Genomic DNA, 72,089 nt, shown 5'->3' on the forward strand with positions numbered 1-72,089 from the left:
GCTTTTCCGCTTTTTCGAGGAAGCTGAAGAGGGTGGAAAGGGAGGGATCCAAGGCTTTGGGCAGCGTGCCGGGTTCGCCTGGGTACGTGCCCCGGTGCCCGGCTGGGTGAGGGGCGGAGCCGGTCGGGGAGCCCAGGGAACTGGGCGACCAGGCGGGGCTGGAGCTGGAGCATTGGACCCCCCCTCCAGACGGACATTGTAAGTGCTGACTTGACGCGCCGCCAGGAGGCTGCATGTGGCCGGCCTTGGCGCGCTGGGGTCGCACTGTCAGCGGGAGGCAGTCGGCAGTGCTCTCACGCAGACCTACACGAGAGCTCGGGGGTCACTTGTGCTCCGCAGTCACGGGCTTGGCGTTTCTGGAAGGCAGGGAGAAGGGAAAGGAGGAACCCCAACAATTCCTCTCTCTCCCTCGCTTTTTTTTGTTGTTGTTGCCAAAGTTATACTGGCAAGAGACTTGGCATTCTTTCTAAGTCAGTGGTGAGGTTTTACACATGGAGCAGTGATCGCTCTCCATTGTGTGTGGTGTGTGTGCACGCGCGTTTGCGTTTGTCATGACTATGAAACCCTGTCCCAGGTTGATCTTGGGGATGACAAATACTCTCCCGAACTCCCCATCCCATCTAACCCTTGGGAAAAAATAATAAAAGCTAGGCATGAGAGTCCCCTGGCCAGGTACTCATTGTGCTAAATTTAAATTTTGTTTATCCAAATTCCTTCCTTTGCTCCCACCCTCAGCTTTCTCCTACCCTCTCTCCACCTTCTAACACCCCATCTTTCTTCGACTTCCCTTCCTCTGCCCGATACCTGCTCCCTCAGCCCTCCTCCTCCCTCCCCCTATCTCAGCTGCGGCTAAAACCTGGAGTCTTGGGGAAAAGGGGGGAAAAAAACCCCTCGGCTGTGGAGCTGTCAAACCGGGCATGCTCAGTAGACAGGGCAGGTTTTTGGTCTCGAGTAGCGGAGAAACATTTTTTGCACCACCGCGACCAGCCTTAGAGCGCGGCGGCGGCGGCCACGGCAACATCAACGCAGCTGTGCAGACGCCCCGAACCCTGGAGCGCTGCAGGCTCCGGCTTTGCTTGGAGTTCACCTCCTAGTGCCCCAGGGGCTGAGCTCACTCCTTTTGCTCACACAGACACGCAGACTCTCTCTTTCACGAACACACACGCGTATACACACTCTCGCACACACGTACGACCCTGGGCGCAAGCACCCTCCTGGCGGCGGGCGTTCGCGGGCGCGGTGGTAGCCAGGTTCGGTCCCTGCCCTGAGCGGCTGCTGGCTGAGAGCACCGCTGCCTACGGCCGGAGAGCGATGCGGGGGCCGGAGCGGCAGTTCGAACAGTAATGTGGATTTACAGTCGTTTCCTGCAGGAACCCGCTGAGACGCTTGAAGTCCGAGGTGCCTGCAACGTCCGGAGGGGTTGAGCACCTGGCAAGGGGGCGGGAGACCGCACCTGGGGACCGCATCAAAACTTGCGCCTGGACCAGGTAAGTGCATTTCTCCCTCTGGCTCGCCCCCCCGCCCCCCACCCCCACCTCCCAACCCAAGGACTCCAGGCGAACTTCGCCCCGAGGCTGCTGGCGCTGGATGGTGGCTCCGGCCGGGAGCGTCGAGCTGTGTCGGCTCTGGCAGTCCTGCCCGAGGTGGCGGAACCTTTGCTCCTTCTTTCGGTCTCTGCCGGGCTCGGAGCTCGGGACCACCTGGGGGAGAAAGGAGGTCGGCCTCGTTAGAGGTTCAAGCGGGGCCCTGGGGGGCGCTGCCCTTCGAGGGCACCCTGGGCTTCTCGGGCGACACTTTTGCCAACCAACTCCTCAGGTTCTGAAAGGGGGGTCCTCGCCTGGGCTCTCCCGCTGAGTCCCGGCAGTCTAACAAGTGGACACAAACGAAGGGTGGAGGGGCCTGGGTCCCAGGAGAGACTAGGGGGGCGCCTCTTCTTGGGTATCCCTCCCACCTGGAACGTCCGCCCCGGGCTCGGCCACTCGGATTATGCTCCTGCCATCTCTGAGAAGATGCCCAGGGGCTAGGACACACTTTAGTACCTGTTTGCTTCTGAATATCTCTTCGAATCTCACTCGGGGAGCGCAGGTTCTGGGAGGAACTTCAGGACCTCCTAACCTATGCTGTCTGGGGCCCCACCCGATGCGTTTTCCCTACACCCCAGTCTTTGTCAAAAGGGACAGTCTTTACGCAGCAGTGGGTGCCCTGGGAACCGTCAGTTTTGGCTCTAACTACGCGTTCAGCTACCCAGGTTGGCTCTAACTAAGCGCTCAGCTACCCGTTTTCACATTTCATCCTGAGACTGAGTCCCGGGAATCTAGCAGCAGCCAGCCCATCTGCCCAGCGCCTAGTACCTTCTCGGCATGCCTGGGGAAATGTAACCTCACTTTCGTCCACGCCACAACCGGCGGGTTGCCAATTCAGTTTTAGGATGCTTTTTCCTAGAGGTGGAGAAGGGGAGACTGTTGGCGCTACTCGGTGAGTGGATATGTTTGCAGTCAAGAGTGTATTTAAACATTTCAGCGAACACAGTGCAGCCGGTTGTTTACAGTTACGGAGACAGACGATCTCACTCCACTAGTAGATGCCGTCTCGACATTCATTTCGCCTCGGAGAGAGTAGGGGCGGGGACGGGGGCTGGTTTGCAGTTCGAGCTTGCCCTCGGCAGCTTCGGGTTTAGGCGATCTGCATCGCTGCTACTGACTATATGCTAATTTGTGGAGAAAAACTCTACATGTCCAATATGAAGCAAATGGTCAGGAGAAGTCCTGAACTTTCCCATTTTCCCCCCTTGAGATTTTAATCCAGAGGTGTTTTTGAGGTGATCCGAGGAAATACAAAAAGAAGTTTCTGGTGCCATAGATGGGAAATTCGTAGCCATTTGGTTGTAGAAACCAAAAAGAAATGAAACACCCCAGTGGACTCTGAAAGGTACTGTTAGATTAGCATTTAATTGATCTCGTTTGTGGTAAGTAAGGGTCATAGCTTCCTTGAATTTTAGATGGTTGTTCTATGATTAAAATTAACAAACCAGGTACACTGTACTGTGAGAATCAATCGTTATTCTTAACCTGTTTGGGGAAGGCATTGCAAATGTCTGCTCTATTATCTTTCAGCTAAATAATCCTGGTCCATCTTCTTAGTCCGTAGACTTTCGATTTGGAGCATAGGTTACTCCAGTGCTGCCAAGAAAGAGTCTTAGGAACAAAACAATTATTATTTTTATTAATATTAACAGGAGATCCACAGCTTTGCATTCTATTCCATGATTAGCCAGCATTGGCTTGTTTGCTAGCCCCCACCCCTTGCTCTTCATATCTGCAATGTGGGGGAAAATGAATTTTCATGAGGCACAGTATGACCCTTCAAATAAATAACTGGAAAAGCAGAATCCTGGTTTTGCCAGTTTTTGTCCGAGTTCATAAGACTTTGTTTTGCTGATGTGTTAAATAATTTACTATGGCAAAGTTTTTTTTTAAAGCGTAGTTAAGAGCTTTGGAACATACCAAAGTAATGTTGGAATCTTTTAGTGATAACAAAAGTCACAATGTACATTTGAAAATGGGTTCATGTAATTTGTAAAATGAATCTATGTTCTTAAGTGTTATTTAAAAGTTTTCAGATTGTCCCCCAAATATTTCTGAAAAGCAGCTGTTCTGGAAAACAACTCTAAGAAGAAATGTTAGCATTTGCACAGTAAAACTGAGAGTCTTGTCCTTAGAACAAGGCCAGGCGTATAGTAGAAAATGAACATATTGGAATACATGAATTATTTGCCATTAGTTCTAGATTACAGTTATGAATTAAAACCAGTCATGTCATTTGACAAACTGTACAGTGGGGCTGAAGGGAAGAATGCTTTGTAGACTCATTGTGCTATAAGGATGATTAAGTGACATTCCAAATATTCAAACATGTAAGTGTGTTAAAAAGTAAAATCAGATTATATGTAACTATCATCTCATTCTAAGGCCTAATTGGAAGTCTGAATACCCTATAGGCCTTGGAGTTTCAGATTAACCGTCAAATGTGTAAATAACACTGACATGATCATAGTTTCCCTTACAGTCATTGTACCTTTGTGATGCCTTTAATACAAAGATTCAAGCTGAAGCAGAACATTCAAACATTCAAGTTTATTCCGTACAGTGTTACTTTAAATTGTCAAACTGCAAAACATTATTTTGGTTGTTGCTTCTGCAAACAGAAGGCTTAGTGTGGAACTTTAAAACTTGGAAGGGATAAGAAGGGTCAATATTAATATAACAAATTTTCTGTTCCGTTCCATGTTAGAAATAGCAATTAGAATACATGTAATCTTTGCTTGAAGCTTGCTCTTTTTCTGAAAGTCCATCATTTTCAGTTTTAAGTATATTTATCAAGTGGTTGGTATGGATTATGGTTAATAAATTTCCTGAGGTTTCCCAAAGAAGTGATTTATTTATTTGTGTATTTACTTACCTGCTGACCTGAGGTCAAAAGAAGACCAATACTTTGAATACTTGACTCAGTGATTAATTTCTCTTAATGAAAACAAATGTTCTTAGTCCTCACATATTTCTTCTCTCTTATACACACAGACGCATGCACACACTTAGAAGCAATCTCATGAGAATGCCATGGATCAGATAGACAAATGTATGATAATTTCATTGAAATTCTATATTTATTTAAATTCCTTTCAGTGGACCTTCAAAAGTAGTAATCTGTGCATATTTAACAAAAAGGAAATTTCCTATCATTTACCATTTGGAAAAAGGGTTTGAACTGGATTACGAGCACAACCACAGGTAGATTAAATGATGAAGAAAATCGTAAGAGATAGTTTTTAGCAATCCTAATCAATGGCACATATCCATAGCTAGACGTGTAGCTGCTTGATTAGAATAAAAGTGTAAGGAATCAAATTTCAGCGCTGTTCCCATATACAATAACTGCTTAAAGTCATCTGCAGATTCTTAATGTTAAATCAGAATCTCTAAAAAGTGGAAATCCAATCACTCTTTTAAATAGAGATTACTATTATTTTTCCTTCCCGTAAAGGGTAAAACATCCTGCAATCCGGATTAATATGTAATTTCTACTTCTTTCTGTTTTCCATTGACTATTTTAGATCTGAGAAGGTAAATATCAAATAGAACCAGCTAGAACTGTGCTGAGTTTGAGCAGGTGAATGCTATAAAATGTTTTACGGAGCTTTTGTTTATTTCTAACACCCTTGATGGTCCAGCCATAGGTGTCTCTTCAGTATGTAGTACTCTGTTCTGACAATTTATATAATGTATATAGTTTTTGTAGTTTGCTAGATGTACTATGGTATAATTTAACCAGACCAATGAAATTGCTTACATTTGGAACCCATAAAAAATAGAGCTGAGGAAATTGGACCATGATGGCACAAACTGAAAGTTATTGTATAACAATATTTATATCAATTGCACTGCTGACATTTCTATAATCAAAGCAAACTGGTTTTAATTGGAGATAGCAAATATTTTTACAGTAAATGTTAAAGCCTGTTAAATTCTTATGTAACATCAGGACTCATTTCTAGACCTGGAAGTATAATCTTGGCTGATTTACAACTTAAAAAAAATTCTAAATTTTACTTCCTGTCCAAGCCTCCACTTTAGGTAAACAATAGCATATGGTGAAACATGCATATATGCCAACTAACCACTACCTCTTGGATGATGTTTTCAATGTGATGTAATGATTCTGGAATATTGGGTTCTCCATCCCACCCTCTTGTAACTGTATGAGTGGAGAAATAAATTGGGACGTGAACACAGGAAAATGTGTTAAATAATCTCTCTTTGTATCAGTAGTTCACTGTCTGTGAAGCTTATACTTGGAGGCTTCATGTCTTTGTTTATAGTAAGTATATGCCAAGATTAATATGCTTTTTTCTGGGTACTTACGACAAGTCTCTATGGTTGTATCTAGGTGACACCCAAATATGTGAGTGAAAAGTTTTGTCAACCACCCAGCTGTTTGGGTTAACGCAAACAAACAGTGGCTGAGAGAATTTTTTTACTTAATTTCTGTATGATTTGGAGTCATCTAATATGCTGACAAATTTGAATATCTCTGTCAAAAATAAAGAATAAAATGAAACACTTTGATACACACAGTGTTTAAAGTGCAGAGTACTTTAAACACTCTTGGGTTGTTGTGAAATGAACTAATGAACCAAATGCCATCCTGAATCTTCAGCCTTGTATGATATGTACAAAGGATGTTACTTTCAACCCTCAACAAGTACAAAAACAAAAACACGCTGGCCTTTTCAACAAGCCAGGAAATTAGAAACTTTAACTTCAATTCTGCCTCCTCCCTCCACCCCCGGTACTGATTCATCAGTTTAAAGAAATTAACTTGAAGAGTTTGATATGTTGGCTTTTTACAATTTCCTGCACCTCATTTTCTACGATTCTTTTACTGCCATGGAAACTAGATGGGACAGACAGCTGGGAGTCACTAATTCAGGATGGGAACCTACTTGTTAATTTAATTTCATGCCAGTCTGTTGGTCCCTGAAAGTAACTGTAAAAGGCTGGGGGATTGAATTTTCGAGCAACAAATGATTAAGCAGAACAAAAATCAGTGCCATCTTTGTCATTTTCCTGAGAATCTTACTGCAACCCTCTTTGTCCCTACTCAAGCAGTTCTTTGAAAATAACCACAGAAATAGAGGTTTGATTTGTGCATTCCTATTAGTGTTCATATACGCTATAGAGTATTTTTGTTCTATGAGGATGTTTGCAGCTGTAAAATAGTTTCATAATAGCTATTTCTTTGGAAAAATATGTTCTTTCAAATTATGATTTTGAATAAGCCTAGTTAGTGATCACAATAAAGTATAAATGATGTTTGAATTTTCTGGTAGGATTGGTTATTTTTCCTTTTCAAATATGAAAACAATTTTGTTCAACTATATATGTCCCACTTCTTTTTATTGCAGAGACCAAATGGATTTGAATACATTTCTTTGAAATCCATAAGACACTCATTTTACCTGCCACCATAAAACATACTGATTGTTTTAATTTTAATTGACTGAAGAGTTGAGTTGATAAATAGTCGATAAGGAGGAAATTGCCTTTTAATGTTTCTCATATTCTGCTCTAACATTTTTCTGGCTGATTAAAACTTACAAAATAAAAATTTGGAATCACGAACTCTAATATGAGCTCAGTTGCAATCCATGTTAAACCCTTTGCAATATTATCAACTTGGCTCTGAGAAACTAATATTTTTTTCTGTAAATTTATAGCTGTGAACAAATTTCTATATTATGTCTAAGAAAGCGTGATTCCCAAAAGGGATTTTAGTAATGAAAACGGAATAGAGATCTAAATCTATATATCTACACTGTATATCACCAGGTATTTTTCTGTTTGAAATTGACTAGAATTTCAAAATATAAATACCCCAGACAGAATTATTAAAGATAGAATGAAGTACTGATTTAAAAGTTTAGGAAAAATTATATTTTCATTTTTACATTTTAGGGAATATTGATGGTATCAGTATCCAGGTTTGGGGTATTGGATTGCATATGTTTTGTTAATTATTTAGTTTATTTTTACTTCTTGAGCTGTATCTGTGTGATATCAGGATATCTGAGTAAAATATGAAAAATTCAATCAATAGTCATTGTTGAACATGTAGATTTCCTAGTATCTATCGTGCCTTATCTTCTGTGTCGTGTCGATTTCCTCAAACCTTTGAGCAGGTGCCTGGCATTTGGATATACAGTGAAATAAAATCCATTGATCATCTGGATAGTTCCAAATACCTGACCAGTGAATTTTGATTGTTTATCCAAGTGATGTTCTGGATGTTCTCCGTTTCCGTTTGGAAATTACTATATATTTACTTTTGAATTGTTTTCCTAATTAGCTGAGAAGTGTTGTAATTATTTAGAATGCTGATGCAGATATGTGTGTGTATTTGCGTGTAACTTTCAGTAGAATTCCTATATGGTTATATCAAAGGGAATCATTTTCATTTTAATGTTTAGAATCACAGTTTAGTGTTTTTAGCTGTCCGTATAAATGAAGGATTTAAACGCAGCCAAAAAAGAAGTACACTGCTATCAGGTTGCATACTTCAGGGAAAATTTGATCATTAGTTAAGGTCAAGGAGAAAATTTCCCAGTTGTATGGTTTTGCATAATTGTTGAATTTTAAGTGTTTATATTATTTCTGATGCCTCTATCTGGTTTAGACACCTGTCAAAGAGAAAGTGCCAGATTAGATGGACAACTGGTTTATTAGATATTGCAACCCCTGTGTCCCAGCTGTATGTAGACATTTGAAGAAAACTCTTCAGGTGTTCAGAAAAATTAGAAAAAGATATGCAGATGGCCTATCTCAATCCAGGTTTGTTCAAGTACATTTAAAATTAAATGTCCTAAGAGATGATTAATTCAGGAAAGTTATTGATAATGAACTCATCTTATGCTACACATCCTTTGCACCCATGATGATACGTTATTAAAGGTGTCTCAATCTTGCTAATTACCACCTGTGTTTAAATATAGAGGTGTATAAATATACCACAACCACACAGTGACTCAAAGCCTTCTATACCTGAAATGTTCCTAGCTAACTTAGTTCCCATCAACAAAATGTTTCTGATCAACATTTTGAATTTGTACTCTGCGCATTACCCCCCTTTTAGCGTTGATGATTTTCGCTTTTTAAAGCTGCTCTCTTTAATTGCAAGCATTTGAGCGATATTGATGTATGATCTCCTGCTCTATTAACTAGCCCAAGAATATGTTTGTGTTCATGTGTGTGGGGATGGAATTTTTTTCCTAAAGGAATATTTATTGAAAAGTAAATGTACGTTTTGTACATCTATTCGCAAGCATAATTTACAGATACATACAAGTACATCACCAATTTGCTTACTCTGTGCCTGAAAAGAATATGTTTTTGTGATTGTGACTCGCTGTGTGTTTAAGCAATTTAAGGAAGCATTGACAGAATAGCTATGCAGGTCAAATAAGCTCCTTTTGGAAAGTTAGTATTAATTTCACAAATGAGATCTAGTGACCACGAAGGGAAAAGGCCATGCAATTGACTGACTAATTGATGCCTATTGCTTAGCCTTGAGAAGACTCTTGTACCTTGAAATACCAATAAAATCACTCTCATGTCTTCCTTCCTCACTCCCCTCTTTCCCCCTTTCCTTCCAGTCCTTCCACCCATCCTCCTTTTTTTCCTTTCTTTCCTTCAGCTATTTCCAAGAGTTGGGGTAGTAGCATATATAGGTTTATGAGAAAGAAAACCCTTGGCCAATTCACTGAAGTATTGAGATTGATTAATCTTTTTGTTCTTTTTCTAAATCTGACCAATTCTTTATGCATATCCTAGATCATTATAAGTATAATATGAAATGTTATTCTTTATATTGTTTTTGGCTCATGCCTTCTTTCAGTTATCTTGGGTAGGAGCTAAAATAACACCTATTTCCTGGGTTGGTACTGTTTATTGCAGGTTTACTCTGTGCACATATCCATACATTGTTAGTACATTTGTGATTTATCTTTCATGTTTAGTCTAATAAAGTGTCGACACTTGGGGTAATACCATTTATGTTTGGTTGTGAATCCATGTAGTGTTAACACAAGGGTGCTAACATTTTTTCATTGTTTTGTCCTTTTTCCCTGTTTGAGATATTGCCTTGATGAAACATTGGACAACTTGTGAAAGTAAGGTAATTTAAACATAAACAATTAGAATTCAGTACAAGGGCAGTATCTTAAGGGTAATTTAATATGGAATGCAGCAAATTTTAACAATAGATTTCTATAAAACATGGAATAAAACATGTTTAAGACAGTGTAAAACAGCAATAGATGTAGTGAGATAACAATGCCCCACACCTCTAGCAAAATCCTTCACGCTGCTTTGCTGTTGAAAATGCAGAAGAATCAACATTTACATGGAGCTCTGGAGCATTGGGTCTTCAAGTCTCAAGTGTTTTCCACAAGGACTGCAGGTCTCATGGACTGGACATTCCCCCCCTAAAGACTTTAGTATTGCATGGTTTTTGGTTATGCATCATAAAAAAAACTTTATGAAGAAAAATCTTCATCTGTTCATTCATTTCTTCATTCATTCATTCATTTGCCAAAACTTTTTAAATGCTTCTGCTTACCCAGTGATACAAAGACACTTAAAAAATTTAGTGGAGGAGGCAGACATATAAACTTATTCTTATTGTGTAACAGATGCTCTAGAAGAGGAATAATTAGAATACTCTGCCAAAGGTACGTATGATTTTATAAAGGATATGTCACTTGAAATGGCTTTTAAAGAACAGCTAGGGATTTTTTTTTCATTAGAGAATATGGAGAACTGCATTCCGCATGGCAGAAGGACTATGAAAGAGCACAAGGCTAAGTGAGCAATGGAAAATACCCACCCAGGATAATAAAGTGTCATTTTATTTCCTATGCAAGTCTGGCAAACAGAGCTCAGGGATAATGCCTTATTTTATTTACTTCTGAGTGCCTGACATAGAGGAGGTACTTAGAACATATTTGTTAAATGAATGAATCTGTTTGGTTTTGTCTGCATGGAGAGTTAGACTGAGGGAATGGTGGTTTTTCTAATGTTTATTCAAAATCATGCAATGTACTGCTTTGTAACAGTGTGCTGAATTAGATGAGGTGCTACAAAGTGGGGAGGGGAGGGCGGGTCACTGACTTCCGGTTTTAGAAAGGTGACATCTGTATGAAGAGTGGATTGAAGTGGATTAAGTGTAGTAGCAGCGAGACACTGAGAGACTGTGTTGCCGTTGTAAGCGGTCTTGAGGGCATGAACCAAGGCGGTGACAGTAAAGATGGAACGGAGGAGAAATACTTGAGATTCAATCATAAGTTAACATCAATGGGGCTTGAAGATTGATTACATTTAGAGAGTGAGGGACAAGGAGGAGTGATTGAGGCTTTGGTTTGGGAAATTAGGTAATTCCATTAAGCAATATAAGGAATACAGAAGAAAAATATCTGTTTGGGTGTGGATAATGAGGTCGGCTTTGGATTTATTTAATGTGAGATACCATCAAGACATCCAAATGGAGAGGATCTGTGACAGACAGAGATTGCACATCTGCAGATCAGGTCTGGAGGCAGAGATTTGTGTGCCAGTAGCCAATGTAGTAGTTGAAATCATAGCAATAGGAAGACGAGTTCACCTAGGGAGTATATACAGAGTAAGGAGAAGCAAAGTTGAAATCTTGAGAAATGCTGAACTTAAGAGGTTGGTGAAATAAGACTGAGCCTTCAAAAGAGAGCAAGTCAGAATAACATGGGAGAGGTAGAAGGAAAACCAGAAAATGATGAAATAGAAGCCAAGAAGGAAAAAGTATTGTAAATGCCACATAAGAAGAAATAAAAATGGCCAGTAAATGTGGAAGAAACCTCAATTTTCTTTTTTAAAAAATATTTTACTTATTTATTTACAGAGAGGGGAAGGGAAGGAGAAAGAGAGGGAGAGAAATTTCAATGTGTGGTTGCCTCTCATGCATCCCCTGCTGGGGACCTGGCCTGCAACCCAGGCATGCACCCTGGCTGGGAATCAAACCAATGACACTTTGGTTCCCAGGCCCCATGCTCAATCCATTGAGCTACACCAGCCAGGGTGAAAAAAACTTAATTTTCAATGATGAAAACAAATGCAAATGGGAACCAATAAATACAAGGATTTTTTGTTTTGTTTTGTAAGATCATACTCAGTGTAATTGCTCAAGCCTCAAACCTTAGAGACTTTCTTGATTTTTTTCATCCAATCAATTAACAAATGCCAACTTTACCTTCAAACCATATTCTCTATCTGAATCATTTTCTCCTCTCTCATCGTTAATACCTTACACCAAATAAATCACCATCATCTCTCACCTAGACTGCTGAAATAGTTTCTTATTGCTACCCGTATATACCTTCTTGCTCCCATACAGTTTTCTACACAACAACCAGGATGATCCTTTTAACGGATTTATTTAATATATTTATTATATTTATAAATATATTTATAAATATAAATAAAATATACTTCATATTATATTTATTAAATATATTTTATATTTAAAATATAAACAAGACCTTGTGATCTTCCCACTCTGCCCTCCAATGGCTGGCTTCTTATCACACTTAAAATAAAATTTAAAATAATTTAGAACTGGCTGATGTGGCTCAGTGGATTGAGCACCAGTCTGTGAACCAAAGGGTTGCCAGTTCGATTCCCAGTCACAGCACATGCCTGGGTTGTGGGCCAGGTCCCCAGCTGGGAACGTGCGAGAGGCAACCGATCAAGGTATATCTCTCACACACTGATATTTCTCCCTCCCTTCCCCTCTCTCTAAAAATAAATAAATAAAATACATTTTTAAGATGTAGGCCAGGTCCCCAGTAGGGGGAGCTGAAGAGGCGACTATACATTGATGTTTCCCTTCCTCCCTTTCTCTCTTTCTAAAAATAACTAAAATAAATAAAATCTTAAAATTCAGAAAAAAATGTCTATCATGAGTTACACGGTCCTACATGATTTGCTCCCTGACTATTTATTGGGCCTTATGTTTTATTGTACTCCCGGTGAAACCTTCCTTATAAGCATTCTAGCCACCCTGCTTTCCATTTTGTTTTTTAAACATGCTATGCATTGTTTTCTGTCAGGGCCTTTTCACTTGCTATTTCCTGTCCCTGAAATGAATTTTCTCCAAGATTTCTATAGGCTTACTATTTTGCTTGATTCAGATCTTGGATCAAATATTCCCTCATCAGAGAGGTTTTCCCTGACCATCCTATGTAAGGAGTCCTGTCATGATCCTACATTTTATGTGCCTTTATCCACTTTTACTTTTCCTCATATTATTTATCACTACTTGGTATCAAATTTATCAAATCTACTAGCATATTAGCTCCACGGGAGCATGGTATTTGTGTTTGTTTTGTTTATTACTGCAGCCATATATATCACCGAGCGCAGTGCCGGGCATGTACATAGTAGGTGTTTAATAAGTGTTGGTTGAATAAATGAATAGTAAGGGCATAATGAAGTGTCAGTTGGTATAGATTTGGCAGTTTGCAGCAAAAGCCTTAAAAATGCTCCTACCATTTGACCCAGTAATTCTACTTCTGGGATTTTGTTTTAAAGAAATAATGTGAAGTGCAGAAATAGCTTTATTTGCAAAGATTTTCATCAAGCATTATTTGTAATGGAAGAAAAAAATGAAAGAAACTGAATGTCCAACCAGGGAATTGTTAAGTAATTTATGGTACATCTAGACAATGTAATATTTTATGGCCATTAAAGAGGATGTTTACAAACATTGCATGATAAAAGGAAAATGTTTATGTTATACTATCAAGTGATAAGGCAGAATACAAAATTATATATTCCCAATATGTAAGAAAGAAAAAAGACTGAAAAAAGCTGCACAGAAGTGCTAAAATAATTATCTCAGTGGGTAATAGGTGATTTTTTTCCCTTTATACCTTCCGTGTTTTCCAGATTTTCAATAAGTCTGTATAGCTTTCATTATGGAAAAAATACATTTGCAAAACAAACAAGGAGAAAACAAAAAAACACAAAAATATTACCACCTTAGAGGTGTGGATTACGTAATAAATAACAAGAAGGAGAAACCTATTGTCCTTGAATGATGGAGCTGGAAGGAAAGGAATTTAACAGTTGTACCTGGAGCCAACTGGTTTTCTGGCTGAAGAAGTAAGTCTACAGACAGGGAAAGTAATTGAGATCCCCTGGACTCAATCTAGTCTTCACTCACTGGAGAACCTAGGAAGGCTGAGTTTATCCTGGCAGGATTTAAACAGGATGTTCAAGGGAGATTAGGTAAGTTAGGGCTTCTTCACATGGAAAGCACTAGCAATTTGCATCATGTAAAACAGAAATGATTACTCACTATATTCCTTCATGTCATGTAGTAAAAACAATTAAGTGAAGTTAGACTATAGATTACTTGGCTATTCAGCCACAGTAACCTCTAATGGAAAAGAAGAAAAATAGCATTGACAAGTTTTGGCAGGTCTCATCATTAGAAATGCCCATATTGCCAGACAGAAAAGAAGCTGCAGCCAATAATGTGAACCTAGAAGTTCTTGTGGCCCTAAGGAAGAAAGTGACAATATCGAGTGTTGTAGCACTTATTGTCTGAGAGCACTGATCATTGTAATGGGGAAACTGTCTCTGTTATTAATGCAATTATTTTCTACAAGGTCTTTGAGTAAATGTCCCATTTGAAGAGTAGCATCAGAGATTTGAAAGCATGTGTAGCAAAATCTAAAGATATACTCATTAGTAAAACAAAGTGTGACTTATATGGAGCCCAAAGTCCCTTGAAAATAAAAATAGTGTTAATATAGGTGTTATAATTAGTATATAATTGAGTAATTTAAACACATTTAACAGCATCTCATTTTGTATACAAATAGAAATTATACTTTTAAAATCCATCTGAGAAAGATATTTATCCATATACATGTATATACATATTCACATATATGTATGTATTTTTGGACTGGACTTTTAGACCTTTCTTCTGCTCACCTTCAATTTACGCATTTCATCTCCATAGCCAAGCTCAGATGCTAATTTCATTTGAGGAAGCTGAGAACTGGAGGATGTAGAATATTATTCTCTATGTAGGACCAAACAAGAGGCAGTAACACTAATGAAAGTCCAGGTTAAATGATCCCTTAATGTGCTGTTCAGATTTGGATTTAGGACTCTGCTTGTAGGCCTTAGCCTATCTCCAAAAACCAATAGTCAGTTCTGTGAGATACATTTCAAACATTTGTGGCTTCTGCTACTATTGCCTCTAGTATGCATTATTTGGTTGCATTTGATGATGACTCTGTCAGACATTCTAACTTTTGTTTTTCTTAAAGGGTAGCTAGTCCACATGTAGTATTAAGACAGTCAACAGTTTCTTTTTTGACAATGAATTCTTGAGTCCAATAGAGGTAAAGGGTGAGGGAAGTGGTACATGTTTGGAACTGGTAAGTAGTGGCAGGTAACCTGGGGGATCATATATAGATCAATGTGTGATGAACTGGCTTTCTCTAATCATAAGTGGGAGATATACTCCTAATGGCTTTAGTCTGAGGGTAGTTGAGAAGTGAACAGAGAAGAGCTATATCATTTTAAAGTCCTCTTCCCCATTTTTATGTATATCTCACCAAGGCAAAATGCTACATATAGGGCAGTTTGTTTTTTTTAAATGTTTTTGCTAACCTCCTTGCAGAATTATCTTGATGGGTATGAAGCCAGTTCTTACAGACTTACTCTGGTCTGTGGGGCGGGAGAGCCAGAAATACTTTTTGTAGTCTAGACCTAAGTACTTTCTGAAATGTTTTCCCTTGAAAGATTCTAACTTAGCGCTATTATGGAAGCACATAACGTTTGAGCAGAACTATGGCTTTTGTGAGAAACATTAACAGTGATGAAAATGTACATCGGCAATTAGATTGCAACTAATCAAGGGCACTACTTCAGTCTATTATGAATGATTTATATATAGTGTATTGGATTGGAGATCATTAATAATAATATAATACTCTATCATCATTACGAGGTCACCTTGGTGATCTTTATCAAGGGTGGCAATGATGTTATTGACCCACATTTTTTAAAAAATCGTATTTAGATATTACCTTGTCTTTTACAGTGGAGAAATTTTAAATTACTGCCTTTACTACTGAGATTTCGTCTCAAAAGTAAAAAAAAAATGTTTTGGGATTACTTGATTGATAAATTGGGGCCATAAGGTTAATTAAGTGCCAATCATAAAATATTGGAATGTTAAAGTTTTCCTTTTCCTTTTGCTTTACTTTACCGTACTGCCTTTTCTAAAATGGGTTTTTGAAGAATTTAAAACATACAGCTTTTTAAATATAAGGGTAATACCTGCTCATTGTAGAAAAACTAGAAAATACAAATAATATATTTTACATACATGCATACCTTTTTCTAAGCAAGCCTTACACTGTGATTACTTTTTCATTTATCAATATATCAATATTTTATGTCAAAATATATATCTAATCCATATACATATACCACACACAGATATACATACACACAAATTTAAAAAATATATGGCACAATACAAGTCAGAGAAGTGTATCTCTCAAGCTGAGTGATTAGAGGGGATCATTACAGGGCCCAGTTCCTGCCTTATTGCCCAAGGGTGGCATATGGAGACATATAGTTAATTTCTAACTGTTAAATGAAAGAAGCACGTGAGACATTAGAAATACAACTGAACTAAAGTGAGGGGTTATGGATTTTAGTCCTGGCTTTACCAGTAACCACATATGTGTTTGTGTAAGCCATTTAACTTCTCTAGGCCTCAGCCTCCCAATCTTATAACAGGGTTGTTTGGAGGATTAAATGAAATGTGTAAGGGACTACCTTAGTGAAGGAACTACAGTTATATAAATTGTTTACACTGGTGAAAACTTCCTGAAACTATGGCCATTTCATTTCAAAATGAGTGACATAATGAGTGAAAATTGAATGGTGTTCATTTGAGAGAGTCTTTGTGGGTAAGCATTCCACAGGCCTCCCGGTATGCTCATCTATAGTTAAGAGATTCTCTATTAGCAACATAGTTAATATAATGGTTTGCAGTTTCAAGGAGGCCGTTTAAGAAACTGACTGCTTTTATTCCTTGTAAATGATAAAATGAAGTCAACCCCCACCCCTACTCCCACCCCACATGTGTCTCTTCCTTTCTCTTATATAAGGACTGTTTTAGACCTGCTTGTACATATATTTGAAGGATAATTTTTCCTAATTTGTTTACAGGAATTACAAGGACAAACTTTATTCATCTGTCTCCCTTTTGATTCCCACAACTTCTGGATCTATCAAGGTATGTGCATTCTACACAGAAATTTACTTTGGGAATTGAACACATACCTATATCATGTGAAAAAAATGGAATGTTCCAGTGATATATTTTGTTATATTTATTGAGTGCCATGTCAATGAAATTGCATTGATTTAAAGTTTAAAAAACCTTTTTGACCATTATATACGCAAACCTGTGTCTGTACTCCATAACTGTTATTGTTAGTCTTTGCAAAACCAAATGTGGAGGTTGTGCTACATATTTGAATAATTCTGTGACCTTTTCCACATACAGCTACTCCTTGACTAATAAGAATATCTGCAAGATACAAGGGAACAGCAGTAGTCAATGAATATTTTGGTGAAACCAAAGTTAGTAGTTCTCATTGACTGAAAAATAAACATGGCAGGGAATATAAAACAGAAAACTGTACTTGAATAAGAATTAAATTAAAAAAATAAATAAATAAACATGGCATTTCTCCTGATCAGGTGCAAAATTATTTCCATTCAGATAATTTTATTGACAAAAAATATTTGCCTCCTGAAATGAATGCTTACATTTTTAAGAAAAGTCTGAAGATACATTATCTGTATTGTCATGGCATTGCATTCATGTATTGATCCATATGCTCAGTAAATATTTATTAAGCAGCTACTGAGTGCCTTTTCTTTTGCTCAGTGTACCAGTGTAGGTAAAATTAACCTGGAATAGTGAGAAAGTGATTGCTTCTATATTCAGCCCTCTGTTAGATGGAATATGTGAGAAACTGTGGCAAGATGAGGGGAGATTTCAGATTAGAGTTGACTCTTGAACAAAACAGGGGGTTAGGGCCGCAGACCCTCCCCTGCAAACAAAGATCCACATGTAAATCTTGATATACCAATCTTACAATATATAGGATTGAAGTCAGAGCCCTGTGGTAGTGACCATATTTTATTAACTATACTCTTTCTTTTTCCTTCAAGTTTACATCTCACTGAACATGAACCAAAACTAATTGAGGTTGATTGTGGAAAAACTCTCTCATTTTAACAATTTGTGTTGCCTCTGGGACACTACTGGCCAAAGCTGTGTGGTCCACAAGGCAAAAAGTGGGATAATTAGAATATTTTTTCCTGCTGTTTTGTTTCCATTATGGAATTTTTACAACTCGAATTTTGGATGGTGCTTTGCACTGTGTAATAAATGTATTAAGATTATACATAAGTAACTGACATTTTAGTAAACCATAAATTGACCTTAAAAGAGTAGGCATGTATGTTTTCTTTCCCTCTAACTTAACTACAGCCTGCCTTCATCTGCACTTTCAGCTGATCTGGAGGAAAAACTGTTTTATCCCAACATCTTGGACTCCATGCTTGAGAAACTGCTGTTCAGAATGTGAAAATAGTTTTCCTATCTGTGGTTGGTTGAATTTGCAGATGTAAAACCAAAACCAGGGATAGGAAGGGCTGACTGGATTTATTGAAAAAAAAATCACGGGTGAGTGGACCCATGTGGTTCAAACACTCATTGTTCAAGGGTCACCTGTGATTGAAATCCTAAGTCACTTAAAGGACTCCCCTCATTGGTCTTCATTCTTAGAATTTCTTGGTAAATACGGAACAGAAAGCATTATATATATGGCAGTGCTACACACACCATTATTCAAACGAGATTCTCATTCCAACTTACAAAGAAGTCAAAAGGATGGTCTGAATTTTTGGTAAGTCTTTAGAATTACTTGATAATTTCTCTAAGTATGTTAAAACAATGAAATTACATTAAAAATGCAATCCTTAAAATCTCAGAATTTGCATTGCCCTTCAAAAAATACAGTCCAAGTAAAAATACATTAAGGATTTCTTAAAAAACATAATTGAGTTCCAGTTAATTGAGATTAGCCAGTAATAGGAATTTAAATTGATTTGTCAGTTTTAACTTTGCAATTCTTCTGGGGTAATGTCTTTAAGGGAATACTATTTCCAAAAAGTTCAGATCACTATAGGAAAAAATTAAGATCAGAAAATAAAATGACAGATTAAAAAAGAAACTTACTGAGGAAGTTGAGATTTTTGCTTATTGTATCATTTGTGAAAATGATTTTCTTAATTTGGTAATTGTGAGTCTGACAGTTATGTAATAATTAACTTGAAAGGTGTTTTTTCAGACTAAGAAGGTAAAATGTGTGAAAAATGATCGTCTTATTAACAATGTGAATGAATAGATCAGAGTGGAGGATAAATGCCTAAGAGGCCAAAAGAATGCACACTTATGAAAATACGTGGCTCTAAATGTTTAAAAGGTTCAGAGAGCAGCTGTGTTTACTCCCTTGGAGAATACTGTATAGTAGGAAAGCCCTTGACTGCCAATCAGTAAACCTGGGCTCTACTCACAGTCTTATACTAAGGATGTGTTCCTCCTCAGGTAACTTCTCCACTCTGAGCCTTGTTTACTTAGTCTATTATAAAAACTTTGGGATGGATAGCTCCAACTCTTTTCCTACTCCAACACTCTATAATTTTTAGAAAATTAAGGATTCTTCTCAAGTATGCAACTTGGAATACAGATTGGCTATTAAGTTGCAATACACCTGTTGTTAAAAAGATTGCTGCTTGTTTAAGTAGCTTAGTTCTATGGCAATAGGGTGTTTGTTTATTTTTTTCTTAAAGTACTTGTGGGTCTTAATGCCACTACCACCACCTCCATTGTCCGTGCACACCAGTATTGGCATTATATTAAATAGATTCGAGTAGGAGTTTAGTTAGTAGTCTCATCTTCCTCCTTGATAAAAATGCTTAACTTTGGGGTGCTTCTATTTTGCCCCTCTGTCAGTCTTTTGAAGTTCAGCAAAACGATGTTTTCTGCCTCTTGCAAGGTGGTCATTCAAGGTCAAGCATCTCTCTGTAACTTCGAACCAGCCAAGTGCATAACCCGATGACTTCAGACTCCAGTGCTTTCAATCTGGCAACCTTCATGAGCATCAAGTTCATATTAAAGAGTTTAAAATATATTCTCCTTCATCTACATATAACAGCAATAACAACCTGGGCGCAGGACAGTTCCTGGGAGCAAATAACCACTTGGAGTTAATGATCTGAGGGGCAGCTGAAGGACCATTGACTCTCCCTAGTCATTCCTTCATCCCTGTAAAACACCTATTCTTGAGAGGCCAAGCTTTCAATAATTTTTCTGTCTCACATCAGATTAAGTTGTGGCCATAAATAATAGCATTTAATACATAACAATGAGATGTGGTAATGCAATAAAATGTCAACAATTCTAATACCGTATAAAGATGGCCATTCTGATCAGCACCCCCTCAGAAAACCAGTGGTAAATGAAGTTCATGAATCATAATATTTTAAAAGCGACTCTCCCTTTATTGATTTGAAATGAATATAAGTAAGAATTCGTATGGTTTAGGGGAACAGTTCCCCTTCTTTTGCTCCTTATTCCACTGACAAGTGATCTATTTTAGAAATAATAAAAAATGCCTTTGATATCTATTTTAAATGGCTTTTAATACAGTATATGTTCAGCTCCCCCCTTCCTTTTTAGCAATTGATTCAGTTTCAGGGTATATACAGCTCTGAACTAACAAATACAATTTTCTGCTCTTTTCCAGAGGAAGCATTTTTAATTTCTTTATCATTGTGACAAACATCAGTAAGTCTCCATAGTGTGCCAGGCACAGTGCTAGGTGGTAGGGAAACAAAAGTCAATAAGGGACAGTGTTCCTAATCCCAAACTCATGGTAGAGAGGTGAGGACTGATCTATATACAAAGAAATAAAATAATCAAGTGTTGTGGGTATGGAATGCATATGAATTTATTTACCCATGACATTCATATTATTTTTTAAAGATTTTATTTATTTATCTTTAGAGAGGAAGGGAAGGAGAGAGGGAGAGAACTATCAATGTATGGTTGCCTCTCGTGGGTCCCCTGCTGGGAACTGGCCTGCAACCCAGGCATGTGCCCTGACTGGGAATCGAACCGCGATCGTCTGGTTCGCAGGCCCATGCTCAATCCACTGAGCTACACCGGCCAGGGCCATATTATTTTTTTAATTAATAAAGATTCATATATGAAAACTTCCTCTGTAGGGCAATGAGATATATAATCTCAAATAGCTCCCACTCAGAAAATACACAGGAATCACTGGTCGTGGTGGGCAGAATGTTCCTCCCTCCCCGCCAAAGATGTCCATGTCTTCTTAATCCCTAGAATCTATGAATATGTTGCATCACATAGCAAAGGAAAATTAAGATTTCACTTGGAGCCCTGATTGGCGTGTCTCAGTTCCACAAAGCCAAAGGTCACAGGTTCCATTCCTGGTCAAGGCCAGGGCACATGCCTGGGTTGCGAGTATGGACCCTGACTGGAGCATGTAGGAGAGGCGACTGGTCACTGTTTCTCTCCCTCTCTTTCTCCCTCCCCTCTCCTGTCTCTAAAAGTATATAAATGAAATCTTTAAAAAAAAAGATTGCAGATAGAATTAAGGTTGCTATTTGGCTGACCTTAAGATACAGAGATTATCCTGATTAACTGGGTGAACTCATTATAACCACAAGGGTCCTAAAGAAGAGGAAGAGGGAGGCAGAAAAGAGGACCAAAGAGGTGACAGCATGAAAACTTGGCCCAACATTGATGGCTTTGAATCCAGTGGTCATGAGTCAAGGAATGAGAGTAGCTTCTAGAAGCTGGAAAGGTCAAGGGAGAGGATTATTCCCTAGAACTAGAACATCTAGAAAGAAGTGTAGTCCTGCTGACACCTTGATTTTAGCCCATCAAGACCCATTTCAGCCCTGGCTGGTGTGGCTCAGTGGATTGAGTGCCAGCTTGTGAATCAAAGGTTGGATTCCCAGTCAAGGCATGTGCCTGGGTTGCAGACCAGGTCCCCAGTAGGGGGCGTGCAAGAGGCAACAACACATTGATGTTTCTCTCTCTCTCTCTTTATCCCTCCCTTCACCTCTCTCTAAAGATAAATAAATAAAATCTTTAAAAAGAAACTTAAAAACAAAGACCCATTTCAGACTTCAGGCTTCCAGAACTGTATGATAAATCTGTTGTTTTACTCCACCAAGTCTGTGGTGGTTTATTACAGTAGCTAGCAGTAGGGAACCATCACACTGAAGTTTATTCAGCATAGAAAATTTGGAGAGTAGGCTCTGTCTGAAGTTATAATTGCTGTAAGGCATGGTACCTGTTGATTTTGGCAGAAGGGATGTTTGTCTAGTGACCATTTTTTCCCTGGATATCCATATCAAGTCCCTCCATTACAAGTACATCCCTGAAATCCTTGACAGTTCTCTGTTGCTCCTGGTCTCAGGGAACATATACCTTTTTTGTTTACTTTTATGGACTGCTTGTACCCCTTCCTCCCATCCCCTGGTCTCCCATCCCTCTGCCTTGATGTCTAGGATGCAAGGTTCATGGATAAGTGAAAAGTGGAAAATTATCTTTCCTTCATGTGGTACCTGGAGCTGCAAGAAAGATAGAGGTAGTACTATCCCTATAAACTACCCTGGCATGGGTTTTATGACACTCATAAATTTGGGGATTGAGTATAGTGTGAAACAGGAGTCTCAGGCACCTGACCTTTTGCTTAGGATCAGTCCTCAGATTTGTTTTGTTTGCAACACAAGTCTCTTCTATTCCACCCTCCCCTCCTCTTCCCTCCCCTTCCCCCTCCCCTCCCTCTCCCGTCCCCTCTCCTTCCCCTCACCTTCCCTCCCCTTTTAAAACACTTATAGCTGAATTGTACCTTTTCAATTCCATAATGTCTGCCAATCCCTATTGACTTATTCCTTACTCACCTGACTTATGTAAAATGAACCTGATCTTGTGTTGTAGATGTTAAGTGCATATGTTTAAAATATGTTTTTAAATGTATTGATTTTAGAGGGAGGAAGGAAGAGAGAGGGGGGGGGAGAGAGAGAGACATTAACACTGATTTGTTGTTGTCCTTGATCATGGATTCATTGGTTGATTCTTTTTTTGAGATTTTATGTATTTGTTTTTAGAGAGGGGAAGGGAGGGAGAAAGAGGGAGAGAAACATCAATGTGTGGCTGCCTGCCACATGCCCCCCATTGGGGACCTGGCCCACAACCCAGGCATGCGCCCTCACTGGGAATCCAACCAGCACCCATTTGATTCAAAGGCCAGCACTCAACCACTGAGCCACACCAGCCAGGGCTCATTGGTTGATTCTTGTATGTGCCCTGATAGGGGATCGAACCCACAACGGTAGTGTATGGGTATGTTGTTCTCACCAGCTGAGCTACCCTGCCAGGACTTAAGTGCATGTGCTTTGAGATTTAAGTAGGTGAGATGATCCACTTCTGCCAGGCATTGGCTGTACAACTTGGGCAAGTTGATTAAGTATAATCTTTCTAAACGTTAGTCTCCTCACCTCCGAAATGGGGGTAATAATTATACCTCATACACTTGAGAGGTTTATAATGGAATGTATATGAGGTATAAAGCACTTTGTATAATACTTGAAATATAATATAACACATGCTCAATAAATATTAATTACCATTTCCACTACTAATATTGCCACTGTGAGGGCACAAAACTGGGGTGGGTAATCAATTCCATCTAGTAGAAGTATGAGAAACAGCAACTTGAAAGGCTTTATGGAAAAGTATGTTAGAGCCATTCTGTCAGTGTGGACTGGTAGGGGGTAGGGAATAGCAACCTAGTACTATCTGATGAACAAGTAAATGGTAGGGATGTGCACATATTCTAAGCAAATGAAGCAGTGGCACAGAAACATCAAATAATCTGGTCTCTGACAGGAACCTCAATCATTGTTTTAAGCTAAATGGTGATGTGGAAGGTAGGCATGAAAAGACGTGAGGTTGGAGAGGTAAGCTGGGGACAGATGAAGAGGGACTTCTTTGTCTGAAGGAGTATCTCCTTTTTCCTATAGACCAGTGGTTTTCTAAAGCTACTCCTGAACTTCAAATTTTGGTGCATTACCTGCTGAGCCTGAGTCTTGCCTGAGGGGGCAACCTTTGAAACAAATTCACCTAAGAACCCAGTTTAAAAGCCACTTCTATAGGCATGGAGAAACTAGGGAAAGATTTTAATTACATCTTTTATAGAGAGCAGCAATTTTCAACCAGTGTGCTTGAAGAATTTTTTTAAGGTGTTATTTATTTATCTTTAGATGGGAAGGAAAGGAGAGAAGGAGAGAAAGATCAATGTATGGTTGCCTCTCGTGAGTCCCCCGCAGGGAACTGGTCTGCAACCCAGGCATGTGCCCTGACCAGGAATTGAACCGCAATCATGTGGTTCGCAGGCCGGCACTCAATCCACTGAGCTACACCAGCCAGGGCAAGAATTTTTAAAACATACAATATCTGACTATTTAGTCAGGGGCACTGACCTCTTTTCCCTTAGATTGTCAAATAAGAATATGACAACAACCAACACCACAATAGCCGTCTGGTGTGAATGCCCTGTCTTGAACCATAAATATATAGGTCATATAATAGAGTTAGATTTTTTAAAAAATATTTTATTTATTATTCTTAGAGAGAGGGGAAGGGAGGGAGAGAAACATCAATGTGTGGTTGTCTCTCATGTGCACCCTACTTAGGGCCTGGCCGGCAACCCAGGCATGTGCCCTGACTGGGAATCAAACCGGTGACTCTTTGGTTCACAGACTGGTGCTCAATCCACTGAGCCACACCAGCCAAGGCTAATAGAGCTGGATCTTAATAACTGTGTTGCATAATAAGGTTGTGTTTGATTGGTTAATTTGGGATATCAGAAATCCTTGTATATGAGTATAGACACCTAATTTTTTAGAAGTCACATTGGAACAAAGAGGGTAGGTAATTATAATTATTATATTATTTTATACATCAATAAAAATATAGCAATTTTTGTCAGATAGGCAGAAACCATATATTTTGGTGTGTCACAGAAGTTTAGTAATTACTGTATGTGTGCCATGAGATGACAAAGGTTGAAAATCGCTGATACGGAGGATTCACCCTGGTAATAGCATGGAGAATAGATTGGAGGGGGTGAGACTGAAGGTCAGGAAACCAGTTAGGGGACTATTGCCATAGGTCAGATGAGAGATGATAAGGGACAGGTGACCATTTACAATGGGAATAAGCATAAAGGCACAGATTTCAATGATGTTTATTAAACTTGAGTGTGTGTCAGACTCACTTGGAGAGCTTGTTAAATTGCCATTTGCTAGATTCTGCCCTTGGAGTTTCTGTTTCAGTTGGTCTTTGGTGGGGCCCAATAATTTGCATTTCTGTCAAGTTTCCAGGGGATGTTGATGCCATTGGTCCAAGGACTACACTTTGAGAACTACAAAATTTGAGATACACTGATCATCTCAAACCAATAGGCATGTACTTATTACATTTTGGGAGTGAAGGAAAGATTTCTGGCTTGGGAGACTGGAAAGATGATGGCACCATTCAGTGTTACTGAGATCAAGTTTAACCTGAGTTGAAAAGACTTTCTCCTGACCCTAGCAAGGGAAGGCCAGCTAAAAAATCTTTAAACGTGACTTGTGATCAGATCCTAAGCCCTCTTCTGGATATCTTGACTCTGTACTCTTGGACCAGTTTCTCCCACTCCTACCTCAACCCCACCGTCACCCCATTCATCTGCCTTGGTGCCATTCACTCTCAGGAAGTGGAAGTACAGGTGGAGTGGGGTATATAATGAGTTCCATGTTATACCTACTGACTTGGAGGAGACAATGTAAAAAAAGGCCTTAGGCTTTAGTTTTTGCTAGTTTATTTATAGACACATTAGTTTGTTGTTCCTCCTATTGGTTGATTCTTCTTCTAAGTATGTTTACTGATTATACTGTTACAGTTTTCCCAATTTTTCTCCCTTTATCCCTCCTCTACCTGCCCCCCCCCCAACTCCCCAGCATTCCTCCTCTTAGTTCATGTCCATGGGTTGTACATACAAGTTCTTTGACTTCTGTTTCCTACACCATTTTTATCTCTCCCTGTCTATTTTATGCCTACCAATTATGCTTCCCCTTCCCTGTACCTTCCCTCCATTCCTCCTCCCCTCTCTCCCCCTCCCCACTGAAAACCCTCCATGCGATGTCCATTTCTCTGATGCTCTTCCTGTTCTAGTAGTTTGCTTAGTTTTTATTTTCATTGTTTTTCTCTTTTTTTAGGTTCATTTGTCAATAGTTGTGAATTTGTTGTCATTTTACTGTTCATATTTTTATCTTCTTTTTCTTAGATAAGTCCCTTTAACATTTCATATAATGAGGGCTTGGTGATGATGAACTCCTTGAATGTGACCTTATCTGGGAAGCACTTTATCTGCCCTTCCATTCTAAATGAAAGCTTTGCTGGATAGAGCAATCTTGGATGTAGGTCTTTGACTTTCATGACTTGGAATACTTCTTTCCAGCCCCTTCTTGCCTGCAAGGTTTCTTTTGAGAAATCAGCTGACAGTCTGATGGGCACTCCTTTGTAGGCAACTCTTTCCTTTCCTCTTCCTTCTTTTAGGATTTTCTCTTTATCTCTAATCTTGGGTAACTCAATGATGATGTGCCTTGGTGTGTTCCTCTTTGGGTCCAACTTCTTCGGGACTCTCTGGGCTTCCTGAAAGTCTATTTCCTTTGCCAGATTGGGGAAGTTTTCCTTCATTATTTTTTCAAATAAGTTGTTCTTCTCCTTCTGGCACCCCTGTAATTCCAATATTGGAATGTTTCAGGTTGTCCCAGAGGTTTGTAAGCCTGTCCTCATTTTTTTTGAGTTCTTGTTTCTTCATTCTGTTCCTGTTCGATGTTTATATTTTCCTTTTGTTCCAAATCATTGCTTTGAGTCCTGCTTTCCTTCCTGTCATTGTTGGTTTCCTGAGTATTTTGCTTTATCTCATTTTGGGTATGTTTCATTTGTTTTTTGTTTTTTTCATTTTTTGACCAAGCTCAGTCAGTTCTGTGAGCATTGTGATCACCAGGGCTTTAAATTCTCCCATCAGATGGGCTGGCTACATCCTCACCGTTTAGTTCTCTTTCTGATGTTATACTGTTATTTCATTTGAGCCATATTTCTTTGTCTTGGCACAACCAATAAATTGTAAGGGGGTGGGGCCTTAGGCATTCACTCTTGAAGGGCAACCCTGCTTGCTGCACTGCCTGTGGGGGAGGGGCCAAAGAGGGAAAAATGGAGCTTGCCTGCTTGTCCCTAGTGTACTTTCCGGTAGACTGGTGTGTGAGACTGGGAGTTTCTCCCATCATAGCAACCGCCTTATCAACTCTGAGTCTCAGTTTCCCCTTAAGTCAGCCCCTTCTACACAGCCTGTTGCCATGTTGCCCACAGGCCCACCTGGAAGGTCCGCAGACTCACCGTAGTTTTTCTCTGCTGGCTGGCCAGGACAGTCTGCAGCCTTACTGGTCTGGTTGTTCTGATTGATTTTTTCTTTAATTCCTTGGTTGTTGTAGTTCTATACAGTTTGATTTTCTGGCACTTCTGGTTGTTTATTACTTTTTAGATTGGTTGTTATCCTCCTTTTGGTTGCGTGAGAAAGCGAAGGGTTTCTACCTACGCCTCTATCTTGGTGGGAACTCCTTGGTTGATTCTTATTTGTTCCCTGACCTGGGATTGAACCCGCAACCTTGGCATATCATAATGACACTGTAACCAACTAAGCTATCCAGCCAGGGTTGTTTGTTCTTAATGAAAGAAAAGTTTATCACTATATTTCAGTTTGGTCATCATCTTCTCTTTATGTAAAACTGGAATAGTCAAGATACGGGTCCAGATGTAGCTAGACTGAGCTTTCATCTGGTGACTTCCTGTATATTTGCAGTCAGTCCTATAAGGATTTCTGTCTTAAATTTGCTCATAGCTGACAATCATACTTTTTTATAGTGCAGATTAGCGAATCCAAAACATGTTTATCTTTAAATTCCCTTTGAACATCCCTGTGACCTAACTTTTACTGCTTCACCAAAAAGAAAAATCAAAGTAGGGCAGACTATCCATGCTGTTAAGTAGGGGAGAGTAAGAGAGTATCACGTAGATTGTCTTTTTTTCTCCCCTCCCCTCCCCTCCCCTCCCTCCCTCCCCTCCCATGTTCTCCTTCTTTCTTTTCCTCCTCCTCCTTCTTCCTTCACCTCCTCCCACCCCTTCTTCTTCCTTCACCTTCTCCTCCTCTTTCTTCTTCTTTCCGATCTCCCCTCCCCCCTCCTTCTTTTTGTGTGTGTTGTGTGTTGTGCATGGCCTATTTTATTAATGGTCGGATTTCCCCCTAGTGCTACAAGCTCTTCTCTAAGGTTGAGAGTAGGCAAAGAAAAGATTTTACAACAGGATAAAGTACCTACATGCAATGCTAAGATAAGGAATAAAACAGATCATTTGACTTTAGAGGAGCAGAAGTGAATACTAAGTAAGGAGAATTAAACTGATATACTTGATTTCATTGCAAGGGTGCACTTATACAGGTAAGTTGATCTTTTCTGGCATATGGTATATCGAGAGAGAGAGAGAGAGAGAGAGAGAGGTATTCTCAATTCACTTACTTGTCAGCTCATAACCCCATGATACTGTATAATCATCTTAATGTGGGGGCAGAAATATGGTAAGATGATTAACTTTACCCATTCACTGGCATAAAACTCCTTGAAAAGACATTCAATAGTGCCATCATTCTCCTTTGGAGTCTACTAATCTTAGTGACTAATTACATACTTTTATTTGGGGGATAGAACAACCATTCATGCATTTCCATGTATGTGCAAGATGCATGATGAATCTTAACTTGTAAATTCCATTCATTTTCTTGTATCATTTAGGTCCAATCTTTTAAATAAAAATGGAAGCATCACTCTATTCTAGAAACACACACACACGGGATAAAATAATCACAAAACTGAAAACAATGCCTTGGATGTTGCTAAGTATTTATAGATAAGCCAGAATCTGAAATGCATCTACGTTTGGCAACAGTAAAGGTCCAGCATTGGAAGTTTAAGAAGTGGGATTGGAGTTAATAGAAACGGCTCTTGTGGTTTCCAGGAAATCTTTCTACGCAGACGATCTTCCTTAGGAGAGTTATTTCAGCCCCACGATATTGCTAGCATGACAGCTGAATGCAGCAAAGTGTCTTTTGGGTGAAGCCAAGTCCAGCTCTTCATCTCACCTTAATAAATTTGAAATTACTATTTCTTCAGCCTAACACACTTCCAAAGCATACTGAGAACCGCTATGTAGTCTTTTTTGGTAAGGGTAAAGAAAAATAAAAACCCAATGACAAAGATTCCGAAATAAGTACAAAGGGGCAATGTAATCTGAAGTAGTCTAGCCGGGTCTTTTCTATAGGATAGATGTTGAATTGGTGACCTTCAAATATTGTCCTGCTTTTACTAGATGTCTGAAACTATTCAACTTGTATGATTTTAAATGGCTGTTTTCTGAAAACATATCACTTACTTATTTTGCCTCAGACTCATGTACTACCGCCTGCAAACTTTAATTTTAAAAAGTACACTTTAAGGCAGGGCTCCCCAACCTCCAGGCCATTGACTGGTACTGGTGCAGGCCTATTAGGAACCAGGCCACTCAGCTGGAGGTGAGCTTGAATGTAATGCACTTGAATTATCCCAAAATCATCGCCCCCGCAGCCTATGGAAAAATTGTCTTCCATGAAACTGGTCTCTGGTGTTTAAAAGGTTGGGGACTGCAAATTTAAGGGACATTGACTATCACTGTGTGTGATAGGTAACTGATGTTCTCTTATTTGCAAAATTCTCACCTGCTTAAATGGGATGGATATAATTCATAGTGTATGGTGGAAACCTTCAATGAAAGATTAATATAGACAATATAAGTTGTCAATGCCTTTCTTCATTTTATTTAATCTCACACACTGCTTTGTTCAAAAGTGCCCTGATTGATGCTTGAATATTTTGTAGACTGTGAATTAGCACAAAATGAAAGACGCTCTTTTGTACACACCATCGTCTAAGCTTCCATCTATATACTGTATGATGTGAGTGCTACCCATGAGTACTAATTTGCATCAAGCTTTTGGTTTTAATCATAAGAGAGCACCTGAAGTTACTGCTCATTTTACTGTTGACAATAGTTTGAAGAAGTGGAGTAAGGAGCTCAAAGAAGAATGTTTGTTAATTCTAAGAAAGGCTGATTTTCAGTTAAGTACATTTTTTTAAGTCATTTTGTCATTTGGTAAACACACAGTGATTATTCCTTCAGACAGATGAAATATTCATTAGAAAGAGAAGTGAGGAAAATCATAGTGCACTGTACTATTAAAGAATAGCAAGGGAGGGGGAGGCCTGTCAATAATATTCTGACCCCAGGAGAAAGGATCAGAATTGCCATAGAGAGGAACCACCAAAAAATGGAAACTTGAAAGGGTTATTTCCATAAAGTCTAAGGAAATCTTGGCCTCCATTAAGACTTTTGTCCCGGAGAGCCTAAACTATAAGTATGGTATGTGCTTTGTCTGTAGAATAAAAAAGATCTTCGCTTAATCATTATCTTGGGAGCTGAACATCCTGTTACATTTGAATAAAAATGCCTATTTCATTACTGATGGAAACACAGAGTTCAGTGTACCAAATGATTGATAGTAGAACTTACTGACAGGGCTACCATATAAATGAATAAGCTATTTAAAGTATACTAGTTGTTGCCCTGGCTGGTGTGGCTCAGTTGATTGGAACATCACCCCATAAACCCATCCCATAAACTGGAAAGTCGTGGGTTTCTGGTCAGGGTACATACCTAGGTTGCAGGTTTGGTCCCCAGGTGGGGTGCATATGAGAGGCAACCAATTGCTGTTTCTCTCTCACATTGATGTTTCTCTCCCTCTCTCTGTCCCTCCCTTCCTCTCTCCCCAAAATCAATAAGCATGTCCTCTGGTGAGGACTGAAGAAAAAAACTAGTTGTTAACGTGTTTACTGTAAATGAAATATATCATGCATGCAAATTCTAAGAAATCTACTGAGTGCTGTCTATTAAAAGATAGTTCTATTATACCTTTAAGTAAAATGGAAAGTGATGAAATAGGAAATCAAATTCTGATGCGTTAAAAGTACAGTTTCCCCTCTAGTGAAGTCTCTTAAATTGTGGGGATACATAGAGTTTACTGAGCAGCAGAGGACCTTGAGAAATCACTTACTCTAGGCTTCTGCTTTCAAGCATGTGAACATCTACACAAAGGGTAAGGGAGTCATGTTGTACAGTAAGTACTCATTTAATGTCTTCTATAGTTTCTTGGAGACTGTCACTTTAAGCAAAACTTCATAAAACCAGTTTTACTGCAGGCTAACTGCTATAAACAAGAGTTAAGTTCCTATGGCATATTTCTGGTCTCAAAAACCATGATCAAATTCCTAAATAAAGACCCAAACACTCCTAATATTAAACATTGAAATAGATGTGAGCCTTACATCCATTTAAGGAAGATGAATAAAAACAAGTAAGAGAATTCCAGCCTGCTTATTCCAATTCAGGGTCGCAGGTGCCTAGAGCCTGTTCTGGCAGCTCAGGTTGCGAGGCAGGACCCACCTTGGCCAGCGCACCCTCCCACGCGGGGAGGGGGGCAGTCACACACACCCACACCCACACCCACTGGGACTGGGACAGTGTAGACATGCCAGTTCACCTCACATGCACATCCTTGCAATGTGGAAGGAAACCTGAGTCCCTGGAGAAAACCCACGCAGACATGGGGAGAGAACATGCAAACTCCACACAGCTGTCCGAGCTGGGAGTTGATTTTTCTTTCCTCTCAACATGGTAATGAAACACCATTATTTGAGGACCTGCTATGCAGAATTCTTTATATAGCAAACATATAGAGCATTTAAGTGCCAGGCACTGTTCTAAGCACTTTACAGATATTAACTGGGCACATTTATCATGGCACTATTCCCCCTCTCCCAGTTGTTCTCTTTCCCTTTATTTTTTCTCTACACAGGGGTGGGAAAAAGTAGGTTTACAGTTGTTCATATGGAAAAAGACAGGCAGGTTATAATAACTGTAATAGCTTTATTAATGCAAAAGAATGTCACGGTGGCCAGTTGGCCTACTTTTGCCTGCCCCTGAACATCGTTTCTATTGCCTTTTCCACCACTCTTTCCTCAGTTTTGCCATTGGCCTTCCTTTGCACTGTTATAGGCTTGTTGATTCCCTCTAGTGTAGTGAGGTTACTGAACTCTAGTGTAAGCTTTTTTCCCCCTAAATTTTTAAAGAACTTTTTGGCATTTAAGTCAGTTTTTAATAGCGATCAAAATAAATCATCATTTTGTCTTCATCTCTGTGAATTGTCATTTTTATCATGGAAGAAAATAAAATTGGCCTAGAATATTCAGTATCCACATAGCATTTGTGGTTACTTACAAAGTCTTAAGATAATTTCTTTAATGATAATACTTTATAATAAGATGACTTGGAACTGCATATAGACTATTCCTTGAATAATAATTTCCCATTAAAAATTTCTAGTTTACCAAACCACATGAAAATCTATTCCTTTTTTTGTCATTCTTGACTTTCAGCAGAAGAAAGTGAATATGCTTTCTTTGTTTTATACTTTCTCATTCTTAAGTTTTAATTTTTGTTTTATACACTTAGTAGGTCTTTATAAAAGACTTTTCATCTTGTTCTTTCACTTTTCTGTCAAGTTGGAGATAATCTTATGTGCCTGACATACTTGTATATTAAATAGCAGTAGAAAATTCAGTATTCAACCTACTTTTAAAAAGTTATGTCAGTTTTTCTACATTGCTTATTGACAAGTGTATATGTGTGATATAGCACGTTATGAACAATTATTTTATAAAAGCCAAGAACTGTTCTATTCATTTTATACCTATTATCTCATTGAATCACCACCATAACCTTCTGATGCCTGTTCTATTATGTTGCCATGTCCCATTTGAAAGTTTAGAAGACTGAGGCCAGAACAGGTTAAGTAGTTTGGCTAAGGTTTATTGTAAGTGGTATGGCCAGTATCCACACAGGGTTTCAGCTACTATTTTCCCACATCTCCGTTTGTTACTAAATCAATGACCAGGAGAATTCTGGTTTTTAAAAATCTGACTTACTTTTCTTGTTTGCGTGTCTAAGTTTAGGAATTTCTAAGTTAAGGCCTCTGAATCTTGAACTGGATTGTTGGATGTGGCAAGTTCATTTCAGACACCCACCCAGACAGTGCTCTTTAATGTGACCCCTCTGAAGTGTGATTCTAATAGGTATGTTCTGAAATATAATCTTAAAATATTTTCAGTAGCCAAAGTAAATTGATAAGATAGACAGGTAGATAGATCATGGCAAGTGAATCAGAGGAAGCTGATTTTATATTGTCCCCTGATCCTTTGCTTAGCACATATCACCTTTCTGAGAAGGATCTGCTTGGTTTTTCTTTGATGTCAGTCAGTATTGTTCATTTCCCATGAAGCCTCCTTGAATAAAGAAAATAGAGGTTTCTTTCTGGATTATTTTCTTTTTCCCATACTCAAACTGTGAATATACTCAAGATTCCTTATTTGTTTTTCTTCCTCTACCTTTTATGCCTTGGGCATTTCATCTACCTTTATAACTCTAATTGCTATTTCTTATATAAGTGATTCTTAAAAACCTGTTTTGTACACTATGGTCCCTGTGTCCAACTTCCTGTCTCATGTTTACACTTGAATATTTTGCTGATATCTGAAACTCCTCGTGCTTCCAGAGATGATGTGATTGTGAGCGCATCATCTTCCCAAGGTTGGATCCTCCATCTACCTTCTCAGTTTCTGTCAGTGATACCATCATTTTTCTAGCTACACAGGCTTGAAACTTTGTTTTCTTTGCACCCTTAATTTTTTAAAAATATTTTATTTATTTATCTTTTTAGAGGGGAAGGGAAGGAGAGAGGAAAGAAACATCAATGTACGGTTGCTTCTCGTGCATCCCCTGCAGGGAACTGGCCCCTGCCGGAAACTGGCCTGCAACCCAAGCATGTGCCCTGACTGGGAATCGAACCGCGATCGTCTGGTTCGCAGGCCCATGCTCAATCCACTGAGCTACACCAGCCAGGTCTTTGCACCCTTCTTGTACTTGGCTTTCCATATATAATCATTCATTATGTCCCATCAGTGTTTCATAATGTCTTTCACTTTCCTTGTTTTTGGTACCACTGCCATGAGCTTTATGTCTAGCTTTGACAGTTGCCATTTTTTTTAAATATTTTATTTATTTATCTTTAGAGGGGAAGGGAAGGAGAGAGGGAGAGAAACATCAATGTATGGTTGCCTTTCATGCGTCCCCTGCTGGGAGTTGGCCTACAGGGAACTGGCCTGCAACCCAGGCATGTGCCCTGACTGGGAATCGAACCGTGATCATCTGGTTCGCAGGTCCGCGCTCAGTCCACTGAGCTACACCAGCCAGGCAACAGTTGCCATTTTGCTCATTGATCCCCTACTAAAGCTTAGTATACTGCCTTGCCCATAGCAGGGAATCTGTATTTTAATTTTGTGATTGATTAAGATGCAAGTTACACCTTCTACCTCCAGCAATAATGAACAAGTCACTTTGGGAACCACATTTTTTTGGAGTTTTTTTCTCCATGTGTGCATATCTCTTTTTGTAGTCAGGTATATATGAAAGGTCTGTCCAGAAAGAATCCAGACACTATTATTATAATGAGAACAGTTTGTGTGACATTGATATAACCTGGCAGCCAAGGAGAGTGGACTGGAATGTGCATGTGTAAACAAGGATGACTTGACTGTACTAGTCAGTGGGGGTGGTAGATGCCACTGAATGAACATGTGCACTATGTGGCTGTCACATTCAAAATGACAGAGTAGAGCAACAAATCTGCATCACATTTTGTGTTAATTTTGAACATTCCTCTGCGGAAACTATTTGGATGATTCAGAAGGCCACAGCTATGGGCAACTGGTGATTGGCAGCTTCATCATGACAATGCGTCATTCATGAATAATATCTTGTACAGAGAATTTTGGTTAAACACCAAATCACCCAGGTGACTCAGCCCCACTACAGCCCAGATTTGGCGCCCTGTGCTTTTCTCAAAACTAAAATCACCTTTGAAAGGGGGACAGCCCTGGCTGGTGTGGCTCAGTGGGTTGAGTGCTGGCCTGTGAACTCAAGAATGGCTTGTTTTAAGTCAGGGCCCATGCCTGGGTTGTAGGACAGGTCCCTGGTTGGGGCTATGTGAGAGGCAACCACACATCGATGTGTTTCTCCCTCTCTTCCTCCCTCCCTTCCCCTCTCTTTAAAAAATAAATTTAAAAAATCCTAAAAAAAGAAAAGGAAGAAATTTCAGATGGTCCATGAGATTCAAGGAAATATGATGGGGCAGCTGATGGCTACTAGGAGAATTGTGTGAGATCCCAATGTTCCTACTTTGAAGGGGACTGAGGCGTCACTGTCTTATGTACAATGCTTCTTGTATCCTGTATCTCAGGGGTGTCAAACTCATTTTCACTGGAAACCACATCAGCCTGGTGGTTACCTTCAAAGGGCATAATGTCATTTTAGGACTGTGTAAATGCAACTACTCCTTAACAGTTAAGCAAGAGCTCGGTGCCGCCACTGGGTATACAAGGTGCTGGGCCAGATAAAACAAGGTGGAGGGCTGGATTTTGCCCACAGGCCTTGTGTTTGCCACCTGTGTTGTATCTTCTTCAATACATGCCTCTATTTTTCATATTACATGGCTAGATAGAATGATATCTATCTATCTATATATCTGTATATCTATATAGATATAGATATATAGATATATATCTTGTGGACAGAATATATATATATATATATATATATATATATATATATGTAAAATCTTATCAGCTACTTGGGGAAGGAGACTTAAACTGATCCTGAATTAATGAATTCTAATGCTTTAGAAGGGTAATCAGTACATTTTTGTCCAGTAAGAGGGAGATAATAAGCTCCATGATGATGTAGCCTATATATAGACTTCATTCATTGCCAGATCCCTCACCTAGCTCTGTACCTAGCATCTAGTAGTTATTGATGAATATGTGTTGGATGAATTAATAATGTCAATGGTAGTGATAAGTATGCTGTCCCAAAACAAGAGAACAAAAGTCTTCCGATGACATGCCTCATTCACTCTAACGCATATTAGACTGAAGGTATTATACCCAACAATAGTGTGGGACTTTGCTGTGGAATATTACTGAGTTACTTTAAATCTCCTGTTTGAGATGAGTTTAGGCTAGTTTCTTTGGGTTTGATGCTTTTCAGTCTGTCATCCTGTCCTCAGAGAGATGGAAAATTAAATGGAGACACTTAATTTAATTTATAAGCTTGCTTACAGCTATGCGGTTTATCAAGGCAGATGTTGGTAGCCTCACTTTCTTGCAGCTCAGATGTTGCCAGAACATAAACTTGCTTCTGCAAGTCAGGGATTAACATGTAAAAAAGGGAAAAAGTGTCTTTCAGATGATCAATCGTAGGGTAGATTGCTGGGCAGTGACATTTTTTTAAATTGTTGGCTGATTTTGAAAAAGAAAAAAAGATTAGATGATAATTCATTCATAAAACAAGTTTAATTGTGTTTCTTGGGAAACCCTGTTCCCTGTCTATCTGATGACATAACTCACCTCTTTAAAATATGATAGAAATGCTGTTCTAGTTTCATACCTCTCCCTCCCCAGAAATTGTTTTCTGTTGTTTAAGTGCAATAGATATACTCAAGTTTTTATGGTTGTACTGTCAACATTTCTGGTTTCTCTTTTAAAATTGGTTTAGACAGGCCTTGGCAGGGTTGCTCAGTTGGTTAGAGCGTTGTCCTGATACACCAAGATTATATGTCTGATTCCTAGTCAGGCCACATACAAGAACCAACCAATGAATGCATCGATAAATGGAATAGCAAATTGATGTCTCTCTATCTCTCTCTCCCCCAAAATCAGTAAATAAAAATTTTAAAACATTGACGTAGACGTACTTCCAGCAACAAAGTATGCATCTGAATTTGGCACACACCCCAAAAGAAAACCAACAGCCTCTGATTAACTTAAGCAAGGTTGTAGGAGCTGACTTGAAGTGATAGGAACAAAGAAGAATTTCTCCCAGCACAGCACATATCCACGGTGGTTCCTTGGGTAAGTCATTTGCTCTATCTGGGTTTATTTGTTCTCATGTAAAATGAAGAGTTAGTTTCCTTGCATGCTCTAGAATTCTTTGAGATGCCTTCAAGTCTTAGGCAGCCTTTATTTCAACACTTGTTGTTTATTAAATCCTTTCCATTCTTTAAGGCCCATGAAATATTACAAGCTGCATGACTCTAACTTGACTTTATTATTTTCCTGCAGCATTTATATGGTCAGATATTTTTTGCATGTTTGTATAGTCATATTTTGTTATCTAATTCATTTTTGTGGATTAAAATGATCTCCCCAACTATACTGCAAGAATCTTGAATACAGGAAGTTGTTTTTATTACTCCTGTTTCCTTCTTTAAATCTGTTACATTATGAAGCACATAAAATTATTGATTTGGATGAGATGCAACTCACTTATCACCTGGATTGAACTTTTAGTCTAAGTAAAGGCTTTTCACTGAAGGCTGATTCATTTGGTAGCTTAAAAGAGTATAGGGTCCTCCCCTGAAATTACTGTTCTAGAACCCTTAAATTGAAGTAATATTCAAATCATAAAGGATTTTTTTCCTGGGTCTTTAGATCTGGGGATTCCATTTGTGAGAAACAAGTCCCAGTTTGGCAGAAAAGAGCCGTACTTTTCTTTCTGGACTTCTAATATCAACTTTCTAGTCCAACCCAGCCGACATAAGTTGAGCGTGCACTCTGTGGCATGTACTGGGATAGACACTGTGCTGGGTAAAAGGAATATCTGTGTGTGTAAAGATTGATAGGACATAATTTTTGTCCTTATGGGATTCCCAATGTAGAAGTTGGGGTATAAGTGATATAAAACAAACAAAAAATCATTTCATTATAATGTAATAAGAACAGTAAAAGAAGCCCTGGCTGGCGTAGCTCAATGGATTGAGCACAGGCCTGTGAACCAGAGGATCGTGGTTCAATTCCCAGTCAGGGCACATGCCTGGGTTGCAGCCCAGTTCCCAGCAGGGGACTCACGAGAGGCAACCATACATTGATATTTCTCTCCTTCTCTCCTTCCCTTCCCCTCTAAAGATAAATGAATGAATTTTAAAAAAAGAACAGTAAAAGATATAAATGAAGTAGTTTGGAATGACGAACAGGGGGGCTTCTGGTTGTATTTCATGTTTTATATCTGGGAATGTACTGTAAAAAAGTGAGATTTATTTGGGCTTTAGAAAATATCCAGGAACCTGACTTTTAGAAAAGGTAGGGAAGTTAATCTAAGGTGGATATGTTAAAAATAAGTAAAAGCACGAAGGTGTGGATGCTAAAATAATAATACATTTCTTCTTTCCATCTAAGTTCTTTTACCTGGGCCAATCAAATTAACAGGCAGATTAACAGGGGAAAATAAAAATTTTAATACACACGCATGAGGAATTCACATAAACGTGAAAATTTCAGACAGTGAGGTAGCATTGGGTAGGCATGACATTTTGGGACAGAGGAGAAAGGGGAGGGTCTGGGTATTAGATTCGGAAGTAAGAATGGGTGATTTATGGGCACTTGATGGAGAGCTGGACACACAAGGCAGGAGAGTCCTTGCTAGGCTTCAGCAACAGTGGGACATGAAGGGACACACATAGCTAACAGACCCTTCCTGCATGAAGCCCTCTATTAAGTTGGGCTAAGGCAACATCCTAAACTTCCCTTACTGAAGCAGGATTTCCTGTCTGAATCTCTTGGGCAAGAAAGGGATGAGGATCCAAGGGTCTTTTTGAGTCTTTTGTTTCTTAATAAACAGCTTAAAATCAGTGTCCCAAAAAAGCTGCTTCATAGTGGCAAAACTTTGATTACTTTCAAAAGCATACATTCTGAGTTATGTCCGAAGGACCATTTGCTATGGCTTTGTTAGGCTGTTTAGGGAAATATTTCAGAAGAAAGGACTGGAGTAGCAGGCCAGCTTTCTAGCTTAGCACAGATCTTCCAAATTCACTTAATTCTCTAGATGATATACATCCTTGAGCATTTTCTAAAAGTAATGAAGGCCATGGGGTGAGGGAGATGGTATGTAAGAGGAACTTGTGGAAATATATTCCTTTCTGCCATGAATTTTTCAGAATCAACTTCTTCAACTGCCCTATTTCTCCAAGACTAATTTGGGGGGACCTTTTCACTTGCATGTGTGTTAAGAATGATGAGATTGCCTTAATTCATTTTATGACTAACGAAAGTAGAAAAAAATCTCAAAGTATGCATCTGAAACAGAAATCTTACAACTCATTGCAGCAGGCAGCAACAGATATCGCTGACACTACATTGTATTCAGGCTTCAATACAGGAGACTTCAAAAGATTTGGAAGGTGGACCTCACTTTCTTGTGTGTTTTCACATCTCAGTGATGGATGTCTTCTCTTCCCTCAGGCAACAAGGGAATTTGCCCTCTTCCTTTGTGTGTACTCCCTGGAAAACATAAAACCTATTCTCAGAAAAGGAGCTGAAAAACTTAGTCATTTAGAACCTTAAGCCACGTGAGGCTCTGTGGGATGGTCTCCCAGTGCTGTTTGCATTTTAAACAGGGGGCAAGGGACTTGCTTAACTTAAATAACACACCTTAGAATTTCCCGGTGGCTACTACCTCAACATGAACAATGAGTCACTGATAACACTTCATGTTCTTTTATTTTGTCCAGGAATATTAAGCTACTAGAAGTTTGGTCTTTCTTGCAACTGAAAGGAGAATATAAAGGTAGATTTTTATTTAAAAAGCAGTATGAAGAATTTGATTCTCCATGCTATTTCCCACACTTACTGTTACCCTTTATAGTAATGAATAACTAATATTTTAGCTAGAGAGAGAACGAGAGTGGTAACAAAACAGACTAAGTGAAAAAATGATTTTTTAGGCCTTGGATTCTTTCCTGTGGGATCTTCATTTTGGCTTCTACATGTTGCTGAATTTTGATTGGCAAGAAGAATGTTAAGTTTTTGATTAGAAACTTAGCTATTGGAAGAAGTGTATTGTTATTTTACATAAGTAAATTAGCACGGGCTCAGGATGTTTAGTTTTGAGACAAAACTAAATTTGTTAAAAACTCTCTGAGGGTCAGATGTAAAATAGATATCTCAGTTACTTTAAGAGCACATAGCCTGACTTGAAGCAAATTAAGAAAGAGGAAAATAATTCTGATTTATACCAGCCATGTGTGGCCACCATAGCCAGTTTGTTAGTCAGTTCATTGTAATTGGATTTCTGAATTATTTTTTCATCCTACATTATTGCCATCTTTAAAAGGAATGTGATCATTTTTCAGCTTCATGCATTGATAAGTAGGTACACAACTCCTACTGTTTTTCACGTGTCTAATTTTTGCCGCTCTGCTGAAAAATATGTGGCAAAATGGAAGTCAGTATATTGTGTTTTACTTCCCCAGTTGAAAACAGTTTCAGCAGAGGGTAAATACAATACCTGGTGCTCACAAGTAGAAATAATTTATTTCAGCCTGCAGCCACCTCTGCGATGTTCTTGGCTAGGCACTGAGAGAAGAAAGGCAGATGTGTCTTCTTCCCTCAAAATGCTTATCCTCTAGGATGAAAAATATGATCTATACACACACCAAGTACATTGGTTTTTCTATGGCCGGGAACAAAGGATCATACTGAATGGTTTAAAACACCACCAATTTATTACCTCACAATTTCTGTAAGTTGGAAGTCCGGGTATGACTTAGAAGATTTCTCTGCTTAGTCTCACAAAATGTTGGCTGGGTTCATTCTCATCTCTGGGGGCTAGACTGGGGAAAAATCCACTTTCAATTCCCTTACATTGCTGGCAGAATTAATTTCTTTACAACTGTAGAGTTCACGGCAGCTTGCTTCCTCAAAACCAGCCGTGGAGAAAGTGTCTGCTACTCCAAGTCTTGAACTTCAGATATGGCCTCTACCCTCTTTTAAAGGGCTCCCTGGACTAGGTCAGACCTACCCAGAATAACTTCTGTTTTAATTAAGCTAAAGTCAATGCATCAGAGCTTCTGCATATGCCTGAAAAATCTCTTTGCCTTGTCTATATCTTATTGATTAGAAGCAAGTGACAGATTCTGTCCACACTCAAGGGGAGGGGATTACATAAGGCTGTGACTTATTGGGTATCACACTAGGATGTGTTTGTCACATACAACAAACACGAAGTACAATGACAATACAAGCACGTTGGTGCAGACAACAAGTTTAAGTGGAAAGTATGCACGCAGTCTGAGGGAATGGTCTGAGGTGATGCCTGTTTGGGGGCAGCTCATTTATTCAGCCAGAGTTTACCATGCACTTACCATGTGCCAGGCTCTATCTTAAGCTCTGAGGCTGATGTAAATGTTGAATGGCAAGAGCCTTAGGTTACTGTGGAAGACATTCAGAAGACTGCAAACCCTATTAGATGTATTCGTCTGAAAAAGAAATACTAAAGAAATAGATGATAGTAAATCTGTTTCCTTATAGCCATGAGTTCCTTGTATCTTGCTGTGGGGGCAAGCTAGAGACACACACACACACACATGCACACATGTCAACCAAGCAATATGATTTTGACTGAATATAGCAATCTGCAAATAGTATATCCCCTGACACAAATTTGTGATTGCTTTATTCTGGCTTGTTTATTTACTTGGTGAGAAAGGTAGACAATTGTAATGATACTGAGTCTGTTCAGGTAATGCATAGATGGTGAGCAAAGAAGCTTCTCAGATCAGTCAGTGCATTTAACATATTACATAGTTTGCCCTGGCTGGTATGGCTCAGTGGATTGAGTGCCAGCCTGAGAACCAAAGGGTCACTGGTTTGATTCCCAGTCAGGGCACATGCCTGGATGGCAGACCATATTCCCAATGGGGGGCATGTGAGAGGCAACCACACAATGATGTTTCTCCCCCTCACTTTCTCCCTCCCTGCCATCCTCTAAAAATAAATAAATAAGTTGTTTTTAAAAGGCATATTACATAGTTTGTTTAATTTTTTCTATTTATTACTTTAGTGGATCTGAGCAACAGCCCTGTTACATACACAGAACAAAGCTCTACTCCCACTTTACAGAGGAATTCCTCATCTAGAATTACATGAGCAAGATAGCAGAATACAAGGACTAAAACCTAAGTCTTTTCACTCCAAATCCAATGTTTTCTATATAGTACTTATGACTCAACAGTAAGGAAATAGGATGTAGGAAAAAATAATATAGAAAACAAAAGTATCCAGATTCTCCAGTTCTACCTTTTATTGATAATATAAGATTTTCCCCTCTTATTCTGTGTTTGGGTCCTTTATTACCTTGCTTACTTTTAGGCCCCAAATTGTAGTGACTGGAATCAGTGTTTATACTCAAGATTTTATGAAAATAAAAGTCTTTGTCCCTAAAAAGTACCCTTGGGCTCACCTAGAGGGACCACTTTGTCCAAATAGGTCTTAGATTCTCCGAGCCCCTGAGTTTCTTGATGTCTCTACTGAGATTCCAAAGAAGAAAACCATTTCACAGTGATTGTAATGATGTGAACATCTGCCCATTGGGAGTGAAATTGAAATCCCCAAATCATTTCATATAGCCTATTGCACAGCTGACAGTTACGCTAATAAATTTTAGGACGCTGCTGTCAGCTTGTTCAAATCCGCTTTGGGATGTTTGCAGTTCATCTAGTTTTGCCCCATATTTTCTGTTCTTACTATTATTCAAACTACATCGGGACAAACATTTAGTCAGGTTTTCACTTTGTAGCCTTACTGCCTGCATCCAGGCTGTACGTAGTGTACTGCTTGGTCACTTAAAGCTGCTGCAGCACATCAGTTGGGCATGCAGTTGAGCATATTGGGCACTAAATCCTGATGAGAATGGTCATTTGTTCATATAGGTACCTCACAAGTTCATTGCAAGGGCCTGCTCAGGATTCCACTGCAGCGTTTGTTTGTTTTCTGCAGGTGAAACTTGAAGATTAAACAGTAGTGTCATATCTGGCTGAAGCTAATAGCCTCAGAGTAAACTAGTTATGGGGATTTGATTATTGGGAAATGGAATTTGGATTCCATAAGTCGTTCAGATACTACCTAATATGCAATTTTATCTGCCTTCAATTATTTGTATCTCATTTCACAGACACATTAAAGATATACCAACCCTCACATCCAACCATTTTTGGTAGCCTGTTTCTTCAAAAATCTCTTTACAAGATTAAATAAAAAATTTTCTAGTATCACAATATTTAATATGTTATAGCATAAACATAATGAGACTTTTATTTCACACTATGAGTGCATTAGATTAGTAATCCGGTACTTGAATTTTAATTGTTCTTTGATGTTGAGAAAGTCATGTATAACCTCTTTAGGCCTTACTTTTCTAGCTTATTTCCCAAGGCTATAGTGATGAAAAACCACTTTAGTGTGTGCAAAGATACTTTACAGGAAATGAAGTTCAGTGGACAGATTAATTAATAATAATAGCAAATGTTGGTAACTTGGTTGGGGTTACTGTTTTAATTTATCATGTGATAAAACTTCCGTAAATGATGTACACTCCTCAGCGTGAATATGGACATTCTTAAATCAGCATTGTTTCACTTCAGCTTCAATGCTGTTTTCTAATGAGGTTGTCATGTTTTAGTTATCAAGTGTAAATGAAAAGGGCCAAGTTTTTCAAAGATTCCTAATAATATGTTTCTTAAAGTGAGGCATTATATGTTACTAAATTCTCCTCTCTAGCAAGTAGGGTACAAAATGAGGAACAGATATTAATTTGTTTGGCTTGCAATGCTCTTATGCATCCATATGCATTTTAAAAACATGCTCTGTCTCAATTTATACTACATGTACAAAACTTTAGTGTCGTTGACAACAAATCATATGAATTATTCTTTTTTTTAAAATATTTTATTTATTTATCTTTAGAGGGGAAGGGAAGGTGAGAGGAAGGAAACATCAATGTATGGTTGCTTCTGGTGCATCCCCTGCAGGGAACTGACCCCTGTCGGAAATTGGCTGCAACCCAAGCATGTGCCCTGACTGGGAATCGAACCGCGATCGTCTGGTTCGCAGGCCCGCGCTCAGTCCACTGAGCTACACCAGCCAGGGCTTGAATTATTCTTTACTAAAATTATTTTCCTACGAATTGTGGCTCTTTAAGCACCCAGAAAGTAAAACCGTGATGGCTTAAAAACGTGACTTCTGTATTAGTGACTGTAGTGGTAAAATATGTGGCAAACAGGGTGAAGACCGTGTTTTCCAAAAGAAATGTCCATGTAACTTTCACTCCCTGACTTATCCGTTAAAGAAAAGTTAAGGAGTTGCAGCGTAGTGCTCTTCCTGATCTTTCAGTAGTAGCGCTTTTGTCTTCCTACTGTCATTGAAAGCCTCTCTGCTTCTCTTTCCCCCACCTGTGTCCATGGGCGACTCCCCACAACAAGGAACATTATCTGTCATTGGGATGCCTCTGTGAGGCAGCAGTGCATGTTTTGCTCTATCCACTTTTTATTTCATGCCGTGCAGTAAAGTAAATTTCGGCTTCCCATGGAGAGGACATCTTATAAATAAAATAATGTCTCAGATCTGCATAGACATTTCTCTCTGTTAGTGCCTAATGATTTTGGTTTGAGCCATGGGTGTATTGTCTATTAATAGAGCCGGAGAATATGGCAAAAATCCAGCCTCCTCCACATTTCTTTTTAATATACAAAATCAATCCTTCTCCATCCTGTTTTCCCCTTCCTATTTCTCCTGTGACTCTTTCATCCTCATCATGGTTTTAAGAATTGATATACAATAATTTCAGCCCTGATCAGTTGTCTTAGTTGGCTGGGCATTATTATCCTGTAAAGCTAAAGGTCACCAGCTTGGTCAGGGCACTTGCCTGGGTTGTGGGTTCAGTCCCTGGCCAGGTGGATATGAGAGGAAACTGATCGATGTTTCTCTCTCATGTTGATATATATATATGTTTGTTATTGTTCAAGTACAGTTGTCTCCATTTTCACCCCACCACACCCCCACCCCACCCTTCCCTGCCTTCCAACCGTGAACCTGCCCCCTTTGGCTTTGCCATATGTCCTTTACACACATTTCTTGATGGCCCTTCCCCTATTTTCCCCCATTATCCCTCTTCCCCTTCCTCTCTGGTTGTTGTCAGTTTGTTCTTTATTTCAATGTCTCTGGTTATATTTTGCTTGATTGTTTGTTTTGCTGTTAGGTTCTACTTATAGGTGAGATCATGTGGTATATGTCTTTCAACGCCTGGCTTATTTCACTTAGCATAATGCTCTGTGGTTCCATCCATGCTGTTGTGAAAGGTAGAAGCTCCTTTCTTTCTTCTGCATAGTATTCCATTGTGTAAATGTACCATAATTTTTCCATCCACTCATTTACTGATGGGTACTGAGGTTGCTTCCAACACTTGGCTATTGTAAATTGTGCTGCTATGAACATTGGGGTGCACAGGTTCTTTTGAATTGCTGTTTCAGGATTCTTGGGGTATAATCCCAGTAGTGGAATTGCCAGGTCAAAAGGCAGTTCCATTTTTACTTTTCTGAGGAAATTCCATACTGTTTTCCACAGTGGCTGCACCAGTCTGCATTCCCACCAACAGTGCACTAGGGTTCTCTTTTCTCCACAACCTCACCAGCACTTGTTCTTTGTTTATCTGTTTATGATGGCCATTCTCACCAGTGTGAAGTGGTATCTCACTGCGGTTTTAATTTGCATCTGTCACATTGATGTTTCTCGCCCTCTCTTTCTCCTTCCTTTCCCTTCTCTCTAAAAAAATCAATAAATGATTTTTTAAAAAGACTTGATATAATTTCATTAACTAGAGGTTATGCAAATTAATATAGAAAGGTTCTTTTTTAAAGTATATTTTATTGATTATGCTATTACAGCTGTCCCATTTTTTCTTTCCTTTATCCCCCTCCACTCTGCACCTCCCCCTCTCTCCAGCATTCCCTCCCCCTTAGTTCATGTCCATGCATCATACATATAAGCTCTTTGGCTTCTCCATTTCCTATACTATCCTTAACCTCTCTGTTTATTTTAACCTACTATCTATGCTTTTTATTCCCTGTACCTTTCCCCCATTCTCCCGTTCCCTGTTGATAACCCTCCATGTGATCTCCATTTCTGTGATTCTGTTCCTGTTCTAGTTGTTTGCTTAGTTTCTTCTTAGGTTCAGTTGTTGATAGTTGTGAGTTTGTTATCATTTTACTGTTCATAGTTTTGATCATCTTCTTTTTCTTAGATAGTTCCTTTAATATTTCAGGTAATAAGGGCTTGGTGATGGTGAACTCCTTTAACTTGGCCTTATCTGGGAAGCACTTTATCTGCCCTAGAAGGTTTCTTTTGATGGTCTAGATAATGTGAATGAGAATCACTTTCTCACTGTAAACTAATCTGTAGTGACAGACACTCAATGTCATTTGTGTCACTGATAGCTTTTTATGCAGGTTTTTAGCAACACTTCTCCTACTGAATCTAGCTTGTTTTCTACTCATAAATATGATATCTCATCATGAATATCATTTCATAGAAGTTGAATGGAGGAGGTGGTTGGTTTTGGAAGTAAGCCGTAACACTCCAGAAATGTCCTTTACTTAGGCTCCATGAAGTTTGTCTCCGTTTTGTTATGACTGCAGTGACAGAATGATGCCTGTAACTATGGTGTATGTTACATGCCATTGAATTTGCTGTGACTCCTGCCCACCCTATTAGTGAGTGATGTTCACAGTGTCCTGTCCTTAACAGCCCTTCTCAGCTCCTGAAGACTCGTGCCTATGGTGTCTTTCATGGAGTCAACCCATCTCATATTTGTCCTTTCTCATTTCTTGTTACTTTCTATTTTCCTCAGGATTATTGTGTTTCTCAAAGAAACTTGCTTTTGCATGATGTGACTGAAATAGTTCAGCTTCAGTTTTGCCATTTTGGATTCCAGCTATATTTCAGAGTTAATTTGTTCTAGGACTTACTTATTCATCTTTCTGACAGTCCAGGTTATCTGGAGAGTTCTCCTCCACACCATATTTATACAAATTAACAGTGACTCAGCGGAGAATTAAAGGCACACAATAAAGGAGCTTTCCCCCGTTACTCACTCAGTGAAGTGTAATTTGGAAGGTTGCTATCACACCTTAGATGCATGCTTAGTCCAATGGAAGAAGCCCGTGAAGCAAGTGTCTGCAATGTGCTAGGTACTCTGTTAGGTACTCTGCCAGATCCAAAGCAATAATTTTGACATTTCAAGTGTTAACTTCATGTTCTTTAGATTTTAAGTGCAATACAAATCCAGAGCAGAGAAACAGTGCAGACTATAGTATTTCCGGATGCTTTTGTAGATATAGACACTCGGGCTTGAGAAAACTACAATGTGGAGAGAGCGAGCAGAGGAGTGAAAACAATTCCATTTAGATAGAATGATATAATCAAAGGCTCAGACTTTATTTCATAAGCAATAAGAATTATTTGATGATTTTAAGATGTGATAAAGTGGTATAATAGTGCCCCCTTATCCACGGGGGATATGTTCAAGACCCCTGGTGGATGACTGAAATCACAGATGGCACCAAACCCTGCATAGACTATGTGTTTTCCCACACAGTTGAACCTTGAAAAACATGGGGGTTTAGGGACACTGACCTGTACATAGTTGAAAATCCATGTGTAACTTTTGACTCCCCCCACCAAACTTGACCACTAATAGCTTGCTGCTGACTGAAAGCCTTACTGGTAGCACGAGCAGTCGATGAATACATATTTTGTATGTTACATACTATGTTCTTACAATAAAGTAAGCTAGAGAAAAGAGCATGTTATCAAGGGAATCATAAGAAAGAGAAAATACATTTGCAGTATTTATTGAAAAAACCTGCATATAAGTGGACCCACTGAAACCCTTATTGTTCAGGGGTCAGTTAATCAAACGAACCTTTATAAAGTTTATTTTATAAATTCGTCACTGTAAGAGATTAACAACAAAGCTAGTAATAAAATAGAACAATTATAACAACATACTGTAATAAAAGGTATGCTAATGTGGTCTCTCTAAAATTTTTATTGTACTGTACTCATCCTTCTTGTGATGATCTCAGATGATGCGATGTCTACAGGATTAAATGAAGTGAGGTGAACGAAGTAGGCATTATGAGGCAGTGTTAGGCGACCATTTACCTGACATTTGTCAGAAAGGGGATCATCTGCTTCGGTGATCCTGGATCATTAAGCCATAATGACGTCAATGGCTGAGGAAACTCCCTATGTTCAAACTGAGGTTGACTGCGGGTAACTGAAACCATAGAAAGCAAAACGTCAGATAAGTGGAGATTATTATGGGAGCGACTGCAAGTGGCTTGAGAGGGTGGAGATATATCATTTGGAAGAGTATCACAGTAAGCAATAACATTACTTAAATAAATGGCCTGTTCAGGCTTTGTGTACACACATGACTAAAATCAGTCAAAGAACTAGTTGTTTTGAAATTAACTGACTTGGAACTGTTGTGAAAACAACTAGTTTGATTGAATTCAGTTGTTTTTCTCTAAATCAGCTCATTGTTAGAGAAGCACTATGTGTTAATGACACTCAGAAAAAAAAAATCACTTAAGCTTATTGTTTCATGGCTTACAGGCAAACCAGCTTGTAGATTACCTCAAAGTTTGGCTTTTCAGTTTGAAGTTTCAGTGCTGTGTCAATAGAGCCTTTTAAGAGTTGCATAGGTATTGGCAGGCTTTGCTAAGATATGTTAGAATTACTAGGTGTTAAAAGAACAGACAAGTTATAACCCATAGCAAAATAAATCTTTGAGAAAGAAGTGACAAAAACCCATATGGTATCCCTATTTTATTTATATTTATATTTATTCTTTAATTACAGCTGACACACAATATTATATTAGTTTTAGGTGTACAACATAGTGATCAGACATTATATGATGTATGAAGTGGTGACCCTGATAAGTCCAGTACCATATGCTATACTTATTAAATTATTTCCAGTAGTTTTGAATTTACTAACTTAAAATTAAAATTTATAGAATAGAGAATGGAATAGAAGACGAAAGTGACCAAAAGGCACTTTATTGTATATATCATGTTTTAAATTGCCCATATTGAAGAATATACTATTTTTTTGCCCTGGCTGATGTAGGTCAGTGGATTGAGCACAAGCCTGTGAAGCAAGGGGTCGCTGGTTCAATTCCTGATCAAGATACATGCCTGGATTGCAGGCCAGTTCCCCAGTGGGGGACGCATGAGAGGCAACCACACATTGATGTTTCTCTCCCACTCTTTCTTCTTCCCTTCCTCTCTCTCTAAAAATAAATAAATATATTAAAAAGAATATACTATTTTTAGGAAATAGGCTTTTCTGAAGAAGAGTTTATTTGTCAAAACCATATTCCAAAGGGTTAGGACCAGACTAAACATGTAGTAGAGGTCAGAAACATTTCTTTTTAAAAAGAAATTGATTTCAGAGGGAGGGGAAGGGAGGGAGAAAGAGAGAATGGAGAGAAACACTGATGTGAAAGAGAAACATCATGCATCAACTGGTTGCCCTCTGCACATGCCTTGCCCTGGGGACCAAACCCACAACCTAGTTATATGCCCTCACCAGGAATCAAACCTACAACCTTTCAGTTTACAGGACTGTGTTCAACCAACTTAGGTACACTGGCCGGGGTGATTTTTTAAACACTTTCTTGGGTCTGATTGTTGTTTTAAACTTATTTTTTCTGAAGGAATGAATACCAACTGCTCCATCTTTAATGCTATTGTGGGACATCTTTATTTTTACTTCTCATAGCCAACCTAAATATAATAGTTATATTAGTCTCTCTTCAGTGTTAGCTATTGATGCTTTCTCAGTAGCCATTACAATGGTGTAGTCAATGCTGAGTAAGTTATCTGCCTGTGACAACCTGCGGCAGACATTACTCACTGGCTGATGGCGCCCACCCAAGGGCAAGTGGGGGCATTATAAGACAAGAAAGTCCCTTTGAGAAAAGAAGCACTTTCTCTGTGGCAGTTCTTGTCCAACAATCACCTACTGCCAACTACTGATTTCTTCCCAGCTTCCAATTTATAGCTATATTAGTAATACAGTATCCAGAGAGATTAGAGGTAGAAATATTATTTAAGAGGCTGTCAGCACAGCCTAGGAAAAGAGTCAATGGGGGTCTAAATTAAAGTAGTGGTGTTGGGGATAGCAAAAGATAAACATATGGTAGAGAAATATGACAGCTGAATTTTTAAACTCTGGTATCTCTGGAAAGATGACATGTTAAGAGAGGGAAGGTCAGAATGAGTCCAAAGTTCCAATCTTAGGCCACTGGGAGTCTGGGTACTAATATATATAATGGGGCATTCAAGAAGTGTAGTAGATTTGTAATAGGTAAGGATGTTCCATTGTGGACTTACTGTCTTTGAGGTGTACATGGGGGTGCTACTTCACCAACTGTTGATATTATGATATTGGCAGTTAGGTGAGAGGTTGGAGTAGGAGATGTAGCTATGGGAATCCTCAGTATCCTCAGAATTTATTTAATTAAAGCTGTGGTAATGGATACAATTACCAATGGATATAATGTGGAGATTCAACAAAATAAAATAAAATGAACTGAGGAAAATATCTGAGGTGCTGGCAAAGGGAGAGTAGCCAACGAAAGAGTTAATGAAGAGAGTCAGAGAGTTAGAATGAGAACCATGATAAGGTTAGTGTTTTTGAGTCTAAAGGAAAACAAAATCAAGAGGTGTGAGAGTCATCAAATGTTGTGGAAAAGTTGAAGAAACTGGAGATTGAATAAAGAAAGGCACTTGGATTTTGTACATTGGTGACCTTTTTTTTTAAGGAGCAATGTCAGCTGAGTGTGAAGAGCAGATACCAGATTACAGTGAGTTACTGAGGAAGTAGAAATAGGAAATATAGACTGTGTCACACATTATCAGGGATAGGAACTATAGTGGTAAAGTAAAAAGAAATTTGAAAATTGCCTTAGGCTTATGGATTTAATTGTGAGAGTGCACAAATACTTCATTAGGAGTGTCCTCAGTCCATATTGCCTGTCCTAAATTAATCCAGTATATAGCACTGTGATATCCTGTCAACAGACATTACAATTTTCATAGTCAAAATATGGAGCAAGAGAGGTGAAGAAGCCATTCATCTACTGAGTCCTTTTCCAAGTTACTCTGGATCTCACAGTATCTGGCACATAGTAGGCGCTCACCAACTGTTAATTGAACTGAATTGAATGCCTTGAGAATATCTTAACACATGGATTGCCTTAGGGGAAAACTACTAAATAAAAACTTTCTCACTGGTCAGGGTCCATAAACCTCATGTCTTTTGGGAGAGAAGAAATTGGTATTTTAATTTCTCAGTGACAGTGTTTGGTACTGGGCTTGTGGTAAAATGCCCCCGATTTTTTTTCTCAAAGCAATCTTCATTACTAAGGACTTCATGCATATTAGCAAATAATCTTAATGGAAACTTCTTGTCACCTAAAACACACACACACACACACACACACACACACACACACACCACAGAGTCTTAAAGTCTATTGTGAAATGAAGGATTTTAAACATTTGTTGTGGTTTTGCAGATAAAGCATTGCTAACATTCCTTCATCTGATTGGTTTATTATCCAGACTTAAGCACCTGCATCAAATCTACCTAATGTGGTTATTATAATTAGAACAAGTTGTTAACTTACAAATTCTAAACTTTTTTAGTCTATATGCTTCATTCCACAAATGTTTTTGTATGTTTTTCTATCATGTTAAGATTTTTACATCAGATTACATACAAGGAAGAACTTTCCAGGAGACCTGTTTAACACTGCAAAGTAGTGGAGAAACACAGTGAAACTAAGAAAATTATATGTTAATTTTCTTTTTTAAAAGATTTTATTTATTTTTAGAGAGAGGGGAAGGGAGTGGGGAGAAAGAGGGAGTGAAACATCAATGTGTGGTTGCCTCTTGTGTGCCCCCTACTGGGGACCTGTCCCACACAACCCAGGCATGTGCCCTGTCTGGGAATCGAACCAGCAACACTTTGGTTTGCAGGCTCGTGCTTAATCCGCTAAGCTACACCAGCCAGGGCATATATGTTAATTTTCTAAAAGTCCATTAATGGTTTACATAATTAAAAGTCTATTATTGATTTAAATAATTCTTTCTCTGATAATAGAGTACAGAGGTGGATAGTCAGATAGGGTTGATGGCTTTGGTAACTCTTATCTTTAAACGGTTATTTAGTCACCTCAAGTCATTTGGTTTAAGATGGAGTATAAATTAATAAACTTTATTTTGGATGTTCTTGACTATAATTTGAAAAAAAAACCAATCCAGAGAGACTTCAACAATAAAGAGATTCATTATCTCACATAACAAGAACTCTGAAGATAGGGTTGGTCCCTTCTGTGCTTAAAGACATCATTTTATTTCCTGTTCTTTCATACACAGTGTGTAGGGGAATTTGTTCCTCATAATATAAATTGGGCTGCAACAGTTCCAGGCATCATTCTCGTACAACAGTGCAGAAAGGGACACAAAAGAGAATTATTTGTTTCTTGGAACTCTATGTGCTAAGAAGTCTTTCTCACTCTTTTACCCCAAGAAACCCTTCCCTCAGAAAGGTTTGGTCAAAACCTTTTCCCCTTTCACCAAATACCAGATTGGTCAAAATTGGGTCACACGAGTCTTCTTTAGTCAAAGAGAATTGCATTAACATAATCCACTTATATCCACCAATACTGACACAATGCGATTAAGTCTGGGTCAGGATCGAGGCCTGCAGTTTCAGCTGCGACTAGGGCTAGGGCTGGGATAGACATTTTTTAGCACCGTTATGGAGATGTAAGTCACATACCATAAAATCCACATATTTAGTGTGTACAATTCAACGGCTTTTGATCTCTTCACAGAATTGTACAACTGTTACTGAAGTTAATTTTAAACATCTTCATCAAAACCAGAATTGGACTTGCCTTTTGACCCAGCAATTCCACTGCTAGGATTGTATCCTAAGAACCCTAAAACACCAATTCCAAAGAACCTATGCACCCCAATGTTCATAGCAGCACAATTTACAATAGCCGAGAGTTGGAAGCAACCTAGGTGCCCATCAGTAAATGAATGGATCAAAAAACTATGGTACATATACACAATGGAATTCTATGCAGCAGAAAGAAAGAAGGAGCTCCTACCTTTTGCAACAACATGGATGGAACTGGAAAGCATTGTGCTGAGTGAAATAAGCCAGGTGTTGAAGGGCAAATACCATATGATCTCACCTTTAACAGGAAGCTAAACAACAAAACAAACAAGCAAGCAAAATATAACCAAAGACAGTGAAATAGAGAACAGGCTGACAGTGACCAGAGAGGAGAGGGGAGGGAATTTCAGGGGAAATAGGAGAGGGATTTAGAGGAACATATATAAAGGATACATGGACAACAACTGAGAAGGGTGGAAATGGGAGGGAGGGGGGAGGATGGAGGGTGGGATGGGATGGGAGTAATAGACAGAAAACTGTACTTCAAAAATAATTAAATAAAAATTGGAAAAAAAAGAAAATAAATAAACATCTTCATCACCCCTAAAGGAAATCCCATACCCTTTAAATAGTCACTCTCTATTCTCTCTTCTCCCCAGCTCCTAGCAACCACTAATCTACTTTCTGTCTCTGGATTTCTCTATTCTGGACATTTCATATGAATGAAATCATACATTGTGTTGCCTTTTATGACTGGTTTCTTTCACTTAGCATAATGTTTTCAGAGTTCATCCATGTTGTAGTATGTATTTGCACACCATTCCTTACTATGGCTTCATAAATATTCCATTTCATGGGAATACCACATTTTACTTATTGATTAATCAGTTGATGGACAATTGTGTTGTTTCTACCTTTTGGCTATTGTGAAAATGTTGCTATGAACATTTGTGTACAAGTATTTGTGGAAACATACTCATATGTTTTCATGTGTCTTGTTGTATCCCTGATAGTCGAATTGCTGGGGCATATGAAAACCCATTGCTGAACTTTTTGAGGAATTGTCAAAATCTTTTCCACAATGTTTGAACAATGTGCCATGATTTCTCCACATTCTCTACAGTATTTGTAATTATCTGGCTTTTTAAAGTATATTTATCCTCATGGGTATGAAGTAGCATTTCAGGGTGATTTTGTAGTCTTTCCTTAAGCATATGGACAAGTGGAAGAGCAATGATACCTGAACAAATATGGGATCATGTTATTAAGAATGTAGAGGGAACTGGCTCTTATAGGCCAGGAATGGATTTTGATCACAAATCAATAAAAAATAAATTCTTTCATTTTATCTTTTTATTGTTGTAAAGTTAGTTGTCCCACTGTTTTTCCATTGCTCTCTCCTGCCCTGCCCCCCCATTCCCACAATCACCCCACATTGTGCATGCCCATGAGTCCTGTATTTGTGCTCCTTTGCTTGTCTCTTCCCCTTCTTTCTCCTGTTATCCCCCTCCCCCTTCCCCTCTAGTCACTATCAGTTTGTCCTTTATTTCCAAGTCTCTGGTTCTGTTTTGCTCATTTGTTTGTTTTGTTGATTAGGTTCCACTTACGGGTGACATCATATGGTATTTGTCCCTTACCACCTGGATTATTTTACTTAGCATAATGCTCTCCAATTCCATCTGTGCTGCCAGAAAGGGTAGGAGTTCCTTCTTTCTTTCTGCTGTGTAGTATTCCATTGTGTAAATGTACCACAGTTTTTTGATCCACTCATTTACTGATGGGTCCTTAGGCTGTTTCCAGCACTTTGCACAGCTGTAAATTGTGCTGCTATGAACATTGGGGTGCACGGGTTCTTTTGAATTGCTGTTTCAGGATTCTTGGGGTATAATCCCAGCAGTGGAATTGCCAGGTCAAAAGGCAGTTCCATTTTTAGTTTTCTGAGGAAACTCCATACTGCTTTCCACAGTGACTGCACCAGTCTGCATTCCCACCAACAGTGCACTAGGGTTCCCTTTTCCACACAGCCTCGCCAGCACTTGTTGTTTGTGGATTTAAAAATAAATTCTTATTTAAATTCATTTGATGGTCTTAAATATTTTATATTAACTTACATATGATATTTTTTGAATTCTCAGAATTTCTCAATTACTAATTCCAGAAAAATTCAGTATAATAAGCAAATATACCTGGGTATAATGAATTCTGTAACTAAAATACTTCATAAAAATGCATCTCTTCAAATTCATTTGGGCTAGCGTATTAATTACCCCAATAGATAATATTCATAATACAATAGTCAGTCAATTCTCAGAAGACCACATATCTGCCGAGCCCATTTATCCCAGGACTGGGGCTTGAGTTTGGTAAAGAATGGCAAGGAGTAAAAAAATTTAAAGAAATAATCATGGGCATAAGAAGGCTTATTTAGGAGATAAGTATGTGAGTCTTATAAATCCAGGCCCAAGCTAAATTCAGTGTGAGAATTTTGAGGGGCTAATATGTGAAGTTAAGGCTGTAAACCAAGAGAGTCTACAGCTTCCTTCTTATGAGTAGCCACCATATGCCCATAGCTTTGTGCAGATCTCCCTGATCATTTGTGGATCATTGTACCCAACTTCTTTTTTTGACTGAACTTGGTTTCCTCCTGGTTAGTTGTGACCTTTTTTGTCTCACAGTCTCACCTCTTCATGTGTCCATGAACAGTTTCTGCCTTTGTTCTCCTACACAGCTTGGATATCAGGAAGCTGACTCTAGGCCTCCTTATTTAAATAAGCACATTTATTTGTGATCAGATACTGCTATTTTCCCATTGAACAATCATTCTGTCTTCCTATTGTTAACATAATATCAGACTGTTCAGCTATCCTAGAATCCTGGAGTCATAATCATATTCGATATTTTACAAATGAAATGGAACTTAGAAGTCATTTAATCCTCATTTTCTAACTGTGGGGACTGCATTCAAGCTTATATCCTGCAATTGGGCCTGGCACTTCAAACCTCTATTAGTACTTATGTCCACAAATATACACTGGTTCCTTGACACCAGCCTGAGCATCAGTGTGGGTGATTTTGCTTGTTAATGCCATTTAGGCCCTTATTCTCTCTTGGGAACCTATTAAATCAGAGTCTCTGGGAATAGAACCCAAAATTGGTACTTTACAAGATCCCAGGAGAGATTAAAATGTGCATCTAGTGCTAAGGGCTGCTGGCTAGTCTAACTTTCAAAAAAATTGCTTTGAAAAGTATGGACATTAATGCCCTAAAAGGCTATGCTCAGGTACAGCCCTAAATTTTTCTGGTTGATACCACATACACAACTATGACCATCCATGTTCCAAAATGCACCTTGATACTTCCAGAAAGACTATCTTGACTGGACAGAACCATAATTGATTCAGTTTGGTGTGTTCATGATTTAAACTATACATTTATTATCTATGTCAGGATATAGGCAAGAACACATCCCCAAAATACTCCTTCCCCTTGATAAATTTGATGTCTGTATTTTTGGTTTAGGGATGTGTGTTTCAGAAAGCTCAATTTCTTCACATTGGTGTGAGGTATACATTCGGTTTAAAAGATGGGTTTTAGGAATGCTGAAGCATATTGAATATTCTTTTACCTTTTAGCAGCTGGCGAGTTTGTTCAAATCATGACATTCTCCCCCTGATTTATAGGATTATTGCTCAATTGCATGTTCAAGTGAAGGTTTCCTGGGGTAGGTACAGTATTTAGGCATTTTGGGGTTTTGTTCTGTGAATTGTACCATAATTAAACTCTGAATAACATGTGATAGTATTTTTATACTTCAATTTTGGACTCCTTTCACTTTAGAAATGCATTCCAAACATGGCCATCCGTGTTGAATTCATAATGCAAAGTTATTTGGAAATCACGGCATGTTAGTTTGTTCACACCAAATAGACTTGTTGGGAGGTCAGCCATTCTTGGAAATTGCTCCCAGAGAAACCAATCATCATCAAGTTTTATTACATGTGCATGGTGCGAAGTACTCCAAAATCTATAATAGCAACAAAAACATGGTATCAGTTGAGGGATGCAAAAGCATGTGTAATGTATAAATGTCTTATCTGTATGCAGTCCTGTGCTGAGTAGTTGGACTGTGACCTGGTGCTGACACTTATATTTTCAAGCTGTATTGCATATTGGGGTGATTGCTACAATAAGCTAGTTAAACAGAAGCAGAAATTTGTCCCAGAGCTTCTAATATAAGGCAGGCAGCCTATGTCCTATATGTATGACTATGGAACCATTTTCTAAGTGGTTTAGTAAAAATTTAGATTAGCTACACCAGCAGCTCCCAACTCTGCCTGCATGTTAGGAGCACTAGAGAGAAGTAAAAAAAAAATGATAATGATACCAAGATTCTTTATTTTCACAGATTCTGATTTAATTGGTCTGGAGTGGGTCCCAGGCATCAGTATTTTTTAAGTCTCTAGGTGATTCAAACATGCAACCAAAGTTGAGAATGACTGGATTTGTATATGCCTTGTGAGGATAGGCCAGTGTCTGACCCCAAGCAATTCCATAAATACTTCTTTCATGCAGAGTTAGCAGCAGTGCAGTTGGTAGAAAGCTGAACATTTAGATTGTTTTTTTCAAGCAGTCAAATGGCAACATTTGTTAAATGTTTTGAGTATAGGTGTACCTTGTTTTATTGCACTTTTCTTTATTGTGCCTCACAGGTGTTGTGTATTTTACAAATTGAAGACAAGACCTTCCACCAGCAGAAAGATTAGACTCGCTTTATCCTGTGGTCTGGAACCCAACCCACAAGACCTCTGAGGTATGCCTGCAATAAGAGAGCTGAGTATGGTTACAAAGAATGCTCTCACAAACGTCCTCATTGGGGGGCGGGATTTCTCAGCTAATGGTCAGTTATGCCTGTTTCTTGCCTACAATACAAAGGTGTCAAAACAGAAATACATTTAGCCCCTGACTTCAAGGTGTTTGTAATCTACGGACTCTACTAATTTCACATGTTCCCCTTATTGTATGGTTTCCTTCCTGCTCTTAACTCCCCTAAGAAATGTGGACAAATTCTACATTTGGGTCTGCCTTTTCCTTACATAAAAATATGAAGAGGAGGAAGGCAAAAATATGTTGAGTAAACAGCAAGATATGTCTGTGGAATTTTTAAAATTTTATTTATTGATTTTAGAGAGAGGAAGTGAGTAGGGGAGAGGGCATTGATTTTTGTTGTTCCACTTATGCATTCATTGGTTGGTTCTTGTATGTGCCCTGACTGGGTATCTAACCTGAAATCTTGGCTATCCGGACTATGCTCTAACTGTGCTACCTGGCCAGAGCTTTCTGTGGAATTTTCAAGATCATTTCCAAGTCTGTTAGTGCAGTAACGTCTCAGTCAATACTCTTGCAGTAACTTCCTGCTTTGAGATCTAGCTTACTCTTAATTGCATCTCAAACTTTTCCAAAATGAGAATTTTCAAACTAGTTTCGTCACTTAAACCTTGTCATAGTTCCATGACTTCAGAGTCTTATCCCAAACCCAAGGGTTATGACTCCAATTTAAATATGTAAATTTAGGAAATGTAATGCCAATGCCCTTTCTTTTTAGTATAGATTGGCTTAGAAGGCTGGCAAAGCTGGGACTTGATAATTACTTTGGCCTATAGTAAATCTAGTTGGTTAGTGAGTCAGGTAACATTGAACTAATTGATTGTATTTTCTTTTTATTAATTCCATGTTTGCAATTGAGTTATGTACAAAGCAGTAAAAACATCCCGCTGTTCTTTGAATATGGTATTACGTTTTATTACACAGTGTCTTAAGCATACTAATACTTGAGGAGATGACAGGAGGATTAAAATGCAGCTTTAGTTTATGGAAGAAATGGCTCTCAATAGTAGTCGATACAACATACGTGTAGTGAAGATGACAATCAACTGATCTATTAAGCTTGGAGACAGATGTCTCATGTAAAAGATTTCTGTGTTATTGCTGGGAGATGTGTGTGTGTATTATTCATCTCTACTCAGCCAGGCACTACATTCAAACCTTTCCAAGTGTTTCTTTTGAAGAACTTTCGTGCTGAATTTCTGTCTGTGAATTTCTGCCTTACATTTACCACCCAGTTTGACTTTTTGCAGCCACAGTAGCGAAGTAGGGTAGAAACAAAGGTCAGAAAACAGCTTCATCTGAAAATTCTAGCTTTATGTAGATACAGTTGGTATAAGAGGACTCCAGTGAATTGGTGCTTTGTGAAAATGAAAGATCTACAGTGTTAGAGGGGATTATTATATGTATGCTTGGCATTAAAACATCCTCTGTTTTGCTGATTAATAAATTTTCTCTAATTACCCGTCAAGAAGATGAAAAAAGATAGAAATAACTTTCAGTTCTCTTTTAGTACTATCACCTGAGGAATTGAAGCCAGGTTAGCCTTTTTGGGGGTTGGAGTGAACTCAGGGTATTCATTTTACATATAAAAGAGGAAAAGACCTTTTTCTTAAAAGGATGAACTAGTGTAGAAAGGCCTCTAAGTAATGCAGTAAGTAATATTATGGAAATTACATTTGAATAGAATCCCTTCCCCCTAAGTCCATTCTAACAGTTGAAACTGATTGAGAGAGAACCCACCCTGTCTTACCTTTTCTGCATTAAAAGAGAGCACTTGGTTGCAGTCCTCCTTAAGCACCCACTTTCCTTGATTTTAGTTCTTTCTTGGGGGAAACAAAAGAGTTTCCCTGAAGCTTTTCTCCTGACAGATTCCTGCTCTAAGTAGTAACTGAATTACTAAGACATTTCCTCCAGTGAGGAAATCAAAACTGGGAGACTGTAGCCTTGTGATTGTATTTTCATTTGGGACTCTCCTTGCTTATTAGGAAAGAATTGTTTCTTTGGGATTTTTAGACACACTTTCAGTCTTTGCATTATCACTCACTTAATTGTTCTCTACTTCTTTTCTTTGCCCCCTTTTTTTTTCAAGAAAGTCTTTCAGTGACTGTGGTTTGCTTTAGCCTTGTCATTTTCTCATCAATAGCATGTACCAGCCTCTTGACCATATAACACATCTTGACTCCATATAGTGTTTGGGGTGTCAGTAATCTTGGTTTTCACAGACTTCCTTCCTTACAATATCATTGTTAGCACAAATGATTCAGGTAAATTTGGTTCTATATGCTCCTAGAACAATATGGCTGAGACTTCTCTGAAATAAAAGACATGTTAATGGTGGAAAACAAACAAGTGTAACAACTACCTCCTGTATACACTGGAGAGACCCAGGAAAAATAAGTAACTACCCCAAATGGCCTACACCAACAACTTAAAAAGCATTTCCAGCTAAAGGCGAAGATGTTGAGGTTGAGGGCCAGCCAGTTATGGGAGGCTATCAGGAAAAACGCAGTAAACAAGGGTGAGACTAATATGTAGATGTAGGTAGTTTATTTCTCCATTGATGAGAATGTCTAAGAAATTTACTCATCCTCTCCTTTGGTATCCAGAGGGAAACCCTTTATAAATGGAGGTTTCCCTGATAAGTGTAAATGTCTCTTACAAAGGGTAACTTAGCAATTTTCAAAACTTGTCCTAAGTGTGTTGTTTCTTGAAAGTAATCAACCTAAAATAATCTCTGCATCAAATTGGCATGTTTTGGGGTGGCATATCCTGCTCCCCTACATTGGTTAAGCCATTTTTACCTTCTTAAACCCATACACATTTACGCATACAATCCTCTGCACATTCACATGACTTCTTTTTAAAAAATAATTTTAAAAAGATATATTATTTATTTACTTTTAGAGAGGGGAAGGGAGGGTGAAAGAGGGAGAGAAACATCAGTGTGTGGCTGCTTCTCGTGCTCTCCCTGCTGGGGACCTGGCCTGCAACCCAGGCATGTGCCCTAGACTGGGAGTTGAACCAGCAACCTTTTGGTTTGCAAGCTGGTGCTCGATCCACTGAGCCACACCAGCCAGGGCAACTTCTTACTCTTCACTGTCTTCCATGAAGTATACTGCCTTACCAGATAGATGACTGTATCAAGTAGCTTTATTATAATGCTTTCTAGGAAAGCCCATAAATTAAAAGCAATGACTTATAGGTGAAAATATCTTTAAATATGTTTTCTACAGTATGTGGACATGATATTCAAGGTAATATTCTTTATACAAAAAGCAAAGATTTATAGGTGAAAACGTCTTTAATATGTTTTCTATGGAACTTGGACATGAGGTGAAGATTATATTGTTTATGACAAATTTCAGTTCACGTTAGCTAAGGATGTTGTGATATCTTAGTATATTTATTCACTTAGGCCAGGGTTTTTCCACAAAGGCACTGTTGACATTTTTGGCTGGGTAATCCTGTGTTGTGAGGGAGTTGTCCTGTGTATTGTAGGATGTTTAACAGTATTATAGTTAAAGAACAAAATTCAGCTGAATAAATTTGAAGATCTAATTGGCTTTATAAGTGATAAGTGAATCAGGCAGCATCCCGTCTAGCAACTACAAGGGTGCTTGGAGGGGTTGTACAAAATGGAAGGTTTTTATAGTAAGAAGGGTGAGACAAGGGAGCTATTAATAAGAGAAAGGATTATTTTTGGATCCGGACATCCTGGGGGTGGGTGGGTGCAGTGGCATGTTTTTTTTTAATTATGCACATTTTCTCTATCTATGGGGGAGAGGGAAGGCCCACTAAGACAGGCTGCCCTAGTTGTGCTTCACTAGGAAACTGCAGCCTGGTTTATTGAGACTACATTTCTAGATGTAGACACTGCAGTTAGATCAGGTAGTAAATCTAGTTTTGATATCATGAGCTTTTAGCATAAGTGATGTCATTTTGAGCCTGTGGTTTTTATACAAATACAGAGTCCAGCACAAATAACGCCCCTTTTATTATAAAATCATAAGCATGTAATTCTGTAACATAACAATATAATGCGCAAGCTCACCATATGACATTTTAGGTGAAATGTTCCAATTACAACTATAAATAATTATACCCATATTATTACCCTACCAACCACACTCAAGCAGGTGTTTCTTCTACCAGGCTGTATATCTGTATCTATATCTATATCTCCATACATCTATATCTATATTTATCTATATCTGTCTATAGCTATATCCATATAATATTCTACGAACCTAGTTCATAGTATACTACAGCTATCTATGGCGATAAGTCCTTCCTTGAATAGACCTTCCATCTTAAGTTTATTTAGGCTGTTACGGGGGAAGGTCAAAGATTCTTCTCGAACCTTTTGGACCTTAAAAATAAACAGCTTAAAATAATCAATATCCCAAAGAGGCATTATTGGAGCGACAAAGTCTGCTCTTCTTCAGCAGCATCCCTGGCTTCTGCCTGCCACCTGCCACTAGCACACCCTCTACCAACTGCAACCATGGAAAATGTCTCCAGACACTGTCAGCTGTCCCCAACGTGGGGTAGGGATAAAAATCAACCCCAGTTGAGAACTACTGGGTTCAAATATCTGGAACTTGGCTTTTTATTAAAGAGATGTGATCACTTTTTAATATAAACCGTATATAGAATTTTCATTTATTGCCAGTTATATTATTTGTTCCTACCCCCCTTATAAGCCTCAATGTACTTCCTGCATTTGAAGAGTTAAAAATAGCCTCATCTATATTCTTTGATTGTGACATGATTATCCAAGTAATTTATAATACCCTTACCCAATCCCCATTTTCAAGCATTTCCCCTTACAAAGCAATAACCTCTAATATGCCACAACAGTTCATCTGTGTCATTTTCTGCATTGGTCTCTCATCCATGTGTTGTGCTGACTTGCTATTAATTTTAAAGGAGTGATGCTAAACTATTTGAGATAAATACTTTCAATGCTTTGTAACTGTGCTGGAAAGATTAAAGACACTTTATTTTAATATTTTGGATGATTTCTTTTCTACTAAGGCTTTTTAGCAAGCATTGCTTTGTAAGATATCATGTTCTGATGATTTATTTGTTAACTTTGCCCTCTCAGTGTAATTGCCGCTATAAGCCTGAGATGCATCGTACATTTCCAAGGCCTGTCAGCCCACTAGAATTTCAATTCCCCCCCCCTTCATATTCATGGGAATTTTAGACAGACAGATTTCCTATTTAAAGATAACTTTGATTTTGTGTAAACCTCACTGTGCTATTTAAGTAATAAATATTGGTGCATGAACTGGTTTGACTTTCTGCTGAGAACTGCTAAAAGCCTTTTAATAGAAAACAATAGGGAATGTCAAACACTGAATCACGATCTCACAGAAGCAATTTTTCTCAGAAAGATTTTCATCACACAGAAGTTTTATCCTTGCTCAAATTTTCCCAGAAATTACATCTGCTTAAAATCTATTGTGATGCTTTTTGCAGCTTGTTTGCCCCTATTTCTATGAATAAAAAGCATGCTTTTCATATGTTGCTACCTTTTAACTTGTTTAACCTTTAGCTATAGATAGATTTAAAGACAAAATGAGATTATGACTTTATTTTAGGTTAGGGATTCACTAGGAGATGTGGTATAATAACCACATGTGTGTTTCCCAGTGTATAACTGGTTGCTTTGAAGTAAATAGGCCAGTATTCCCCCAAGTCATCTACTTAGTTTTACTCCATCTCCTTGCTGGTCTAGGCCCTCTAACCCAGGCCAGCTGTCTCACAACAGAGGCCATATGAAAGGAATGTAGACTTGGCAGAATTCAGTCACAACTATAGAAAAATTTCTAGAAAAATGTAAACTACTTGGTTTATTTATTTTAGTATTTTTCAACTGTAATATGCTCTCTATGAGTTTTACTTAGTCTTAATTTTTACAACTTACATAGACCTATAATATTTAGGACAGTGGACAAGGGGCAATAAAAGTGAAAACCAAACAACAACGCAGATTACACATTCTGGTTTCATGTAAACAGTGTGAGTATGTGAAATCTGAAAAGTACCTTTTCACAGCTGACTGCCATTTTAGGTTTTTCCTTATCTTCCTCAATCCCTTCCTGTCTTCGTCCCCATCTCCCTCCCCGTCTTCCTTTCTTCCATTTCTTGATGGAAATGTTTAGCTGGCCATGGTTCTCAGGACACATGCTACAAATGTGTTCATCGCTGAAAGAATGGTTTAATAAGGCTAAAAAATAAGACTGCTGACTTTGTTGAACCTTGAAGGAGGTAGATCTTAAGATAACATAAAAAATTAAGTTATGCTTAGATTATGTCTTAATATTCCTTCATTGCAGACTTCCATCCTAATTCAATGCTTCATATGTAGAAGGTACTTAATTTTACATTTGTCTTTGATGATCACATCTTTATAAAAAAGGATCCTATATTCTTCTACTTTTAGTTTCTTCAGTGATCAAGATTACTTCTTTTTCCCTGGTAGGGACAAAAATGCTTTTATTTATTTATTTATTTTTTTAAAAGATTTTATTTATTTATCTTTGGGGAGGAAGGAGAGAGGGAGAGAAACATCAATGTATGGTTGCCTTTCATGCGTCCCCTGCTGGGAGTTGGCCTGCAGGGAACTGGCCTGCAACCCAGGCATGTGCCCTGACTGGGAATCGAACTGCGATCCTCTGGTTCGCAGGCCTGTGCTCAATCCACTGAGCTATGCCAGCCAGGGCAGAAAAATGCTTTTATATATAAGTGTTACAATGCAATATCTTAAATAGGTTCAACTCACAAATAAAGTGCATTAGAATTTATCCTTTGATGCATGGAAATTATTTTCCTTAATAATTAAATGTATTAGTTCAATCATTTACTACTACAAATTTATTGAGAAATATTTACCATATATATGCCCTGTGCTAGGCACTGGGGATGCATAAGTATGAGATGTCATTTCTGCTCTCAGGAACTAACAATCTAGTGGAAGAGAAGAAATAACCATGGTCTGGTGGAACAAGAGCTATAATATAGATCTGTACATTGTACTATGGCAAACAGAGGGAGATACTTCTGTGAAGGGAGACACAGAGTGGGCTATAGAGGGAGAATATATTTGAGCTGGTCTTAAAGTGGATAGGAGTTTATCAGTTAAAGAAGTAAGAGTGTATGTTGGTGATGGGGGTAGGATCCTTTCCAAACTGCTGGAATAGCAATAGTAAGGCATGAAAGCACATGACTTGTCTAACATGTGTGTCATATGTTGCAGTGTGGCTGGAGCACAAATTGCATTTGGACAACTTAAAGTATATAATACTAGAAAGATGGAACCTGAATGCCAATTAATGAATTTGGATTTTATACTGTAGGCAGAGAGAGCCACTGAAGTGTTTTAAGTGATATTCTTAAGCAGCATTGCTAGGAACCCACACACGGGAGGATAGCGTGTAGTGGGATAGAAATAAAAGACTGTCCCCAGCTTCCAGGTGTCTCATCTCCATCCATCCTGCTGTGGAAGAAGTCCAGTTTTGTCTTCATGAAGCCCAGAAGTAGGATGAGGGTCCAGAAATTATGTGTCATTGTTTTTTTGTTTTTCAGTTCTCACCTGAGGACATGCTTATTGATTTTAGAGAGAGAGGAAGGGAGGGAGAGAGGGAGAGAAACATTTATGTGATAAAGAAATATAGATTGGTTGCCTATCGAATACACCCTGAGTGGGAACCAAACGCGCGACCCAAGTATGTGCCCTTACTGGGAGTTGAACCCATGACCTTTTGCTTTACGGGACAAAGCTTCAGTCAACTAAGCCACAGCAGCCAGGGCTCTGCCATTGGCTCTTAGTCCAGTTCAGTTTCTTTCCCCACCTGGCTAGCTTAGCCTCTGTTTCCAGCTGCATTCTGGATGCACTGAGGTATTCTACCCAGGCTTGCATTTGGAGCCTGCTTGGCGCCTGCATGGTTGTTGGGCTCAGACTTGGAGCCTGTACTCTGGGCCCATGCCTGGGGAACGGAATGTGGGCTTGCATGGTTGCTAAGTCCACATGGCTGATAAAGAAAGAGAACATGCAACCCAGTGGGAGAATGAATGTGTGTTACCAGGCCAGAGGCCTTTGTTAGCCTCTGATTATATTATCTCAGGCTTGGGATAGACCAAGCACTCTTTCAAACTAACCAATCAGTTTCCCAATTTTTCAGGGCTTGTGCTGGGCCCTCCCCCTTAACCAACCCATTTCTTGGACCTTTCGGGTTTCTGTGTCTCTTATTCAATCTGATTCTTTTCCCAGGCTAGAGACTTCCTCCTTATGGTTGTCATTTTGGCTTCTCCTGCATACCTCAAGTAAGTTAATGACTGGTAATGATCCTTCCTGTCTGCTTCAGGGATTAGGTCCCATGGTTGGAGGATGCAGGTGCCCCCTGGAGAGCCTATGGGTACTGCAATTTCTTAGTGAAACAAGATTATTGTCCAAATCAGTTCCCTACTAGGTTATGCTTAATGTCTGATTCTCTTTTATCCCTTCCTTTATTAATACTAGCTAGCTACCTATGCTAACATTCTGGTATTATATGGTTTTCATTTAATAGACAGAAGTTTAGTAGCAGTATTGAACATGAATTAGAGGGAGAGGATACGGGATGTAAAGGAACCCATTAGGAGTTAACTACAATTGTCCAGGTGAGAGATGTTGAATGCCTGAATTTGGACATGGGGAGTGTAAGTGAAAAAGAAATATTTTGTAGGCATGATAGACAGAACATAGTAACTAATTGTATGTAAGGCATAAGGAGCAATAAAGAAGGATCCCAAGGCTTCAGCTACTACCTAAGGGAATACAAGAGGAGGATGGGGAGGGGCAGGTTTGATTAGGAAATATGATGTTGGGTGTGTTAGTTATAGCATATCTATAGAATGCCGGGCTTTCGGAACTGTAGAAATGGAACTCAAGAGAAATTCAAAGCCAGAGATGTTGATTTGAAAATTATCAGTACAGAGGGGATAGTTAAAACCATGACCTGAGTGAAATTGCTCAATGAGACCATATAGAATGAAAAGAGAACAGGGAAGAGGACATCAGTCAGGGGAAAGACAGATTTTAGGAAGCTGGTAGAGAGAGAGAAGCAGACAATGACACCAAGAAGTTTGGCTAGGGATATAGTAATTAGACCAGAGGAGAACCAGGCTATAGTGCTGTTGAGAACTGAAAGAGGAGAATGAAAAGGGACAGAAGGAATGGTAGGAGAGAAGTTAAGGGAGGGAGAAAGAGAAATTGAAACACTTGAGAGACTGAGAAAGAGATTCAATGTTGGAGGAAGCAAGAGAATGAGCAAGAGGAAAACAGGTTGAAAAGGAGAGTGAGAGATATATTGAGTGGATTAGAGATAGAATTTTGAGAGGGAATATACAGTTGATCCTTGAACAACACAGGTGTGGATTCACTTAAACAGATTTTTCTTCAATAAATATGTACAGTACTGTAAATGTAGTTTTTCTTCCTTATGATTTTCTGTGTTTAGTCTAGCTTACTTTATTGTAAGAATATAGGATATAATACATATAACATGCAAAATAACTTTATGTTATAGTTAAAGCTTCTGGTCAACACTATGCTATTAGTAAAGTTTTTGAGGAGTCAAGTTATGTGCAAATTTTTGACTGCTTTTGTACGGTATCCCTAACCCCTGTGTTGTTAAAGGGTCAGCTGTTACTGATAGAGCAGATTTTCAGAAGATGCTGTACAGGAGAGACAGGGGTTAAAAGCACAGATGAGGGAAGATTCTTGGAAAATTAGGACATTTTTCCTCCTTGTAGAAGATAAACGAGTAAGACTAGGTGAAAATATATTTTCAAGGTATAGGTAAGGGGAGTCAAAAGTTTAGACCTGATGACTTTTGATTTTTCTTAAGGAGAAAAAGTCATCCATGAAGACAGTGAGTAGGCCCCTGTGAAGTAGGGTTGAGTAAAAGCATTAACGGTAAATTTTTAAAGACAGCTGTTGTTTTAAAAGATCATAGATCTGCAATGGAATCAACCAGCAAGAAAATGTGGATTTTCTCTTTCAGCAGCCTGTAAGCAGGAAGAAAAAAAAGGAGGCATATCTTTAGGTTGTGAATTGGCAGGTCAGGGGCATAAGATAAGGGACCAGCAATCACTGAGAAGGGTCAGTAAGGGTAGGTGGAAGAGGCTGATAGACCAGGAACTTAGAGAATAGTATGTGATCAGAGGTTTCATTGAGGCTGAGGAATAAATTTAGTGGGAGTGAAGAAGTATACTTTAAAGTCTAATTATAAGGTTATAGTCTTGCAGATTTAAACAGAGTTAATTATGGCTCAACTAATTTTTATAACTGAAAAGTAATGTTGAGTAAAACATAAAAAGAATCTTTAAACTCCTGTGAAGTATATTCCTGTGATTAGAGTTGTGAAAGATTATAGGGATAAGACGGAAAAAAGTGAAGCTGAAAAAAAGTGAAGCTGGAAAAAAGTTCATGCTTTCTCTCTTTGATCACATACATATTGTCATACATATTAATATTTATAGATAGTGTGTATTTTATCTATATTTCTTTTATTCTATTTAAAATAAGATAAGCTTGAAAAATTTGATGAGTCTATATTTAAATGAAAAGGGACGCTGTCCCTCTGTTCTCTCTTTCAGTGTCTTTGGTTATATTTTGCTTGCTTGTTTGTTTTGTTGTTTAGCTTCCTGTTAAAGGTGAGATCATATCGACCAGAGGGGAGAGGGGAGGGAATTTCAGGGGAAATACGGGAGGGATTTAGAGGAACAAATATAAAGGATATACGGACAACAACTAAGAAGGGTGGAAATGGGAAGGGGGAGCACGGGCGGGGTGGGATGGGATGGGAGTAATAGACAGAAAACCGTACTTGAAAAATAATTACATAAATTTCAAAACAAATAAATAAATGAAAAGGAAAAAATTGGACAGAGAAGAACTAATGGAAATTATTAGGGCCTGTGGTTAGATTCTTGGTAGCTGGGCTTAGAATTCAAAGTGAGTTTTATATGTTGAATAACTGGTTAGAAATCAATCAAATTCAATGAGGGCATGTTATGGGGGTACCTGGGAGGCAAAATACGGGTAAAGATGGCTTGGCTTGATAATCATAAACACCTTAATTTTTTAAATGCCTCACTAAATATGCGTTCTATTAACTTAACATGTGAGTAGGTTTACCTCGTTAATAAGACAAAATCTGCCAAGTGACTCTACCCTTCACTCTATTTACTCATAATTTTCTTTGTCTCATTTGCTATTCAGTTGGTTTCTAATTATGTCTGGTTCTATTTCAGAAAGATCTTCTTGAATGGACCTTTATACCTTTGTGTTGACATACTGACCTTGTTTGCATGAAATTTACATATGTTACCTGGTAAATTTTGCTCATCTTTTTGCCCATTTAAAGGTAATACACTAACCACTCCCCCCTCCCAAATAATAAAACTAAAGGTAATACACTGCGTGTAAAAAGTTCTTTTTGAGAAGGGACAGACTTTTAGTTAGTTTTGCTCTCAATAGTGGCCTGAGTCAATATGGTTTCTATGATTAAGAAAGTTTGAGCCCTGGCTGGTGTAGCTCAGTGGATTGAGCGTGGGCCTGCGAAACACGCGATCGCGGTTCGATTCCCAGTCTGGGCACATGCCTGGGTTGCAGGCCAGTTCCCAGAGCAGGGGACTCTCGAAAGGAAACCGTACATTGATATTTCTATCCCTCTCTCCTTCCCTTCCCCTCTAAAGATAAATAAATAAAATCTTTAAAAAAAAAGAAAGTTTGAAAGCAAACTGTAAAAATTTAACTTTTTCCTATGCTTGTAAACCCAACCTTGATCAAACCAAACTTGCATTCTCAGCTCCAAGAGAGCATTTGTTCTCACTGTCTTTTCTGCTTAATTTCCTTCAGTTGAAGTGAAATGCATGAAGAATTTTAATTTGTCTTTTTTTGCATTCAAATATAAAAAGTCATTGGGTGTTAGTTGAAAATTTATGAAGTGACAGTCATGTTAATAAAGATAAATGAGATGGCTTGTTTTATTAATATTAATGTTGCACATAATATAGCTTTGCTAAGTAAATATAAGGTTCCAATTTGCAAATTTTGCAAACTAAGAATCTATAGCAGTTATACAGCTTAAGGCCAAATTATAATATTCAGGTGCATTTTAATGGGCTGGTAAATTTAAAAAATTGAAGAATCACTTGAATTTATTTGAAATATTTTAAGGAGACCTAGTTACAACCTTAATGATTTCCAGTATTTGTGGTGATCTCTTAATCATCATACCTACAATAATGAGGACTAATGCAAAAAAAAAAAAAACACGTGGTAATTGAGAAGCAGAATCCTCCATTCTCTACTACAAGTCAATCCTGGCACTATGAACTCCATAGAGGAGGCACATGTCTGGTTGCAGTGAAATGCTTATAGTGTCAGAGAAGAAATAGGGCCCAGATTTTCTGTGGAAGATGAGGATTAAATTACTAGTTAGGGAGGAATGGAAAATGGGAAAGGAGAAGGCCTTGGACATGTCTTTATTTCACTCATTTATTCAGTCATTAAATATTTATGAGTACCTATTATGTGCCAGGTCTATGATAGGTCCTATGAATAAGACAAAGCCCTTGCCCTCATGGGTGGGCATTCATCACTTTATTTCTCAGATGTGATGCTCATCTGCTCCTTTGGTGTAGTGTTCATTGTTTGGGGAATTTGGCTGGGTCTTTCTGGTCAGTCCTAACTTACTGAAGATCATGAAGATGTTGAGGTGGAGAGAAGGGAGGAAGAGTTGTAGCTGAGCAAAATTGATGTGAAGAGTTTACTGTTTTCTCCTTACCTCTTGCCCTCTTGACTGCTTTTGTAACTTCCGCGATGGATTAGCAAATGTAATTTGTTCTATAGGCAGCACGTGACTCCATTTCAAATTTTCATGATCAGTTTGCAAAATGACAGAAATTATAAGCCCAATATTGACAATAGAGTATTTAGGGGTGACATTTAATACAGAGCAGTTTTTTCTCTTTATTTTTATAGTGTAACCTCTGATTATAACTGTAACTGTGTTACTCAGTGTAACTGTAACACAGTTTAAATTTACTGTTTAAATTTTATATATTATCAGAATGAATATTAATGTATAAGAGAGAGACACAATATAAAAATTGAGTCACATCTTTGGATTTATTGGGAGGTTGGTTTTCCTAGCTTATACTTACAAATGACTCAGGAGCAGAATTTGACCAACAGTTATCATCAGGATGATGCTCAGACCTGGTGTACATTTAGATTTAGTGAAACACCATTCTGTACTTCAGTGGGGATGGACCATTGTCTTGAGGGATTTAGTTACTTTTTGCTTTCTTAAATAAAAAGATTTGCATTATGACCCCAAATTACTGTATCAATGAGACATCAGAAATATTTATAAAAAGTAAAAATCTATAAATTATCCAGATGCTTTTTAAACATGTAGGTGTTTAATTTCATGGTCTAGGAAAACTAACCTGTGATTGACTATTTTCCTAATATCTGAAATTGATATTTTTGATAATGTAAAAGGGTAAGAAGTTAATGCTATGTTAGTCTCTTTTCCAATAGAACCTGTGGCTTTTTTCTAATTTTTTTCTTTATGGGATTAAGCATCACAGTATTAGAAAAATTCTTATTACACAGTCTAGGCTATATGCCTTTGTTTTGTGTAGAGAATAGTTAATGTCTTTTTGATAGACTTTATAATTTCTAACACCTCTTAGGTTAGCATATAGGTATTTTGTATTGTGGTGCTAGGTACTTGAAAAGAAAGTTACAAAAATGGTTACAATTCTTTTACCTAGCAGCTAATATTAGTTTCCATGGCAGAAGACATATAAGTTATTGTCAGTCTTGACAACATAGAAATAAGATCAGCTTTGCTCAAGAAAGTTTTCATTTAGATTAATAATATTAGAGTAAAATCCCAGCTGAGTCTGTATCAGGAAATCTTTTATGTTCTGATATCATTAGACATTCAAGAAAAACAACCTTTCCTTTAAATAAAATTAGAGAGACTCGGTTTGAAGCTGAGTAAAAAAATACATTGGAAAACTGTGTATAGTGGAGATATGTACTCTTGCTCTGTTGGGAACCCATTTATCTCTGACTCTGAGACTAATCATATTATTAATAGTCATACACACTCTGGGCAACTTGAAAAACAGTTTGTTCAGTTCCATAAGGATCCTCTGAGATAGCTT

General features: G+C 38.5%; 1 long non-coding RNA gene across 2 annotated transcripts; it reads left to right on the forward strand.

Moving 5' to 3' along the window:
* Nucleotides 1-1,018: 1,018 nt before the first annotated feature.
* LOC118983070 (uncharacterized) lies at nt 1,019-57,773 on the forward strand. Of its 2 annotated transcripts, none has more exons than XR_005065639.1 (3): nt 1,019-1,487; nt 16,845-16,911; nt 57,677-57,773. It is a non-coding gene; the product is annotated as an uncharacterized LOC118983070 (long non-coding RNA). The 2 variants fall into 2 exon arrangements; XR_005065640.1 differs by lacking the exon at nt 57,677-57,773 and adding an exon at nt 19,751-19,969.
* Nucleotides 57,774-72,089: the final 14,316 nt, after the last annotated feature.

Source organism: Sturnira hondurensis, unplaced genomic scaffold (genome assembly GCF_014824575.4).
Source record: "Sturnira hondurensis isolate 20B ecotype Veracruz unplaced genomic scaffold, ASM1482457v3 Scaffold0002633, whole genome shotgun sequence".
In the NCBI taxonomy this organism is placed as follows: Eukaryota; Metazoa; Chordata; class Mammalia; order Chiroptera; family Phyllostomidae; genus Sturnira; species Sturnira hondurensis.